This window comes from Acanthopagrus latus, chromosome 22 (assembly GCF_904848185.1).
Source record: "Acanthopagrus latus isolate v.2019 chromosome 22, fAcaLat1.1, whole genome shotgun sequence".
Taxonomy (NCBI): domain Eukaryota; kingdom Metazoa; phylum Chordata; class Actinopteri; order Spariformes; family Sparidae; genus Acanthopagrus; species Acanthopagrus latus.
In genome coordinates, this window is record NC_051060.1 from 6,337,377 (window position 1) to 6,406,963 (window position 69,587).

Below are 69,587 nucleotides of genomic sequence, written 5' to 3' on the forward strand. Positions count from 1 at the left end.
ACAGGTCATTAAGATTAGATATAAAAGTCAAGATTACTGGAGGAAAGGTGACAAGCAAGAAGTTAAAGGACTGTTTAATATTAAACCTTTGTTGTGCCAACCGTTGCCCCTGTGCTGAGGTACTATAAGCGGTAGCCGATGACCCATTAAAGTTTTAGTTTTCAAGAGACGGTCATAAATCCTCGTGATTTTTTTTCTTTATTGTTTTACTCCATGTAGGTGAAGTGTCTGATACAACCCAACTAATGAACTGTTCAGGCTCCAATATGATCTGCTCCATTGTCTATGGCAGCAGATTTGAATATGATGACACAGAGTTTGTGTCCCTGATAGATAAAACTAACAGCAATGTTCAACTTGCAGCAGGCCCCCTGTATCAGATATCATTTCATATATTCATTAACATTATTAATACAGATATTGCAATCAACTGTGATTTCAATAAATGTAATGCAACAATTGCAGTAACTGAGCTGAAGATTTTTTTTTTTTACCTTAAGTTACCTGACAAAACTGTGTCATGTACTGATATGCATATGTTTCTAATAAGTGTACAGCTGGTTCCCCTTGAAATGGTTTATTAATTGCTAACAAGAAAGAAACTGATGTTTCAGGAGGTAGATCTATAAAGAGTGCTATTATGATCATTGATATTATGATCTAAGAAGTAAGATTTCTCAAATTCAGTTTTAAAATGTAGACACGTTAAGCCCCAGACCCAAATGGAGTGGTGTAGGGATGACGTATATTCGTGGGCTAACCCCAAAGTTAGCATTGCCTTGGTTCCCTCAGCAGAAAGCCTATGAGAGTTTTTAGATGCACAGCATATCACTCAATAACTGCTTGACTTTTAATATCCAAGTAAAACTAGTTTCCGGTTCAGACGGTGAGGTTTCAAAGCTTCCCTGTCTTTTCTTTTACTATCTCACTCAAAACTTGGTGTTGATCAAAACTGGCTCTTTTTCGTGGGATGTGAGCCATTTTCCTGACATTTTTGTGGTGACCAAAACAGAAATTTTAAACTTAACTGTGTTTTCTAGCCCCAACCACATGGTTTTTGCTGTCCTTATGCTGTCCAGAGCATAAGGACAGCATTGTGATAAGAGAGAAATAGAACATTTAACTTAAACAAAATAAAGAAATGTAAGGGTTGGGAACAAGGGGGTGCAGGGCATGCTGTACACCGGTCAGCCATAACAGGTAAGGTGAAAAATCGTTGATCATCTCGTCATACCCTGGTCATCCCTTTGCACGCTGCCAGATTGATCTTATTCAGCTTCCCTTTGATTCAAGTGTGATCAGACCATTTCTAGCGACCAGCTCCCCGACCACTCGCTACCCAACCTCCAGCACCTCTGCCACCCTGCTCAACCGTGATTACCTGAATCACTTTCTGTTCCCCTGAACCACCTGCGGAGCCGTCTGCCTGTGCCTGTGCTCACTGCCTCTATCAGCCTGTGTCTGATAAATTCACCTCTGAATTCAGCCAGATACATGCACTCCTTGATGGAAGTGGTAGCCCTAGCAGGATAGTGCACACTGCCAAAACTGCTCAGTGATGACCAGAGGAACTTGACAACAAAGTCAAGGCATCATTATGGCCTTCAAATTCCCCAGATCCCAACCCAATATGGCATCGCCTACCAACCCACAGGTCTCAAAGTTTCCTCCACCATCGACCTGGTTCCAGATATCACATCAACGGCCTTACATACAGCTGAAATCCTGTCCGGTGCTCTCCGTTAACACAGTCCAAATTGCACTGGAGCACATGGGTCAGGACAACCCATTTTTATTCAATGACTAAAAAAATGCTGATGAAATTAAAGGACAAATATTCTTTTAAATGTCTGAAAGCAATAAACCCACTGTGCTCATCTTACACTCACGGCAAACTGGCACAAAGTGTCATTGCTAGTTTCAGACTGACGCACTTGCCATTGCCAGGGCCCACGTTGTGTAAGTAGCAAATGTACTTTCACCCACTTGTGCTCCCCTGGGTGTGTTGGTCTTAAAATGAGGTCCACTGATGGTAGATTGCTGTCTTGAGGCAGCAAAAAATGATGGTCTACAGTTGAAAGTGGAGTCTGTTTCCTGCTATTTAAAGTCTGTCTAATATTTTCCTCATTAAGGACGTATTTCTCCCATCTCATCCGTCCCGTTATTGAGGATATCAGGATGTTACTTTTTATGACCCATCATACCTAATCCATGGACTGAGAACTGTGAACACAGAGGGACTCGCAGCAGCGCTCCTCCATCTCCTCAGTTTAATATCAGTTTATTTTCTTATACAGTCAGACAGAGTTGTTCATGGGACAGATGATCGTGTAATGGTGGGCAGAGGGCCAGAAGCTGAGGGTTGCATCCTTTGCCTGCAGCGAAGACGAGTGCCACTGGTTAATATGTGCCAGGCCCTGGCGCACCCGGGTCTTAAAGTATGAACATTTCTTCTCAGACTACAGTGACCATAAAAAGCCTCATTGCAAATATTGATTGGTGTTCCTCAACCTTTGTCCCTCCCCTTAATCTGACTGCCATAAAGTGTATGTAACATTCTTTAAACTCTCACAGAGCTAAATGCTTCATAGGGAATCAGACTTTGTCGGTGCATTAGCTACCTCAAAACATTTGTCTTAAAATCATGGGGATATTCGATCTGTTTCTCCAGTCCTTCAGTTCTGTCTCCCTGCTGGGAGCTCTGGTGGTTCTGCTGCTCATCTACCTCATCTCCTCCTCCAGCTTCAGCTCCCAGGCAGACGGGAAAGAGCCTCCAGGACCAAAACCCTTTCCCCTGCTCGGTAACCTGCTGCAGCTGGACCTTAATAAGCCCTACAACACATTATGTCAGGTGAGAGGAAGAGACTGGAATTAAAATACTTGTACACTTCTTATATTGCATTCTCTGCCTTTACATGAGTTTGTCTAATGAAAAAAGCATAAAGACAATGCACTGCTGTTTTAGCTTTCCAAGAAATATGGGTCAGTGTTCACTGTTTACCTCGGACCACAAAAAGTGGTGGTTCTGGCTGGATACAAGGCAGTGAAGGAGGCGCTTGTCAGCAATGCTGAAGACTTTGGAGACAGAGATCTCTTTGTGCTTACTCATGAACTCAGTAAAGGACATGGTAAGGAAATAATAAATAAAGGAACAAATAAGTTTCTTGTTATGTTTACCTTAGAGCAAATGTCTGTCATCTCAAAACACATTATTGTTTAATCTCAGGGGTTTTATGGTCCAATGGGGATTCATGGAAAGAGATGAGGCGCTTTGCCTTGACTAACCTGAGAGACTTTGGAATGGGCAAGAGGGCATGTGAGGACAAAATCATTGAGGAATGTGAACACCTCATTGAAGTCTTCAAGAAACACAAAGGTAAATGTTTGATTTTTGTCAGATACTTTTTTGTTCTTGTTCTATTTCATGTTACTTTAATGTGTTTTTGTTTTCCCATTCTAAGGAGAAGCCTTTGATACGACCCATTCAGTAAACTATGCGGTCTCTAATATCATCTGCTCCATTGTCTACGGCAACAGATTTGACTACCATGACCCGAGGTTTACATCTATGGTAGACACAACCAACAAAATAATTCAACTTGCAGGCTCCCCATCAATACAGGTATCATTGACTGTGTTTGTGAAAGTTTCAGCACAGTGACCAAAATATTAACTGTGCACTGTGTAAAGATAGTATCACCAGTACACCCACCAACTGGTGTTCACCATACTTTTGCTGTTGTTATCTTGTTGCCCTTTTTACTGGATTTATTGGCCCCATGTGCTTGATGCACATGCTCGTCCAAGACAGAGATGATTTTTATTTTTGGTGATCATCTCACCTTGGAGACCAAAAGTGACCGTCGACCTATCAATATAATCAAGACCATGATCTATTCCACAAAACGAAGTGAGTAGTTTAATGCCTAACCCTAACCAAGTAGTTTATAGGTCCAAACCAAAAGTAAGAATATTCTTTTAAATGTCCGTAAACAATAAACTCATTGGGCATTTTTCTTATTGGGTTCTCATTTTTACACCCAGTGCCCATGTTGTGTAAATAGCCCTGGTCGTGTTGGTCTGAAAATGAGATGCACTTACAGTAGATTGCTATCTTAAGACAGCAGAAAACGACTGTGCCATAGACCAGCAAAAAGCTTTTCTAAAGTGGAAAGTGGAGTCTTTTTCCTGCTATTTAAAGGACACATTAGATGCACCTTTAGAGGCTGGGTTCACACCATGTATACACTCTGATTTTAGGATTTGAGAGGCTATTTCAGCTATTTCAACCATATATGAACGCAAACATCATGGTTTGAAGAGGATAATTTGATAATTTTAGTACATTTTAGAATACTTCATACTACATTTCATGCTATGTCTTACAAATTGCACATTTGAAGTACTTCATGCTATTGTAACCACTGGTGTTATAGTATATGGCAGGGTTTTTTTTTTATTATTATTTGTTTTTAACAGATCTACAACATGTTCCCATGGATCTTCAAATGGGCTGGCAACAGAAGGGAAATCCAGAAACTCAACACTTTCAATAAGCAACAGAACTTAGAGCTCTTCAGACGTTTAAAAGAGACCCTCAACCCACAGATGTGCAGAGGCTTTGCAGACGCCTTTCTGGCTAAGAAGCAAAATCTGGAGGTTTTTATAATCTTTTATTCTATTTGTCATTAATATTGATATTTATAATAATATTCCCCCAAGGAAGTATATTACAATTATAGTATATAGCATTTGTCTGTGCACAGAATCTTGTAGAAACCCAATGACTAACTTTTGCATGCGTGGCATGATGGCACTTGGGCGGTCCACTCCTGTTTTGCCAAATCTGATCCACAAGCAGGTCACCCTATGGTCACATGTTAACTAAGAGCAAACCGAACAAACAAGAACTTGCACAAAACTGGGCTGGACCTGGCCCAGACATGGGTCAGTTGTCGTTTATCCATTTCACTTTTGGCTGACATGTGGTCATAGTATCTGACTATCTGAAGTCTCCGTGAATCATATGATGATCGGCATTTTGACCTTTCTTTGTCGTGACTCTCTCCACTCAGAGGCCATCTTGTGAAAAGCAAAAAAAAATAGTATGTAATCTGCATGGGCGTGCAATTGGTCCATGACCACCGACAAGCTCAGCACAAATACATGAAACATCACAGCTCTAAATGTAAGTCATGCAAACTGATTTATACAAGTTTACCTGCAGGCATCTGAGGTGACTAACAGTCACTTCCACGATAACAATCTAATGGAGACGGTCCTGAATCTGTTTGCGGCTGGCACTGATACGACAGCAACCACACTCAGATGGGCACTTCTACTGATGGCCAAGTACCCGAAAATACAAGGTAAGGAGCAGAAGTCGTGCACATCTCAAATACTGAAACATATGATTCAAACTGTGTGCTTTACCAACACAACTATAATCGAGATACGAACAAAAAACAAGACAATTCTCACAGCCGCAGCAGTGCTTTGACCTAAATGCTTCTGTTCTCCTGCCAGCATGAACAGTGACACCATGCTGATGTTGAGCAGGCACTCCGTATGTTTAGCATGTTAGCAAAAGACGCAGTGCTTTATTAATTTTGCAGTAACTCTCCTTTCATTTCACAGCCCAGGTCCACGAGGAGGTGAACAGGGTGATAGGAAGTCGTCAGGTGCAGGTCGAGGACAGGAGGAACATGCCCTTCACTGACGCTGTCATCCATGAGACACAGAGACTGGCCAACATCGTCCCCATGGCACTTCCTCACAAAACCAGCCAAGATGTCACCTTCCAGGGTTACTTCATTAAAAAGGTCGCACTGAGTTAAATAACTAATAAGGAAGATCCAACTCTACTAATATTTGAAAATAATGTTTTTTGGAATTTGTTGAGCATCCTGGGCTAACCTGGGTTTTTATTTCTTCATACTAATCTTTAACATAATGTAGCTGATATTATAATAAAGCCTTTAAATTGCTGCATGTCTCCAGGGGACCACAGTGTATCCTCTCCTAACATCTGTCCTGTATGATGAGAGTGAGTGGGAGAAGCCATACACCTTTCATCCTGCCCACTTCCTGGACAAAGATGGAAAGTTTGTCAAGCGAGACGCCTTCATGCCTTTCTCCGCAGGTTTGTGAGCTGAGGTATTATTTCTCATCAGTTATCAGTTTCCTGGCAGTTAGCTTCACCTGCACACTCTTCTGTTCTTTTTTTTTTTTTAATCTCACAGGTCGAAGGATTTGTCTTGGAGAGGGTCTGGCCAGGATGGAGCTCTTCATCTTCTTCACCACAATCATGCAACGCTTTCGCTTCACTCCTCCGCCTGGAGTTTCAGAGGATGACCTGGATCTGACTCCCCGTGTGGGCTTCACCCTCAACCCTTCACCTCATGAACTGTGTGCTGTTTCCCGTGATGAGGAGAACGAGGGCTTTAACATGTTGTAATAAATCAATCTTAGTCATATGCGAAAGAGGAGATTATAATTCATTCACAAAGTGTAATACTCATGTGTAATAGGGTTATTTCAGATTGTTGAAATTAATCCAAATTCCTTCCTATGTCAATATTCCTGAAATATTCAATGAAGTTTATTTGTTCGTTTAGTTCCATTGGGGAAAAGCTTTAAATCCTATCTGAATCCATGCAAGGCTCCTTTTAGTTGTTTGATTACAGCACCGTCATGTGGCGCCCATTCGAAATGGCCCGAGGGGAAGTGAGTGTTCACAAAGAGCTCGCCCCCGAGCAGTCGTGCTCTTACCACAGAGGCACTGTGGAGAAATCTAAGGTTCAAAACTGACTTTTTTTAGTGAGTTTTATCTGAAGCTGTTGTAGAAATGAAATCCAAATTTCATGACTGTCTAGTTATGTTTTAAAACTGAGACAACAGCACATATGTTTTTCTTTTTATGTCTTTATTAACACAACCAACTAATGTTATTTGTATCAATAAAAAATATTATATTTGTGAGAGACTTTTCATTTCAAATATTAGGGATTTTAGTAGAAAGTGTGCTCATTCATTTATAGGCTGAATATAAATTGCTATTTTATCATATTTGTCTTAAATCCAGCTCCATTATAGCAGGTGAAGCACATCCTGACAGGTTGGAATATTACTGTCAGATACTGTTCCCCCTCTGTTCAAAATGAAAGGAGGCTCACACAGCTTCTTTCCCCACAACAGAGGGGGAACAGTATCTGACAGTAGTATTCCAAGCTGTCAGGATGAGTTCCCCCTGTTATAAATGGTCAATCTGAATGATATCAGCCTGAAAATCACAGGACTTATCTGATGTGGGGAAAGAAGTCAGGAGTATGAATTTCTCCTCTTTTCATAATTAACAGAGGGGGAACAGTAACTGACAGTAGTATTCCACGCTGTCAGGATGCCTTTCCCCTGTTTTAAATGTTATTTTAGATGTTAACTTCATATTTTGTTAGTATATAATCATAAAGACCTGAAGTCATTCCCCTGGTGCTCTGCTGTTTATGGTTATGTGGCTCTTTAGCCACTAAGGAGAGGTGCAAGTGTATGCGAGAGGATAATGAATCACTCAATAGACCTCTGAACAATTTGTCCCCCTCACTTCTGAAATGATGGCTACACCCCTGACCACTCTATTGATGCTTACTACATCTTTGAGGAAACAGTTTTATTACACCACCGTTTAGTGTTTAATTCAACATGAATGATGACATTTAAATCATAACACGGCATTAACAATACATGCATAGATATATCATGTAACTAAATATAACTTGTAACGTAACATTAACCCTGACCGATAAAGGTGAATTGCATTGTACTCTGATGCTCCCGTTGGGTTAAGGTTAGGGTTAGCATTCATCCTTTGTATTTTAACACATTAAAAAACTCACACAAACCTATGAGACAACCCTCCAAGGCCATCAGATGTAGGGGTAGACTGATTATCAGGGCATTTTCTGCATTTTCCAATTATCTGTATCCATGATTTTTTTTTTTTTTTTTCTGTCAGGTTGCCGATAAAATAAACTAATTTCAAGTGAGCTACTTTGGCAACATCCTCTCACACAATGTCCCGCCTACAGCAATAACTGATTGGTAACACATCACTGAGAGTAAATAAAAGATAAAATATAATACAAATCTGTAAAGTAACTAGTAACTAGATGGATCAAATAAATTTAGTGGAGAGGAAGTGAAAAGTAGCAGAAAATGGAAATATTCAAGTAAAGTACCTGAAAATAATCCTAACCCTCACCCTGTACTAAAGAAGAAAACAAATTCAGATTAAATCAAGAAATAAACATCCTGTTTTCCCAGCTCACCTCAAACAGTCTCCTGTCTATATTTTGACTACTTTTAAAGAATATATGCTTCCCTCAAACAAATGTGTAACACAGTGGCGTATATATAAGATTGGACAGAATTGAGTAGCTTGTGAGGAGTGCTCTCATGTAAGAACAAAATCACAAAAAAAGTGCCAGTGCTGCATACAGGTGAATACAAGCCTGCTTCAAGGACTGAATGAAGTAGCTTCTGTTGTTGCTGTGTTGTACAACCAGAGTACAGAGAGGATGTTTTCCTTGGCTACAGGCATTAAGGCAATAACTATATCGATCATTCAGAAAAAGCTGATGGCGTTATGTGTATGTAAGTATCAAGTCTACTCATAACCAGTTAAAAGTTCCTTCTCGTATCATTACTTATTACTTTTACACTGCAGACAAATATTACATGTGAACACCTGCTGAACTGATATGACAGTTTGTAACGTGAGCAGTTTTGAACATTTTTTGTTTCTGTTAAAATGTTTTTTAAATTTTCAAGCCCTCCTCACATTCTGCCGACGGCTGTTCATGAAATAAGGGGTTGAGGCTGAGGCCAAGACATGAATTCGGATTCAGCTCGTCCTCTGAAACACCAGCAGGAACACTGAAGCGAAAGTGCTGGAGGAGGGTGGTGAGGAAGATGAAGAGCATCCCCCTGGCCAGAGTCTCTCCGGGACAACTTCTGCGGCCTGCGAGACGGAAAGATGGAAAAACTTCAGGTCATCTGCCAGAAGGCTGAAGACTCGAGAAGAAATGCTTCATCTCACAAACCTGCAGAAAAAGGGATGAAGGCATCTCGCTTGACAAACTTTTCATCTTTGTCCAGGAAGTGGGCAGGATTAAAGGAGTATGGGCTCTCCCACTCGCTCTCATCATTCAGGACAGAGGTCAGGAGAGGAACCACAGTGGTCCCCTATGGACAACAAAAACATTTAAACACGTCTTCTTACAAAATATCCTCTATTGAAAGAATGCAAAATCCTACAGCTGTACTAAAAGTAGTTTTTTAAGTCATGAATTTCTTAACTTTGACTCAGAGCTAAAATTCTGATTCTGTGTACGTATTCTAAACCCCACAAGTTTATTGTTTTGTTTTCTTTTTAGCTCTGAAGCTATGTATTTTTTTTTACGGTAGGATATTTGAGTGTTTATTGAGTCGGACCTTCTTAATGAAGTAACCCTGGAAGGTGACGTCTTTGCTGGTTCTGCGAGGAAGTGACATGGGGGCGATGTTGGCCAGTCTCAGCGTCTCGTGAATGAAAGCGTCAGTGAAGGGCAGGTTCTTCCTGTCCTCGAGCCTAACCTGACGATGTCCGATCACCCTGCTCAGCTCCCCCTGGACCTGGTCTTGGAGATGAAAATATCTTATTTTGATGAAGACAATTTTTAATGATGTGTGGCTCAGACTGTCTGTTGTTATTTTTTTTTTTTTCTAACCTTGTGGATATCTTGAGCTCCTTACCTTGTATCTTTGGATACTTGGCCATAAACACAAGTCCCCATCTCAGTGTACCTGACGTTGTTTCAAGGCCGGCAGTAAACAGATTCATAACCGTCACCAAAAGGTTTTCGTTGCAGAAGCTTTGGTTGGTAATCCCAGATTCCTGCAGGAGAGGACCCATCAGTGCACTTGTCATGTTTCTGACATGATCGCCATTCACAGCATTTCACACCTGGATTCACAATGTACTGTATATCACCCACCTGTTAATGAATATGTGTTACACTTCTCACTAATGGTGTTTGGTATCATTCATTTACATTTACATTACATTTAGGGCATTTAGCAGACGATTTTGTCCAATGCAACATGCAGACCAGGGGAATCAAACTAGCGACCTTCCGATAACAAGACAGCGGCTCTACCCCCATCATTCAGTAGCAGAGAATCACACGATTTGAAATCTTGGCCCTTTTGGCCAAGTATCCAAAGATACGTGGCCCAGACAGTGTTTAGCTGGGCAGGAAAACTGCTGAACCCAGTCTGGGAATATTGTTGAGCAGTGAGCAGAAACTTTTGTGGGGCTCCTGAATGTGACCCACACATCCTGTGAAGAAAGCAGCATCTGAATAGTCAGGGGAAGTCTGGCCTATATCCCCGGCAGAGATTGCTGAGATAGTGAAGAAGCTCCTCAGTGGAAAGGCCTTACCCAACCCTAACCCCATGGATGTGATTTTTCCAGACATTATTGGGCTGTCTTGGTTGACTCTGCCTCTTTGTTGCTGAGTGTAAACTGGGGACAGTACCAGGGGTGGCAGACTGGGGTGGTGATTTTCAGAAAGAGGGACCAGAGGGTGTGCTCCAGTTATCTGGCTATCACACTGCTCAGCCTATCTGGAACGTTTATTTATCACCGACAGGCTCTCAAGGAGCAGCCATGGTGAGGAGAGCTGTCTGGTTTGGGAACCTCAGAGAATCACAGTGTTTGTGTTTGCTTGTATGTTTTCATACCTTCAGATTTTGCTTTCGGACCAGAAAGGCGTCCACGAAGCCTCTGCACATATGCGGATCGAAGGTCTCTTTCAAGAGACGGCACAGCTCCGTGGTCTGTTTCACATTGGCAGCACCCAGTCTGTAGAATTCCGTCCATCTAGCAAACAACTTGTAGAACCACGGGAACTGGTTGTACATCTGTCGAGGATTAGTCACTATTTATAGTATCATTTAAGACAGACTTAACTTGGAGAGTAACCAGTGAAACCCTTTCTCTTTTAAAAGTGTTCTCAAAAATATAGCATTTAGGGATGCACCGATCCAACTTTTTCAGCCCTGACACCGATACTGATGCCTGGGATTTGTATATGTTAATAACCGATAATGATCCTATACCATGTTGAATTAATAATAAACCGTATAAAGGTCTCAGAAAAACACTTGCATGATGGAAGAGAGTACCTTTGCTCTAAGTATTCAAGTGGGCGACGGAAGCCCTTATCTTTAACAACTGACATTGGTTGAGCATCTAAAAAAAAGTCGGAAACTTTTTGCATCATTGACGTGCATCTGCAAAAGTTAGCTGCCAGGCTGCAGTGTCTCCTGCTCCTTTGGTTTTGTTGAGCTGCAGGAATTTGGCGTGCTTTGGTAGAATTTGTATATGGTAGTATTTGGTCAGCATAACTGGTAGTATTGTACTTTGCAGTTCCACCACCACCCCTCGAAACATTTGCTTTGCAAACATTACAAACAGCCGCCAAACTAGTTGAAGTGTCAAGCATGAAATATCTCCACGCAGCCGACCCTTTGGCTCGCTCCATGTTGCTTAACATTTAACTCAACTCTTCCAGCATGTGACGCAAGTGCTGCTGACGAATGACGTAGGATGTGATGCGACGGAGGGAAAAAAAAACTGGATCAGCCCGTGGATCTGTTAATTTTTCCGATCCCCAATCCAGCTATTTTGTCAATATCGGGGCCAATATCCAATCTTAATATCGGATCGGTGCACCCCCTAACAAAATTATACCTGCATTGAAGTGGAGAACAAAAGGTGCATGTGTCTCCTTGTGCGTTCTACCAGGGATGTGAACACTGGATCTCCATATTCAAATCTGCTGCCGTAGACCATGGAGGAGATTATATTAGCGACTGCATCGTATATTGGTGGAGTCGTATCAAATCCTTGTCCTGCATTTCCTGCCAACAGAAAAAAAAGATTTTTTTGATAACAGATAATCTTCATATTATTCATTATAATACAAAGATATTCACCTTTGAATTTCTTAAAGACTTCAATGAGGCAGTCACATTCCTCAATGATTTTGTCCTCCCACATCTTCTTTCCAATCCCAAAGTTTCTCAGGTGACTCAAGGCCAGTTGCCGCATCTCTTTCCATGAATGTCCATTGGACCATATAATGCCTGAGTTGAAATGAACGAAACATGTTAGATACACAAATGAGAGTTGCAGAATGCTTATTAGAGTATATATATATATATATATATATATATATATATATATATATATATATATATATATATATATATATATATATATATATATATATATATATATATATCTTATAATATCTGCTTATTCTGAATGATGCCAGCAACACGTTTCTAACTGGGTGAAGGCCAACAAAGGACAGGGAAACTGCTCCAAAAAAAATAGAAGAGAAGAAGCACAATTTTGCCTTCACAGACTGTGAATCTGAAGTAATGATTGATCAAACTGACTGAGTTAATATTTGGAAGCTTAAATTCTGGCTTTTTGCCACAAAATGAGCCACAGTCTTCGGGAGAGTGAGAAAAGTGGTCTGATTTCAAGTGCAATTCAAAAATTGCACATCACTGTGTAGTCTTAGTGTTTTTTTTTTATAACTACAGATGTCCTTACACCATTTATTGAAAATAAACAGCTCTAAATAAAATGTCACCTTATTTCACACTTATCCATTAGTTGCCAACTTGCAACATCGCACTAGTCAGAGTGAACACACTGCACGCATGGTGCCCCTGCACACACATGCATTCCTTCTGTGGGGTTTAATGCATTCAGAAACCTGCGTGGAAAGTGGCTGAAGTACATTTGGCCCCTGTTTTAATATTCCACAGGTGAACAGGTTCATTGACCACAGGCGATCCTATCGTGATTTTCACCACTTTGTGAAACACCTCACTGTGTGAAGGAGATAACAACATGAACTCAGGAACTCTTTGTTAAACTGTTGCCAGTAAAATACACTTTCTGCAAATCATTACATTCTGTTCTCATTAATGTTTCACACAGCGTCCTGAGTTTTTGTGGAATCGGGGTTGTGGTTCAAGGTTAAGAAAAAGAACACAGAAAAGGGAAAACGATTTCTTCTTTCCTCACCATGTCCCTGATTGATTTCCTGTTCAACCGGCCATTGAGTTCTTTCTCCGAACACATCAGCATGGCTGACAAGTGCTGCCTTCACCGTCTTGTATCCTGCCAAGACCACCACTTTGTTGGGTCCCAGATAGATGGTGAACACTGATCCGTACTTCTTGGACAACTGCGAGCAAGGGCATGATGTCATGAAGAGACAGAAAGAAAAAAAAAAAGCAGAAAAGGTGACAGAGCTGCCAAAAGAAGTACAAGCAGCAAGCTATCCAACAAGAAAGCTTCTCCGACAGCACTGCCTCACCTCCAGGAATTCTGTGTGGGGTTTTCTGAACACCATCGACGGGAGGTGACCAAGTAGAGGAAGTGGTTTTGGTCCTGGAGGCTCTTTCCTGTTTTTAAAACTGGACGAGGAGACGATGTAGACAAGCAGCAGGACCACCAGAGCTCCCAGAAGGGAGACAGAACTGGAGGACTGGAGCAAAAGATCTGCTACCGCCATGACTTTAAAGAACTGTTCTGCAGTTAATTAAAGCTTTGGATCTGTGAGAGATTTTGGAAAGAGGGATGTCTTTTTGTATTCGAGTGAAGAATAGGGAAAAGTACAAACAGAAGCGGCTTGCCTTTCACGTATATCATTTATCTACATCTTACGTTTTTTTTATTCTTCATTCAACCAATATTTGCTGCTTCTGCACATTCATTGCCTCTCTAAACACATTTGCTCAAAAAAAAATAAATAATAATAAACACATTTTTGTCTTTGTGTCAATTTCAAATCAAGATATTTATCTCCAAATAAAGTTATGATTGCATTTAAAAGATACTGTAAACCTGGACTTGCATGAAAAAGTACCAGTAAATACAATTCTGCACACTGTTTCAAACACAAGTATTTTGTATCATTAACATGAGAAATATAATGGAGCCAGAAAAATACATACCTCTAACCAAAACTGCGGAGACGTGCGGCTCAAACTAACATCTTATGATTAGCATTTTCTCACGTTACTAACCTGAAATACAGGAAAAGAAGATGACGCAGGGAGACGGGGCTTACCTCATGGGAGCCTTCCACAGTTGTGAGGTGAAACAGTGGAACACGCACTCTTAAATACAATGTCAGCAGCAAAAAAAAGGCCTCACACTGCCCCCTGCTACCGGTTCATTCCCAAAAACAAACCAACTGCTGTAAGGTTCCTGGAACTGAAAACATCATGTGGTTTCAATCCATCTTTCTGTGAACCTAAACTTAACAGGCAAGCATTCAACACGTGGAGAATGCAGCTGTAACCACGTTACATTTATAAAACAGATGTATCTGAGAAGTGACAGGATTGGTCAAATATAACATTATCAAAATGCCCTCTGCTTCTCTCCCCACTGAACTCTGTCCTGTTTCAGACTGCTGTTAATCATTATACTGATTGATCCACTGTTTAATCTGGCCTACATTTTTAAAATACTATTTTGGTAAAAGTACAAGTACAGTATAACATATATATATATATATATATATATATATATATATATATATATATATATATATATATATATATATATATATATATATATATATATATATATATATATATATAAATGTACTCTCTACTTTAGATGTTTGTGTCAGATTAAAAAATAAAAAATATTCAAAACAAAAGCTAACAATACCTAAACTCATCATTAAACAGAAAAGGAGGAGGAGTTTGGTTCACACCACATTATCGGAAGGGCTGAGGACACGGCCGAACCACAGCTTCCTCCTGTGCTGCTGCTGCTGCTGCTGCTGCTGCTGCAAAAAAGAAATCTCCTCAACTCCTCCTGCTCATCTCATCTCCCACCATTTCTCCTTCCTCCACGCTACAGTATCACAAGTTGTATGAGTGAGTCAGGCTGCTGTGATGTCTGACATCACCGTTTCTCAGACTAACACTGTTGTCAAAAAAAAAAAAAAAAAAAAAAAGGGGGGGAATGCTTTGGCTGTTTAGATTGAGAAAATGTGGGAAATTTAAAAGCTCATATGCTCCGCCTACAAAAGAGAGAAAAAGCAGAATCACAATGAGGAAGTGACCCATTAGAAATGACAGGAAGTAGATGTGTCATTTAGCTTTTCTACAGAGACCCTTCTCGAGAACAGGATGGGTGAATTGAGATGGACTAAAATGTCTCTTTTTCTGATAATGCTGCTTCAGTTTACAGGTAAGGGTGCATATAGAAATATCAGACAGATTAAAAAAAAAACAAAAAAAACATAACTTTAAGATGTAATACTACATAGGATTGATTGGATTGATTTTAGGGGAGATGCTTAAATGGGGTGAAACATTGAACTTCTCAGCATGAAACTTCTCTAGCTGACTACTAAGACTGTACTTCTTTTTTGGTATTCCAAGATCTTTAAAAATGTGTTCAAATATGCAAATAAGGTCCATCAAAAGAATGTTGTGCTCTAAAATCTTGTCTAATTTTGTTGACATGTTTGAGTCAAAGGTTTTTTTGGATACATATTTTTATCACACTGTGAATCAGAAAATACCGTCAAATGCCATTACAAACATTTTTTGCCACTTTTTTAGGAATAGAGTATTCTATAAATCAGGTTGTGGATGACATATGAACAGACCCATCTGTAGAAACCTTCAGAATTGGATAGGAATACAACTGGAAAGTTTGGTGTGTGTGTGTGTGTGTGTGTGTGTGTGTGTGTGTGTGTGTGTGTGTGTGTGTGTGTGTGTGTGTGTGTGTGTGTGTGTGTGTGTGTGTGTACGTGGAGATTTCTGGCCCAAAGTGCAAAACAGCCAATTTTGACATTATGGCCTTTAAAAGGCCAATTTGTAAGTTACGGCCTGAATGCTAGTTCAAATCAAGATGGGAAAATGGTCTTACAGTGACATTATGTCAAACACGTCTATGTACTGAGTTATCTACCAAAGTAAGAGTGCTAACCACCTAGCCCCGACCCTCCCTGTCTACTAACTTTCTGATAGCCCCTGTAGTTTCAGATTGGCGATGTAAACTCACATAGTCTAATAAACCAACAGAATAAACTTTGCACACTTAAGATGCATGTTTAACTTTCCTCACACTGTCACATCCGTGCCACGTCCGTATTTCACCTCATTTACCATTTCGCTCTATCTCATCGTTTCAGCAGCCGTGACTGGACGTGAAGCCATTGTCAAGGTTGGAGATGAAGTCACTTTGTCGTGCGGGAATGTGGACAAGGATCACGACAGCTGTGACGATATAGAGTGGCTTTTTGCAGACTCAGGAGGCACACCATCAGTAGTGCTGATTAGGTCAGGGCAGATTGGAGAACACGCCGGAGATAAATCAGACAGACTGAGAGTGACGGAGAAGAACTGTTCTCTGGTTCTGAAGAATGTCACAGCTAAGGATGTCGGTCAATATACCTGCATACCGCATACAAACTTAATATCTGTTATTACCAGTGAGTATTTATATCAAAATATTTTCAGCTCAAACTGTCTTATTAGAACAATATGCTGAAACACAACTACAATCAGAGTGATGAAGTTCATTTTACTCTTGTTGTCTTTCTCTCACAATATCTCCAACTTCACCAGTGACTGAACATCAGAAGGATGATGAGGTGACATTAACGTGCTCTTTGTTGAGATATGGACCGTGTAAACACAAAGTGAAGTGGCTGCGTGAGGGTAGAAATGTGAATGAAGATCATGCAAACGATTCACAGCCGGGGTGCTCAGTCACTTATTCACTCTCTGGCTCTTCTACCACCATGCTTAAATCAAAGCTTCGCGAGTTGTTCAAGTGTGAGCTGACTAATCTTGAGAGTAAAAGTGTGGAGACGTTCAGCTTCAGCCGTCAGTCATCAGCAGAGAAACCAGGTGAGATTATGTTTATTAGGAGCTGTTCATAATCACCTTAAACTAATGTCTTACTATACCGACTTCTCAGCTTTAAAGATTTCAGGTTACATTCCTTTACATTTTGTTACTCCAGATAGTAAATCACAATGTTTTGTTTTTTGTTTTTTTTTCCCCACCATACACTTTTTTGGGGGTTGGGTTTTGTTATTTCATTGTCCAGGTGATGCAACAACAGCACCAACAACATCAGTGGGAACAACAGCAACCAGCAAAATTACAGAGACTGGAAACATGGGTAACAGAATCCTTTCGTCTTATAGTCTTTCTCTGAGCTTTCGAAGCCAGAAGTATGAATGAACCAGCACTCTGCTGTGGTCGAAGCTATTCTCTTATGAGACTCAGCTCTCTTCTGTTTTGGCTAAAGGAAGGTTCCCATTTTTCGTTTTCTTTGTAGTGCTTTTAATGTTTTCATCCACTTTCCAGATTGGTTGTTGTACATCATTGCGGCGACAGGTGTAGTGGTCGCACTTCTAACAACCGTCGTCGTGGTCGTCATATGCAAGAGAAATAAAGGTGACAACGTTTACAGATGAAGCTTTAAACCTCGAGAAGCTTTGAACAAATTGGATTATTTTTTCCACTGGGGAAGCGAAACTTGACTCTCTTTTGTCTTTTCAGGCAACAAAAAACAGGTGGATGAAAATACCGTGAGTCAAAACTGAATAATAAAATGTTTCTATTAGAGGTCAACTGATGCATCAGTCTCACAGATAAGTCACTGTTGACATATCTATATGTTGTCCAAGATGTGCGAGTATGGTTGTTTTTTTAATCTTACTTTTTAATTGCTCGCCACATTTAGGAAACATTGCAAAAATATGCAGATTTATGTATATTAAGAATATCAGCCACTACTGTATATGAATATCAGTATATGCATCAGTGATATCCGGTGTCGGTCAGGCTCTAGGCCGACAATTTCACTACTGACTGTGATGTGCTGAAGGTCAACAAAGTTCGCAGGTGGAATGAATAATTCAGTAGTTTGGTAAATGCGTCGACTTTTATATTTAAAATGAAGAGAGTGCAGCTTTTGCACACCTAAAGGTCGACAGAAGACCGAAGGCCGACAAACTCAGGAAAAAAAAGACTCCCGCACATAGTCCCCCTCACTTGCGGTTTGGTTTAATGACAAGAAGGCCTCTGCACTTAGACCTTCCTCCACTCAGTGCAGAGGCGCTGTTGTCATTAAAACTTACCTGCTAGTGAGGTGGACAGAGTGCGGGAGTCTTTTTCCTTATCTGAAATGAACAAATAGCAAAAATGACAAGCAATAACATGACACAGAGAGTTAGATGAGTAGTGTGGAGCTGGGCCAGGAGACGATTAGCGTAGTTTAGCATGTCCGTAAGTTGGAGAATAAAACTCTCAACTGTGTTTAAATCTTATCAATGACACCTATTAGTACCACTTAAGCTCACTTATACCACTTTTTAGTTTTTTATTTCATTTGACTAATTAATTTTATTGTCATTGTTTTTCATGCATTTTTAACAAATATAATATGCAAAATATGTGTTTTAAGTAATATTATTATAGCATAATACATATAACAAATTGTGATTTTTATTCATGGAAATGTGACCTGTCTTTTTTCAGGGTCAGAGCTTGAACCTCGCAGTGACTGAGTCTGCTCCAGAGACCAGTCGGGACACGGTGAGATGACACCCTGCACCCCTGCACAAAGTGACACTCAGTTCGCATGCATGCTTGTAAGTCTTAAAACAGAGGAAAGGGGAAGGAAGGAAATGGCCTGAATGACAGCAGAAAAAGAGAAAAACAGCCAGAGATCAAACTGACAGGAATTCATTAAGAAGTCATTAAGAGTCAGTTTACCAGTAAGTCTGAGTGTTACTGAGCTGTCTTTATGTTGTCTTCTGTGTGTAGGTTGATCCTGAAGATGGGGTTTCCTACGCCTCCGTCAGCTACATTAAGAACACCAGTAAAACCTGGGTAAGCTGTCTGACTGCTTGTACTAGTGATGGTGTATATCCCCATATATATATATATATATATATATATATATATATATATATATATATATATATATATATATATATATATATATATATATATATATATATATATATATATATATATATATATATATGTTCTAACCACAGCCCTGTGTTGCTCTGTATCTGCTGGATGTGTATACAATCAAGATGCACAGTTTTATAGTCCAGAGAGGGAGAACACTTAGGTTTTGTTTAGTGATCGCCTTTCACCTCACCTCTGTTGCCACCATCGGACCAACCTATATACTATTTCATTGCTTTTGGCAGCAAAATCTGGACTTTAAGAGCTCATGTTCAGTTTTGTCATATTGACTTCATCTGTAGCTAAATTCAAAGAACAGCCTGATTCTGCCTTTTTTTTTTTCTTTTTTTCCTTTTTTTTTTACATATCCGGAAAGCCAAACATGTAAAATGCAGTTTCTGCAAATCTGATGTGTCGTGACACACAAGAATGATATCGAGCCCAGAGTGACAGAAGTGCATCTGCAGCTGAGCAGATGTTTTTTTTTGGGGGGGACTCTTTTTCTGAGGTGTGTTTCTTTAAAATAGATATAAATCAATATCGTCCTGCTGCGTGGGCTGTCGAACATATTTGTGACGTTGATTTATTCACGATCAGGTCTGGAGATTGATGCTAGGAAGCCATGGTTTTGGTTTGAATATATACATTTCAATATCTTGTTTACATTGTCATACAAAAGTTATCCCAGGTGTAGTGTTTATTTAATTATTTGCAAGAACATTTGGGGAAATCCCCTCTCACATCCTCTGCATGTCCCTGCAGAGCAGTATGGAAGACAGCACAGAGAACAATCCCAGTGACATGAATGTGTACTCAGTGTGCTTGTTGTGTGAACAGGTGATGAATCTTTTGTCATGTTTCTGTGTTGGAAAGCTGCATCATTACCACAGCAGCTCATGGAGATAGGTCAGTGATGTCATGGGCACAAAGATCTTACCTGATCAAAACAACAGTGCGGACACTCAGAAACAAATCTGACTGGCCTGTGGTCTTAACGTAGCCTGCGTCATATGTGTGGTGATGTTTCCCTCTTGCTCCTCGTGCTCAGGTGAAAAACAACGGCGATGAAGATGATACGGTGACCTACAGTACTGTGAAAGCTTCCTCGTCTTCTGCCGGGGCCCCCGATGATGCCAGCGGCCTCTACACCACCATCAACAAACCACAGAAATAAGAGACCACAGCGGCTCAGCACCGTTTCACCAGCTTTGGAATATTCACCGACTGGTTTTGGAGTGAACATTGGAATCTTTGGAAGCACAATGAGCAGATCTCTAAAACTAAACCAACCGGGCAAATGTCAAAGGTCTGCAATGTTGAAAACCTTCCGTTCACATCTTGTATGATACTGGATGTCTAATATTTATGATCATCTCCAGGCTGTAAAAATGTTTTTGTCCAGAAGGGGGAGCTATAGTACTAGTTTGTAAGTAGAAACAGTGATATCCCAGCATTCATGTGTCCACTTGCTGTGCTTCTTTAAAACATGATGGATTGAGGTTGATGAGCGTTTTTGAACATTTATGTCCGTTTTCTATTGGTGTGTATATCCTGATAACTGAGGGAGTTCAATGTAAACTGAATGAATCCAGTAAGATTCTGTCTTCTGCTGTAAAGGTAACATTGCCTCCACCAGCTGCTCCTGCTCAGTGTGTTTTGTTTTTATTTCCACAGTTGCATGATCAGTTCATTCTCATCAAGTAGTGATGTGCACAATGTGAAAAACGTGCGCTAAAGTGCCCTCTTTGGAGCCTAGAAAGTGTGCCAAAGTGCCCTCATGGTTGGCAAAACACACTAAATTGCCCCATTGGCTGGTTAAAACATGATAAACTGCCCTCTTGGGAGCCAAATCGCGTGTTAAAGTGCCCTCCTTTTTTGGCCCTGCCCTTCAAAAAGTCTGTGCACGCCACTGAGATCAAGTGCTTCTTAGCCTGCAAAGATGCCACGGTTTCAAATCTTGTTTCTATAGTACAAGACAACCGAACTCCGACAAATGTCACATCATAAAATTGTGATGCAAAAAATCATCATTCCCATTAATCCTGAATTGAATTAAAAGCACAATCTGCTTACAAGCAAACTCAAAATAATCACAAAATGGGGTTTTTTGTCTATCTAGTGCAGCCCCTGACTGAATATATGAAACAATCCTTGTCCTTACACATCTAGAAAAATGTTACCAAAAAATTTAGTTTATATCTGTATTTCCGAAGAAATAAAATGAATATAAATAAGTTATACAAATTGAATTATGAGGTGTTATCTCGCCTCTTCTGTGGGTTGGAACTGCCACATCCTCAGATTACTTCGGTTGAAAATACACAATAACACGGGACAGACACGTAATCGGCTGCTTCGGAGAACAATACAATTTAAAAAACAACAGAAAGATTGGGGAAATTCAGAGCCAATCCTCTTAATTTACACAGTTTAGGTAATAAGTGCATACCTGTTACCTACCGTCTGCAAAGTCTTCAAGACATCTTTGCAGCGGCCGGTAATTGTCTCAGTCTGTTAAGTTTGGAAATGCACTTGTCCAACTGGCTGTGATAGCCGAGGTGGGAAGGAAGTTTCAGTGGTGAGTGGATGGAGACATTAACCAATAATAACAACTCTACCACGTCCTCGACACAGAAAATTCCTGCTGTGGATGAATTGTATGTTTATTGTCTGAGGGAGCGACTGAAGGTGTTTGTTTTGGAAATGACTCTCTCCACACCATCCTAAAAAACACATCAGTGAGTCACGCCCTTCAGATGTTTCAGGACTAATTCCTACTTATAATATATTACAAACAAACACATTCAGTACAGTGTGTCTCCCTGTGTGTAAATCACATGTTGGACACGCAATTCAAACATCTTTTAACAAATCAATATTTTGTGCATCTCTTTCTGTAGTCAATTCAACTGTTTATCTGAGAACATTTTCTGGGAAATGAACCGATCATAAGGTCTACCTGAGTCTGCAATGGTGGGTTGAGTGTTGCATATCCATACAACTCAAATAAAAGTACAAGTACCCGGATGAAAGTGAATTTCTATCTGGAAACTTGAAGTAAAAGGAAAAAAAACCTGGTTGACTTTTTTGTTTCAATATTTATTTTCCATTTCAATATTTTATTATTTTCGATGAATTGAATTAACGTAAAGCTGGCATTATGTTAGCTTAACTGCTTTCTTAAGTGTTTCTCACAGTATGAGTTAACGTCACTATATAACATCAAAGATTATCGCTGCACATGAAAAACATACGTAACCAATGTTAAGGTTAATGTTAACCAATGCTAAGCTTGCACAGCTTCACCTTAATCATGTGCAACTTACTTCGATGTGATTGCAAATGTTAGAGGAGGAGCTTTTGAAAGAGATTTCAGTGTTTTGGCGAGTCACAGCAAGCGCTTTATCATGTAGCTGTTTTAGATTGAGGTATGAAAGGCGTGGTCAGGAATTGTTGCTTGCTCAGTGACTTTTGCTCAGTCACCTTCCCATCATGGTCAAAAGACAGGTGGGACTCCTCTTTCTTCCAGCTAGCACCATGGCATCTGTCATGACCCCAGAAGAAAGCTTGTGGCCCAAAGAGGTCTAACATAATTACACGAGTAAAGAGGTCAAAAACAGAAGGATTTCATTAAAACAGACAAACATGATCAGTCAAAAGGAAAACTTAACTAACTCCAAAACCACCCCAACTGACTAATGGGCCGGCAAAAAAGAACAGAAGAAGGGAAGCCACCTTGGTCCAACTCTCACAGGGCCGTCGAAACTGAGCTCTTCCCTCTACCCTAACCAGACTAAGTCCTACAACAGAATCCACTTCAGCACCACGGACAGCTACACCACAAACCTATTGTTAGAAGAGCGCCTGAACTTCCTCTTAATGTAGGGCTTTGTGTTTGGGAGCCTGTCAACATATTTCATGTCACTGTATTGTTTTGCGTGTCCTTTGATTTTATCTCGCTTGGATCCACCTGGGAGTGTGACCCCCGGTGAGGCCTCTTGATTCACCTGGTTGGGAGGTGGCAGTGGAGGGATTGTCTGCGAGACGTGTAAGTGGAGGAACTTGTCACAGAGATTGATTGGCATTCAGAGTTGTCAATAGCACTGAATTTGTTTCACAAAGGGGAAACGAAAGCCAGTTTGAGGACAGAGTTAGGCTTCTGGCTGAGTCAGCATGAACTTCACATGAAGTCAACAGGTTTACATGGGTTGCATGGGGTTTCACATGGGAGCTTTAACATATGCATTAACATGGGCTTCACATGTAATTCCATGGCTTTTAAATGTGATCCCACAGGTTTCACATGTCTTTTTGTATGGGTTTCACAAAGGAAGTTCTACGAGTTTTTGCATGGGTTAATCCCACAGGTTTAAAATGTAATCCCATAGGATTAAATGTAATCCTACGGGTTTTAAATGTAATCCCATAGGTTCAAATGTAACCCTACAGGTTTTAAATGTGATCCCATAGGTTTAAATGTAATCCTACGAGTTTTAAATGTAAACCTATTGGTTTTAAATGTAACCAGATAGGTTTCATATTCAGCGCTGTTGTTTTCACATGTAACCCTACAGGTTTTAAATGTAATCCCATAGGTTTCACACTGGAATTTACATGTTGTACCATGAAAATATTCCAAAACCACTTTTCCCATGTGCAAAGCACAATTAAGAAATGTTTAATGGATTAAAGATTTATCATACACCCCTGAGTGAAGAATCAACAAGCATAATATGTTTCCCAGAAGTTACTAATTCTAAAAATAGAAATAATATAGAATAAAAACTTCTTTTTGCTGCTTTTGTCAAGCCTGATACTCTCATAAAGGTGGGATATAGACCAAGACACATGATGGAAACACTTAAACATCACTCATTGACCTCATAGGAACAGTGATATGGATGGTATGAAGAGGGAAGTGGGAGGTCGGAGGAAATGGCTGGACCACAGCGAATGAAGCCTTGGGTCAGTCTCATTGCAGAACCTCCTCAAACTTCTGAGACGTCGAACCCAAAGTTTAAAAGAAATAGGAGAGAACAGGTAGATCAAGACACACACCAAACCACTTCCTCTCTCTGGAACAAAGTCGTCTGATTACACATAGTGAGTAAGTGATACCCATCTAAAAAAAAACAAACAAAAAAAAACCCTTTAAATTCTACATTCAAGGAGTGGTTAGACACAGACATCAGACAGACACTGACAGACAGAGTGTCTGTTTTCGGGTGGATTGAATTGTCATTGTTTCTGATGGACAGGTTTAAAAATGACCAGTGCTTAAAAATTTCTAATGTCTATTTGCCCTCTGTGCCCCCTTAATGTAAAAATTGTCTTGTGTTTTGATTTTCCATGCCCTCGTGTGTCCACTTGAGTTCTCCTGTGTATTCCCCTTGTTGCAGTTTGTCTGTCTGTCAGTGTTTTCCCCTCTCTTTTTTGTTACATTCAGCTTTTGTTAAATAAAAGCTCACATTTTGTTTCCCCTCAATCCTGCCTCTTGTCCTATGAGTAACTGTGTTTGGGTCCACCTCCTGTCTCCTTAGCTTTCCCCTTTGAACCCTCGTGACATATGGTTTTTTTTTTTTTTTTTCAGTTTAAGTCTTTATTTTGTCCTCAGTGTTTGCATTGAACAGCACACTATGACTCTGGTTTTGAAAGGCAATTTACAAATAAAAGTTTTTAATCGTTATTAATCAATCCATTTCATTAAGAGGGCGAGTCCTTCATAGAATATTTTTTTCTTAATACTCATCTCTCACTTCACAAATTGATATGGAAAAAGCACAGACACACAGTCGAGTGGCTGCATGTGGATCACAACGTGGACACAAACAACAGCAGCGATGTAAAAACATCACAGTCGGACGCTTCAGCCAGTGTGACTCTCATGCGTTTACATCAAAAGTCCGACCATCTCGAGTTGTTCCTATGTAAAGTGATGGACACCTACACTAAACAAGTTCAGCTGTTCACATTCGGCTCTCAGACTTCAGGTGAGAAACCAGGTGAGTTCCAGTAATGAGCCGTGTACAATCAATTCGTCCTGACATGACAACAAAAACATCAAATTCGATGGCATAAGAAAGTCAGAAGGCTGCGCAGACACTGAACATTTTACAGATTGAAGAAACAGTTTTTCCTGCTCCACAGCAGGTGTGTAAAAAAAAAAACAACAGGATGTATTTTGCTATAAATAGTATAAATGTCATCACAATAATAGTTTTCTTTCAAACTGGAAAATGAAAATCTGTATGCTCTTTTTTATTTAACTCTAAAACCTTGTTCTCTGACATGATGTTTGTGCTCCACAGCTCGTACAGATTGTTCTGTTGTCGACTACATCATGTTGGTTCTGCGTGTGGCTGAACTCGTCCTGATTACTGTGATTACTGTTCTTCTCATCAGAGCTCCAGGTAAGAAAATTCACACCAGCATCTGTTTGGACTGATGAACACAAAGTGTCAGTTTACAGCTGAAATGTTACTCTGTGCTTTATTTCCCAGGGAACCGGAGAGCGCCTGATGACGACACTGTGAGTTGAAGATTTGTTGTCCGGTTTCTAAATATCATCTGGGAGTCTGGGGCCCTTTTTCGACTCGATCTTTGTTTTGCTCTACACAGGTGCATCATGATGAAGACGTCGTCTCAGTGAGCTATGACAATGCTGATGGCCCCTCTGCCTCTGTCTTCACCGGTCAACAACGTCGACTTCAACTCAGAACAAATAAGAAAATGAGAAAAAAAAAACCCTGGCAGAACCATTTTCAACTGTTTCTTCCCGCATAACTATTTAGATAAGATTTCTGTAATTGCTGTTGAAGGTGTATCTTTGACAGAGGTTTTTACTATGTTTTGTACATTTTGTAGTGTGGGTTTGAATTCTTTCTTAAATTCTGTAAAAAAAATATAATCATTCAGAATTTTGGATAAAACTTTTCTAACTGTCCTGCGTAGTCTTGTACTTGTAAAAGGTCACAGTTTATGATGCAGACAGCAGGACAACATCAGTGTGAAGATGCTTGGTGTTGCCACAGTTCTGTCAGTCGAAGCAGGAAACGGATAGTGGTGGCAGCCATCTTGGTGGCTGTCACACCGCCACCATCACCTCTTCCTACTATTGAAAAAAAAAAGTGTCAGCTCATATGCATGTAATCTGAAGGTAATATGATCCATATTCTAGAAATGTTGATATGATGCATATGAAATGTACAAATTTAACATATCCATGGTTTGCAAAAACCACCCAATACTGATAACACAACCACATTTTACTCTGCAGACCGGATAGATGAGTCAGAAACATTGATATGACTGTGAACAACATGCGAACAGCCAGATCACAGAAGATTAGCTAGTTACCACTTTTGAAACATCACAAAACTTTCAGGATGTGTTTTCAACACAGGTTCAGAGCGCACCAAAGAGATCTCTGTTTGTTCTATATAGTCAGATTTGGCCATGAGAGGACATAACCTCAGAGCTCTGCGGCTGTCGTGGCCACATTTACGTCAAAACACTTCCCCTTCATTTCTTAGAAACAGCAATATGTGGGATGAGGAAGCAACAATTCTAAAACCGCTAAAGTACCACACTATTTTTAAATATATATATACCATACCGCACAGCTACAGGCATCGGACCATGGGGCATTTTTTGTGTACAGCTGCTTTGCATGACTCGAGGTTGAAAAAAAAGAATCCCTGTTGGCGTCTGCTTGACCTACATGCATCCACTTGAACATGGCCTTTAGGTGGCTCAGTCGAGGGGAACAGCTGGCTAGCTCGGTGAGAAGTTACAGCCAGTTAGTATAGATAGCAGCTAAAGCTATCGTTCCTATTAGCTGGCAGACGAGGTGAGATGGTTTCAGCTCTGGACCAAGAGCTCTGGACCGCCGGGAGATGGAGGTGTTCAGGCCTGGAGCAGGGGCGCCAAAGGTCACTGTCAAGGAACCTCTGAACGAATGAAAGGACATAATGTCATCAGCATATTGGAGTCAGATTCAGGTGCCAGTTCTATATAGTTTATGGGACAAGCTGAATAAAACCCAACATATCTACATGGTATGACCCTTGCTGTGTAAATGCCTCTACAAAATGTAAGAGCATGCTTCAGAGAATTGACATATGACTCATTTGTCTCTGCCACGATCAAATTACTCGTGGCTAACACCTAAGGTCTGGTCACCATAACAACAAAATGGGAAGTGGAAGGGTGTTCATCTGCCCTTGAATGCCCTGCAAACCAATGAAACATTAGTTTGATGCCTCCATCATCCAGGTAATAACCTGCGAAACAGAAAGGGGTGACCGGTAATGGAGTTGCTCTCTCATCAGTGTGATAGGTGCACAGAAAACAGTGACAGAGTGATCCGTCTTTCTTTCATAGGTTCTTTGGTCACTAAAGGGAAGTCACACTTCACCCATAAGAGGAAGTGAATGCTGCGCCTCTCTCGAAGAAGCGTTGGCTCAGACATTTTGACACTTCAGGGCGTGGGAACAAGAGAGCGAGAGAGGAGCAACATGGTTCAGTTCAGATGGATTAAAACGTCTTTATTTGCAATATTGCCGCTCCTGCTTACAGGTAAGAACATACAGAAGAAATAAAATGATCTAAAACATCACTAATAGTGTTCATGGAGCTTTTGCTATCTGTTTCCAACATTGTGTGTTGAGTGGATTCTTGTATAGAGAGCGTTTGCTGTTGTCCTCACACATGAGTTCCTATCACAGTTCATTTTTCATGCTTATCTGTCATCTTCAGCAGCAGTAACTGGACTGAATCACACCTCCGTCACTGCCAGAGTTGGAGATGAAGTCACTTTGCCTTGTGACAATGTGATCAAAACTCGGGACAAATGTAACAGTACCTCTTGGCTTGCCAGTCGTTCTGGGGAATCAGCAAAACAGCTGGTAAATCTTGGACAGATCAGTAAAAGTGAGATTCCCAAATCTAGATCAGACAGACTGAGCGTGACAGAGAGCTGTTCTCTGGTTATTAAAAATATCTCAGTGGAGGATGTTGGTCGTTACACCTGCAGACAGTTCAACAAATCAGGAAAACAACAAGGTGAAGATGCTCTGGTTTATCTGTCTGTTGTTAACGGTGAGTATTTAAATCTTTATGTTTTTAAATCAAACTGTTTTGTTAGAACAAAATACCAAACATTACAAAACTAATGATCACAGTGATGAGGTTTATTTTATTCTTGTCGTCTTGTCTCATCTTCACTAGTGGAGAAACTACAGGGGGATGACAGAGACACCTTGACCTGCTCTGTGTTGACATATACTGGATGTGGACACACAGTGAAGTGGCTGTATGATGATAATATGGATGGAGTGGAGACAGTAACACTTACCTGTTCTGCCAGGTTGACATATAAACCTCCTCATCTTAATCACAAGTCAAACTATCACAAGTCACCTGAGTGTGAAGTGACAGATGATCAGAGTGGACAGACGCTGCTGTGGAAAGTTAACTCAGGTAGCTACACTTGGTGTATTGAATGAATTTTAAGTTTTAAGATCATATTAACATTTCCCATTAAGACTCTTCATGCACTAAACATGAGGTAGTTTTTTCACTTTATGTTGTGTTTTATTATTTCATACGATATTCATCTGTCAGTAAACGGCACTAAAGCAACTCAAGAAAATGGCTCCCCTGGTTTCACAGGTAGGTAACTCTCCTGGTCTTTCTCTCTCTGCTTATTTGTTAGTTGGCAGTCAAAATATAAAGTTTTGACTCTCCTTCCAGACTGGTGGTGGGTCATCATCGTGGCTGTGGGTTTTGCAGCGCTCTTAATAATCGCTGTTGCTGTCATCAGATGGAAGACGGCCAAAGGTGAGAGCATTTTAAGATCAAACTGATGGATCAACCTGTAGTTTTGGAGTGGAAACTAAAGTCGATTTTGTCTTTTCAGGGAACAAAACACAGAAGAATGACAACACTGTGAGTCTGAAACCTTAATAACCAAATGTTTATACAGCTGTGAGGTTAACTGACACCACTGCAACAGCAAAGTTCGGCGAGATTGATATGTGAATTCCCCGCAAGCACACAGCGTGTGCATTAATACTTTATCTAAAGGTCCTTGTAATAAGTGTCAGTTAGGTGATACGGCCTTTATAAGTCATAATCACACTTATTATTATTATTATTTAGATAAATAATAATAATAGCAGTTATATTACCAACTGGTTACAGACCCTAGCTATATTTGAATGACGGCAAAGAGACACGAAACAACTAAAGAGAGGAAGTTACTATAGAGAGAGATACAACTGCCATACGGAGACAAAAAAAAAAGGACTGAGGGACACACAACTACCACAAAGGTATATGGAACTACAAAGAGACAAAAAAGTACCACAGAGAGACACAATACTACAAAAAGACACACAACTACTACTAAGAAACATGAAAAATCTACAGAAAGACTCAAAACAACTACAAAGGGAAATCATAATGAATATAAAAAGACAAAAACAAGTACAAAGGGATGCACAGCTACAAAAAGACACAGGATAAAAAGGACAGAACAGGACAGACGCAACTACAAAGAGGCATGAACGTTCCACAAAGAGACACAAAACTACAGAAAGAGACAAAAAACTAGGGAGACACAAAACAGCTGCAAAAGAGACACTATGTCTCGTTCAATCTGTATTTCTCCTGTAGAAAAAAGGTGGTAGGTTTTACAAATGTATGCGTCCATGGGCCTGTTGTTGCATAATCTGTCCATTCACTTGCCTATTTTATCTATTAACACTTGGTACAAGGACCTTATGATAAAGTGTTAACATATGTGCTATAATAAGTGTCCACTGATGTAAATGGAAAACTGTAATGGACTGTGTTTCCCCAGGGTCAGAAGTTGAACCCGGCAGTGACTCAGCCCTCTGTGGAAATCAGTCAGGACATGGTGAGATCACGCACTTCATCGCAGTGCAGTGTTAGACTCACTGTTATTTATAGTTTTTTCTTCAAAAAGGTAGCAGTATGAGACACACAGTTATGTTTTTAAACTCAGAGAGTCTAACCGTTCTGCAGCAAAGAAAAGAGGAAATTGTGTAAGTGATGTTGATTACCCTATCTGGACTGAGCAGTCATTGCAGTATGTTATCTTCTCTGTGTAGGTGGAACCTGAAGATGGCGTTTCCTACGCCTCCGTCAGCTACACCAAGATGACCAACAGTGGACCCCAGGTGGGCTAAACTGGTGCTTTTTAGCTGAATGCATCACGCAGTATCCTAACAACAACCATGAGACTCTAACATGCTGATGCTGAGCAGGCCTAATCTTTGCTATGATCAAAACAGTCTCTCAATATTTGCTCATTAGGGAGAAACACATATGCAGCTGATGTATCATTAGCATTAGTATTAATATTTAGTCAAAAGTATTAGAGAAATTGTAGTATTTGACCAGAGGGTGGCACTAGTGGGGCTTTACCACAGGCACTTTGAGCCATGGCCAGTCTCACTGTGCTGTGCTGATCTGGTTTTCAATTGCCAGGTTTACAGATTCAGCCGAGCTAGTAACTGCTGGTGAAAACGCGACATTGATTGCTGTTCTTTGATAGTACTACAGGGAGTATTTGCGGTCGCCGCTTTGACCGCTGCTCAAGACACATTCATCATCGATTAGAGACAAGTTTTTGAGCAGGTAGCACATTTGTAATGGAAATGCAAATCCCTGCTGCGCTGGGGGTCAAAGTGCTTTAAGTACAGCCAGTATAGCCCATTTTTTGCCCAGAAATGCCCTAGAGGGGAAGAGTTAAAGGGCCATCATTAAATTCTGGGGGCCACATAAAGGTCTATACCAAATTCAATAAAAATCTATCCATTAATTGTTAAGACTCGTCACTTACAACCACAAACATTAACCTCATGATGGGCTGCTTGTGAAGGGGCAGCCAGCAACAGCAGATGAGCACGGTGTGTATGCTGGGGAAAATACAGGTCACGATTCCTTATATTTGCAGGGTAAGCACGAGGGGAAGGCCACAAAATGCACTTCTACCGTGGCGCCGCTTAGCTCGGTTGGTAGCGCGCGTGACCCATGTGCCGAGGCTCTGCAGCGGACCAGAGTTCGACTCCCGGCCCGGGTCCATTTGCTGCTTGTCACTCTGTTTCCTGTCACACTCTTCAGCTGTCCTATCAATAATAAAGCCAGAAAAGACCAAAAAAGAAAAGCAATTCTAAGTTGTTCTCAACTGCACTGCATGTAGTTACATTCCTGAGGAGGTGCATGCCAGGTTACGCCATGGGTATGAAATGGATTCAGCGCAGAAGCAAAAAAATCAAGCTTTACCCGGTTCTGTCACCAGGAAAATGGCTAGAAAATGACATTTGATTCTGGATACTTGGCCAGATCTCTAAATACTTTAGATAAGATATGTAAAATAGATACAACAGACAGACACTGAACTCTGCTGTGTAGTTTATGTGTCATACTTTCTCCTCTTTCTGTTTTAAAGGGTAAAGGTGAGAGTGACGAAGGTGATGCAGTGACCTACAGCACAGTGAAAGCTTCCTGTTCCTCTGCTGAACCCTCGGCTGACCTCAGCAGCCTCTACGCCACCATCAACAAATGAAACATAGTATTATGACAGCTCATGTCATTACACTGAAGTCCGTTTTTATTCGCACGTGCTGTGCTATATTATAAACATTGTATATGCAGCCTAAATCCTGAAGAGCATTTCATATTTATTTATGTTTTTGTATTTAAACCTCATGCATGAACAAAAGACAAAAACTTCTGCATAAGGTTGTACATACTTGTTTTATAATGTTGTTATTGCTCAGCTCTTAGTTAAGCATGTAACCATATTTTTTTCTGTTACAATTATTATTATGATCATTATTAGGATTGGACCGTTTCTGCCCAGAATTAATAGTCATAGCTTAAGAAGCAGCACCATTGAAAAAGTAGAAGTAAAAATCTCATTCACATTGTTGAATTCTAAACTAAATATGGAAATGTTTATTTATTTTCCTTTGCAAACCTGCTTTCAGCTTTAATTCAGCTCAGTGATAGCTGTTTGTCTGTTCAACCAGGAACCTAATGTGCTCATGCACCTGGTTGTACCTCTCAGGGTTTCTGACTCAGTAACCTGCCCGGAACTGTGAATTGTTCTTCTGTAAACCATCCGCTGGTCACACATATTTTTCTGTTCTGTGGATCAATAAGTGGAAGTCATTACCCACTTAGGAACAAAAGAGGCCCAGTGTGTAGGGTTTAGTGGCATCTAGTGGTGGGGTTGCAGATTGTAAGCAACTCAACACGCGTCATTTCAGCCTCCCCTATGGTAGCTCCTATATACTTGAGGTAAATTAATATATGTCAGGTTTTGCCTCTAAATCCCCCTAAATCCTACAAACTGGACCTTTAAAGGGATCATCACTGGGAGCGTTATTTAAAGAGGGATCAGTCTTTTATTAATTTTTTTTTTTTTTTTTGTATCATTGTTTATGCTCTGTACATTTTCATTTGGGAATTTCGGGAAAAAATCCAATAAATGTTCTCATATTCAAAGATTTTTTGAAAGTTTCTTTCTGCGTCCTTGCAATTGTTTAAAGAGAGACACCGCAGGTGAAAACAGCATTATTTTTGGCATTTTTTTTGCTTCAACATGTCTTCTCTCACATTAGTGGGAAGATGAGGTCCAAAATACTCATTTGGGTGTTTATTTTAGCTCAGACTTCTGTTCTGGGTGTTTATGAAGAGTATCACATATTTAATGATGACCCTTCATTTGCATATGTGAACATAAAAATTCAAGAAAACATAGTGATACAAAAAATAACTGTCATAATGTATGTAATCAATTGGGGAAGTTTCATGAAGATATTAGTTATTGTTTTTACAATACTTTTTCATTGTGCATTTTTGCAATACATACATATCTTTTAAGGTCACAATCTCAAAATAAGTCTCCACCTCAGCAGGACTCACATACATCAAACTTCCCCATTCTTCCAGATGTTCTTCTTTTTTTTTTTTTTTTAACTTTGATTCATAAAAACATGGAAATGTATTTATTCATTTATGGCTGTTGACAGTATTTTCTGATGTATGGAGTTATGATGTCGAATGCTCCCTCTTTAAAAAGCTTTGACTCGTATCTGTCTTCAAATGAAACAAGAAATTTTATCCAAGCTTTACCCAACGTTCAGCTTTCTGCTCTGGAGATTTATGCATAATAGTGCATTTAAACTCGATAATGCTTTACTTGCACATTTAAGCACAACATTTGAGGAAAAACGATGAACAACAAAATGGGGGAGGGTGGGACACATTCACTAGAGCACTGCTAAATAACCGTCTAACCGTAGCTACTAGTTAGCTCAATTCGCCAGAGGTGCTGGTGTTAACGACACCAGAACAAGAGCTTTGGACCGGGGCTGGCTGGTCAGCATGCTACCTGCTGTAGATATCTCTGCGACACAAAACAGATGTGTCATGATGTCAAAACTGATATTTCCTCACTTTCTACTGATAATTTTAGTTTGCAACATAGATTCTTACGTTTTGGGCCTTTAGAAACATGAGCTTCTTGGAACTAAAAGAAAAAGGACGAGGGGAAGTGGGCAACTACGTCACGAGAGCCTCATCAAACAAGTGACGGGGTGGAAACTGTGGATTATAGATATAGATGTGGATACATTTAGAGTCACTTTGTCTCTCCTGCTGCGAGGCTGATGTCACTGTTGTCAACAACGGAAGACAAAAGCTCATATGTGATTAACGAAGCAAATGACATCAGGGGAAAGAAGAAGGTCACATGAGGAGGCGAGAACTGACTAATCACAGGAAGTCGACACTATATAACTCTTTAGGAAGACCCGAGAGCGAGCAGAAACAGAGAGGAAGAGCGATGGGTGGAGTCAGAGGGATTCAAATTTCTTTTTTTACTGACCAGGGTGCTCCAGATTACAGGTACAGATGCATTCTTATTGTCTATCCTTGGGATCTCAGCAGCTGTACCATTTGGAGCTGGACCATTCCCCCTCTTTTTCAGCGTCAGAGATGGAGCTCAATTCACCTTGACTTGTGAAAATGTGACAGATGATGACTGTGGCAGCACCACCTGGCTCTTCAGTTTTTTCCAACACACCACCACGCTGTTCGAATATGGGCAGATTCACAAAGACATCAAATCAGGCAGCAGGCTGATGTGACGGAGAAGTGTTCTCTGGTTATAAAGAGGGTCACAACTAATGATGCTGGTCAGTACACATGCAGACATTTCAGATCAGGACAAAAAACTTCAGACACTTCTGTGTTTCTGTTTGTCGACACCGGTGAGTATTTACATTGCTCTCAGCTCAAACCGTCTCGTAAGAAAAAAAATAAATACTGATTTTTCTCTTTTTTCTTCGTCGTTTTCTTTATTTCCAAATATCTCCAGGTAAGAAAACAGGTGAGAATATGATGAGCTCTCTTTTTTTTTTTTTTTTGCACAACGAAGAGAACAATGGGGAAAAGTTGGTGCAGTTTTTGTTATGATTGTGAAAAACTAAAAAAAAAAAAAAAAAAAAAAAAAAAAAGGACGATTAAAGGTGAGAATCCAGGATGCAGATTTTTTTTTTTGATAAATAAAAATGTTCACTGTGGTGTCTTTCTTTTGTCTTTGCAGCAAATGATAAAGGGATGGATGACAACATTGTGAGTTTCAAAACTGAATTTTAGACAACATCTTTACTATTACTGATCTAATGATCTACTGAACTAGTGTTTGTGTTAGATTTTTTTTTGTTTTACTACGACGGTAACTGTGGTTGTGGAAAATTAAACAGTTTTTAATTCTGTAATCAATGTATGCTAGAGAACATATCAGGATGTGAGAGGAGGGGACAGTCTCCATCAGGGGGTCTTTGTTTTGGGAAGGAGTAATTACCAACTGTCATAAAGTTTGTAATCGCTGTATTTAAGTCAGAAACGTTTGAAAGACTAGAGAGAACATTTCGGTGTCCTCTCTCCATGCTGCGTGTATTAAAGAGATTTGACTGATCACGCTGAGTCTAAAATTCACAGAAGAATTAACAACTCTCTCCCTCGACAAGGAGAATTTGCCTTACATGCTTTGCGTGTAGCTGTCGAAACAAAACAATAATGATGACTGAAGAAGAACATCCTCATGGTTACACGACTGAACTGGTAAATTGCCTGTGACAACATTTAGCAGACTTTTGTCCAAAGCGACTTACAAATTCATACACTGATGGCAGTGGCTGCCAACTGCTTATTAGGAGCAATTTGAGGTTCAGTGTCTTGCTCAAGGACACTTCAACATGCAGCTAGGGGGAGCCAGGATTCAAACCAGCAAACTTCCGATTATTAGATGACTCACTCTATCTCCTGAGCTACAGCTCCCATACCGCCAGCTACTAAAACATGACTGGTGCAGAGTACTAGATTTTCTACACACTGATCAGGCCGTGGACAAGAAAAATGTCAGCCTTTCAAAAGAGCTATAAAGTTGAGCCAACAGACTGAAAGCATGGGGAACTTTATACGCCTCTTAGCAGCGTATTTATTGTTGTACTTGACTGCATTTTGTCAAGAAAAGAGGAACTTATCTCCTGGACTGAAGTTTAAGAGTCGTGAAAATCACCACAACATGTTTTGCCTGAGATAATAAAACATATACAGATACTGTAATTCATACACAGTATTGAATTGTGCACATGTCGCTTGTTTTGAGCTCGTTCTGGCATTAGTTGAACTGTAAGATGCTTTTTTTTTTTAACCAAATGTGAGCAGACTGTGTTTGACCAGGAGCTGACCTCAAACCCTGTGGTGACTCAATCTGCTACAGAAAACTGTTCTCACAAATATAAGTGTACGTGATCAACTCACACCCTCCTGCAAGAGGGACAAAAGGGGAAGGAAATGGTGCAACTGAACAACAGAGCAGAAAAGAATGAGGGTCGTCTCTCTCTCTGCATGCCCACTGGTATCCTGTTACGATATTATGATGGTGGGTTTTTTTTTGGATCATTCTGATAATGTTTTGCAATTGGAAAACATCACACCTTGGTTTTTAGAAACCTGCATGAGCTCTTCTCTCTGGTGTAGAAACCAGGACACTGCGGCATGTGAACACTGAAAACAGTCGAGACACACTTGCAGGCGGATGATCAGAGACTCTGATACTGTTCTGATCGCATGCACAAGGATCTAAATAACCAGGTCTCTCATGCTCCATGTAAACATCACATCCCCTAAAAAACAAGATGGGGTCAGAATAACAGCGTGAGAGTGAGTCAGTGTAAATCAACATGTTACTGAGCAGCCATGTTGTCTTGTCTGCGTAGGCTGACCCTGAAGACGGTGTTCGCTATGCCTCCGTCAGCTACACGAGGAAGACCAACAGCAAAGCTCGGGTAAGCAGTCTGATTGGTTATACTGCTGTTGGTGATGAATGAATGGGTTTGTATTCTGAAATAAGAGGTATACAATCTACAATCGTGTTATCTTCTATCATGTAGCACTACCAGGATATGCTGTCATGTCATTTTTGTTCATCTGTTTTCTGCGTCCCCTTCTTTTCTCAGATTCGGGGCGATGATGATGATAATGATGGCGATGCGGTGACCTACAGCACCGTGAAAGCTTCCTCCTGTTCTGCTGGAGGCTCTGCCGATCCCAGCAGCCTGTACGCCACGGTCAACAAACCAGACAAACAGAAGACCAGTCACAGTGCATGTCACTGAATATACTTCATGTTACATATTTAACAGTATTTAACATTTCACTGGTTTTGAGCAAAGAAGAGGAATATCTGAGAGTGGAATTGTGGAATAAACGCTACGAAATGTCTTGTTTTGCTGGATTGATTTTGATGTTTTGTTTTAAAACTGCCCATGATGAGTCAATCAATCAAAATCAATCAATCAAAATGTATCTATAATGCACTCAAAAACAACAACTGTTGACCAAAGTGCTGTGCGATAAAACCGAAATGGCTAGGACAGTTAAAAACACAAAGACCAGTTTGGACAGACACAAGGACAGACAGGGGCCATTCAGACTGAATTAAAAGCCAAGGGGTGAAAATGTGTTTTAAGACGAGATTTAAAAACAGGCAGTGTGGAGGCCAGCCTAACATCTAGAGGCAACTCGTTCCGGAGTTTAAGGGCCTCAGATGCAAAAGCACGATCTCTTCAGTGCTTCAGCTTTGATCGAGGGACGACCAAGATCAGCTGGTCGGCAGACCTGTGTGACATAAGGTTTTTAAAGATCACTAAGGTAGTCCAGCAGTCTTATAGGACTGTGATGCTGGTGCAGTAGACTGCTCATTCAAAACCAGGCACTGCAACTGATCAACATCACAGGAGACAACTGTGTGCAGCTTCCTCTGGAGCCACAAAAGGGTTTAAAATACTTGTTTCACATATACAGTAATACTCCCCAAGTACCCTTAAATTAATTACCCTCACCAGAATTAACCTATTATGTTTTAAAGTGTAATATATACTGTCTCTGTGGGAAACGTCTTATTTCTCTCATCTCATTTAATTTGCAGGATTTTCTGTAAAAAGCCTTTTGACCAGAAGGGGGTGCAGTGGGTTAACCAATAGCATGTAGAAGTCATGTAGTTCATAGGGCTGTCTGCACAAATCACAAATGATCTTAATATAAACCTGCTGTGCTCAGGTGTGCTCAGTGAGTAATGTACCAGTGTAGAAAGTCAAAGATCGACATATTTAGGTTTTTTCTATCTGTTGCATCCCTTTTAGACAAGCACCTCTTTTTATTGTTTCATATGCCATTATTTATCATCCATGTCCCTGTTTAATGGAAACATCCTGTTGCTGTGAAAGTGTTCAGAGCAAAGAGCAAGGAGGTGGGATTTGACGTTTGGATTAAATAAATGATGTTGACCGATGTTTAAATAGCTGAATGTCACCTGCTCATGTAAGAGTGTTGACTGCTTGACAGGAAGAGGTCAAAACCGAGAGGAAGATGACCTAAAATGAAATATCTGTCACAATGAGGAAGTGTCAAACATTATACGCAGGAAGCACCTCTCGAGAGACGAGTGTGAAAACGAGAAGTAGCAAAGAAAAGAAAGAAGAAAAACAATGTTTGGATTCAGATGGACTAAAATGTTTTTGCAGCCGATTCTCCTGCTTCACTTTACCGGTAAGGATACACATGAGCAACTTCAGTAATGTGAAGATTACCAGCACTTGATTGCTCCATGCTGTCTGTTTTTAACATGATGTGGCTCAGTGGTTTCTTGAAAGCCTCCAAAGTTTTAGGAACTTTTGCCACATTGTCACAAACACTATCAGTGTATCAGTGTTCGGCATAGCCTTATTTACTTATTTGTTGATGTTAATTTCTTCTACAGGTCTAACACGACAAGATGTTGTCTCCGTCATAGTCCGAGAAGGAGGTGATGTCACTTTACCATGTCAAACTGTGACAAATGATCTCCATAACTGTGCCCACACCACTTGGAGCCTCAGTCCTACTCCTACATCATCAGCAAGAAATCTGTTTGTACATGGGCAGACTGTTGAAACAGCCAAAGCTAAATCAGACAGACTGAGTGTTACAGAGAACTGCTCTCTGGTTGTAAAGAAGGTCACAGTCGAGGATGTTGGCCGTTACATCTGTAATGACAGTCTTGATCTGTCTGTTATCAAAGGTATTTACATCCTAATCTTTTCAGCGCAAATTGTCTCGCTAGAACAATATACTGAAACATTGCTATCATTGTGAGTACAGTGATAATTGCACTGTGGGTGTCTATAACTCACAACGTGCCCTTCACTTCACTTCTTCACCAGTGACCGAACATAAGGATGATGACAAGGTGACATTAAACTGCTCTGCGTGGACTCGAGGACGGTGTTCACACACAGTGAAGTGGCTCTTCGCGAATAATGATGTGGGTACGGACCACAAGGACCTGAAGACAACACAGTCCAACTGCTCGTCCAATGTGACCTTTACGACATCTCATTTTATTTACACATCGAGGGGTTATAATTTATTGAAGTGCAATGTGACAGATGGTTACAGCAGAAAAGTGCAGCAGTTTACCTTGAAGTCCAAGCCCTCAGGTGAGAATATGATGAGCTGTTAAAATCACCTCAAACTGAGACACTGATTCTCCCCCGAGTGGAAATCACAAACTGAATTTTTTTTGTGTTTAACAGGATCTAGAAACAAGGAGACACCCACAGAGCCAGAACGTGATATCCCTCAACAATCTCATTGTATGTCTGTCTGTCTCTCTCTCTCTCTCAACTTTCTATCTAAAGTATGAATTTTAGACCAAGAACGTGTATTCATGATGTTTAATGGTTGCATGTCTTACAAAAAGAAATTGCTTGATTGAGATAAAGCAAGTGTGTGTTGTGTGTAGCCCATTCAAATATTCAGCATGTTGAACAGAACAGAAAAAACTCTAACCAAACATCTTCTCATTTCACTGACAGATTTGTGGTGGTTGTATGTCGTTGCGGCTGCGGGCTCAGCTGCGCTCTTAATAACTGTTGTGGCGCTCATTAGACGGAAGAGAAATAAAGGTGAGAGCACCACATATCAAACTTTTCATCAGCAAAATGTTTTGTTAAATATGAATTTTCACCTAATATATAACTCTCTTCTATGTCTTTTCAGGGAACAAATCACAGAGGGAAGAAAACATGGTGAGTTTTCAATATAAGAATCAAAAGTAAGTAAATCATCTCTAATGAAACTGCAGCTTGAGTGCTGGATGTTGAAAAGCTGACTCTAAATGGATTTGCTGGCTTTAAAAGTGAAACAATACAAATCATGTGTGAGAGCTGTGGAATATCTTGAGGTCTGTTGAAAAGCTGTCTCTGAAGTGTTGGCTTTAAAGTTAAATATAACATTAATGAATGAGTGATGTGAAATATTTTCAGGATGCGTTAAAAAGCTGACTCTAAACTCTATTGCTGGTTGTGCTTTGTTTAAAGCAACAGCTGAAGAACTATGCATAGTTTTAAAAGTAAGGTGAGCTTTAAAAGTGCTAAAAAAAAAATAGAACAAACTAGGAGCTAAACTGTATTGCTAGCTTTAAAAGATAAACAGTACAAATAATGTATGAAAGATGTGGAATATTTTAAGGTTTGTTGAAAAGTTGCCTCTTAACTGTATTGCTGGTTTTGTTTGAAGTAACAGTGAAAGGAGTATGGATAGTTGTAACTGTGAGATGAGGTTGAAAGATGCAAAATACACCTTACAGCTACAGCTAAACTGCATTGCTGCCTTTAAAGGTCCAGTTTGTAAGGAATTTGAATTTTGAGTTTCATACTCAACATGTAAAATAATGAAGCTTTGGGTTTCCCAACTACTGACACTTTGAACTTATAGGGAGAGTCAGCTGCCCTACCAAAGCATCGGTCTAACTTTCTTATAAATAGTACCTTTACAAAATGAAAAAAGGGTGAAAGCCAGTACATATCCATATGCTACTGAGCACCGTTAACTTGTCCTCTCTGTGTAGGCTGATCCTGAAGATGTTTCCTACGCTTCCATCAGCTTCACCAAGAAGACCAACAGTAAAGCCCGGGTAGGCTGTTACGACAGTTTTATGACAATGTTTCCATGGTGTTTTTATTGCATCTTCTGGCCTTGTTGTGGTGAGCTACACCTTACCTTATACTCTTGTGCAATTTCTGTATTGTTCTGTGCTGCTTTTGCGTCCTATAGGTTCGAGGTGCTGATGAGGTGGTGACCTACAGCACTGTGAAAACTCCCTCCTCTTCTGCTGGGGCCTCTATTGATCCAAAAAGCCTGTATGCTACCATCAACTAAAAGGAAAACATTACTGTAATGTTGCATTTAACATCACAATGATTCGTCATTAATTAAAGCTTTCTGGTGCGAGTAATTCCCAGAGTGACTGATTTTAACCAGAACTGACCCCTTTCATTTCCCCTTTAATGTCACTGTATTGATTTGTATATATGCATGCAGGAGAGGAAGGAAGGGAAATGTCTCGTCAATAGTCTCACCCTTAATTCCGTGTCTTTGTTATATCTAGCAGATCATTTGGAGCGTAAGAATTGATTTTGCACAGCTGCTCTGTTGTTGTTAGCTGTGCTGGCTCAGGCATGTGTGAGCTGACCAATCAAAGGAGGCTATGTCTTTTGGGCGGGGAGTTTAAAGTGACAGGAACTAAAGCAGAGCGCTTCAGACAGAGTATGAGGAAAAGATACGTGTGTTTTTTTGAGCGCTAAAGCATGTAAACTTATTCTATAGTAACCCAAAAACAAAATTAGGGACCTGAACACATGCAAAATGACTTTTTAAAATAATATTACATCCTTTATAACAATACTCAGTACTGAATTCCTACAATTACACTTTGACAAATTGCAAGATGCACTTTTTAATATGAAATGGGTAAGTAAACATTCTCTAGAGCCAGAGATATTGTGGACAATGGTGTTCCAATTACCACTCTGAATGGACAACATCTTGAGTGGGTCTCAGAGTGCAAATATACAGGACTAATTTTCTGTGCTCAAAAAGAAGCAGATAATTGAAGCTGCCGTCTTGTCTGTCTTGGCTTATGGTGACTGTATTTATAGACTTGCCCCTGCCTCCACTTGAACCCCTAGATTCAGTTCATAACTCTGCCTGAGGAATCGTGACTGGAGACAGTTATTCTACTCATCATTGCATCTTCTAAAATCTGTCAGCTTTTCAACAAACCTCTAAAATTGTCCACGTTTTTCATATATTCTTGGTATTATTAAACGTTTCCATGGCCAGTAATGTGCATTTGGCAGCCAGCATTCACAACGACAGGTTATTTAGAACATGCTTTGTATTGTTGCTGTTTTCTCTTTCACCGTAACCATTTGTTCACGTTTCCCACCTGTGTGGTTGTAAAAAGCTTTTTGTCCAGAAGGGGGAGCTGTAAGTTAAGGTACAGCCACAAAGTAAGCCTTATACTCAGACAATCACCTGGCTGACTGCCATATATATTACTATATATATATTACGTTTTGTTCCGTTTTGTTCTGTTAAATTGGTCATTTTTACGTGTGATGTCTGTATTGATGGATGGTATTTTAGGGATGATGACTGACGACATTTGTAACTTTTTTTTTTTTTTTTTTTACCTGTAGTTTATAGTTTGTAGCTTATATTTAATGAGATGAATATGACCTTCTCTGTGATATCATCATTACTGACATCATTACTGACAACCACATTTGGAACTTTTATTAAAACTGATTCTGTCTGATAGATTTTGTTGTAACAATGAATGTATTATAGTCTACCATGTTCAACTGACTTAAATAAAATTGAATTCTTTTTTATTGTTTTCTATTATGTTCTGAGTAAGATCCTTTCAAGCACCTGAAAATGTACAAAATGTGCAAAATCAACAGTTGCAACAAGGGGCAGAAAATCCCATTTGTTGCAGATATATCACTTGTTGACGCCTTCTTCTGTCAGAACTCACCAATCAGAGAGGGTCATCATTTCCAAATATGGTAGCGCGTACTCTCTAGCCCGCCTCTCTTTGTTGACTCGACCAATCAGAAGCCGGCGATGGTTGGTGGCTACCGGGGATACGTGCAACTGAGTGATACAGGAGGACAGAAGGTAGCTAGTAGGACCGTTTATCCCTAATGATTTCATCATGTAAGGGATTGAAGGAGCGTTCTTTATCAACATGAAGCCGGATTTTCTGGGAAGATAGTCGATACCGAGGCGCCTTGCAGGCTGCTAACGGGGAGGAATGCGCAGAATAGGTCATTTTATCGGACTGGGCTGGTGGGAGGCAACGGCCCCCGCAGTGTAGTGAGAGTGCTAGTGTCAGCTAGCTAGCATAACAGAGGGACTTCCGGATGGCCTTTTCAAAATAAAAAAAAAGCCGCGGCGAGAGCAGGATGCGTTCCGTCGAAATTTCTGATACATTGCATTTACTGACACAGTTGAGACTCCCACAGACGACGAAGTAATGGATTTATGAGTACGCTCCAATGATTCGCAGCGCCTTATTCGTCATAAACGCAAGATCGACAAAAGTACTGCTTTTATTTTAGTGGGATCTTCCGCATCCCCAGCCCAGCGGTCGTTAGCCCACTTGCCACCTTGACACATACGAACCGGGGTGAAGTTACAAAGCCTCGAACCAAAACAAGACTCTGCAGCCTGTGGTGGACAACGACGCCTTGTTATGAATGGGACCTACCTCGTCTCGGCGTGTGGTTTTCGAGTCAGATGCCTTTTTAACCGTAGCACCCGTTGTTCATCTGAAATCGGAGCCCCGGTGGAAAATACGGTACGGTTGTGATAGTAACTGTTGGGATATTTCAGTGGTTGCTCTCACAAAAATCTTTAACATCGATAGAAACTTGTGTCTGTCTGGTACTGACCACTGAGTTTTGGAGACCTTTTTAAAGTTGTGTTTTTAATTTCGTTTATGCTGTCAGTGCTGCATAGTTTTTCAAATAAAACAGCATGTGCTTTCTACATATGGGGTAGCTACATTTTTAAAGTGGCATTATGTAGTTTTTGACTCACCTGTTCCTTTACTGAATAAACAAGCTGTTCTCAGAGAAAAATAAGGTCCCTAGAACACTGCTGGTAGTGTCTGCCACATATAAACAAAGTAAAACAGTATGAAATTGTGTTGTCCTTTAGTTTGTGTATTCAGAAATCACTTTCTCTTCTGATTAAAATTCCTTCACACAAAACTACGTAATGTACCTGTAAGTCTTTTGGCATCACTGAAAGTCCTGAAATCGTTTATTTTGTCATAATCTCTTTAAACCTTATCCGGTAAGCTGGTTATTTGGCTTCTTGTGTGATACTCATTGTTGATTAAATCATGTATTTAATAGGATTTTGCCTAACACTTAATCTTCGGTTTGTTTTGGGGGGTCATCTTGGAAAAAAAATGATTTCTCCACGCAACATTTAGATTTTGCTGACAAGTACATGCTGTTTGCATTTATTGAATTTCTATGAAAGAAATCAATCGTGGTTGTGTGATGCCACACTTAGAGGGCTTCCTCTTCCCTATAGGGATTTGTTGTTGTGTTGTCAAGGCTTCATACTCTGCTGTAGCACCATCGTTCCTCTTCTAAAATAGGAAAGCCGCAGATCCTTTTTGGGTGCACCTCCTCGGCTGGAAGCACCTTATGTTTAAAACGAATTGTACCTTTATGGAAACATATTAAAGCACTTTTTTGTCTTTTTTTTTTTTTTTTTTTTTTAAAAACATACTTTACTGCATCAAGCCTGATTTGAGAAGTCAGAATGTGTTCTGGTATGGATGAAGATTTTGTTTTGTTTTTTTCCCTGCCAGGTTTGCCCTTTAAGATCAACATGTACTGTCCGACACTGACAAACAAGGAGAAGCTCTTGTAGCCGGAGGAGGATTGCCTGCCCTAACTTTTCCTCCTCCTGGGATCAATGACGGGACCCAACTCCCCAAGCCGGGCCGGCACCTCCCCAGCCAAGCTGAGCAGGCATGGCCGGTCCAAAAGCACCAGCTCACACTGCCTCCTCCGCTGCAGCACCCAGGAGGATTCCTCCGCCTCTCCCCCAAACAACAGCTCCAGGTCCCCCGGGGATGAAGAGGAGAAGGATGGAGGGGTTCTTTTCTACGTTAACAGGACTGGTTTTCCCATCGAGAGTGCTACCTGGGAGAGGATGTGGTCCCACGTGGCTGCTGTGCACCCAGAGGGCCAGGAGATGGTGGACAGGATACGAAATGCTGCGTATCTGCCCAAGGTAAGGCATCTATGATTGATTCATTAACTCTGGGTGTTTGAAGTTTTCAAAAAAAGCACTTAATGAAAAATGATTTGAACTGAATTTGAGCTTTGAATTAATTGAATCAACCAAATCCCTACCAGTAATAATGCTAAAATGTCTTCAGTACTGGTTGAATTTAAGTCAGGAAAAGTCAACAAAACTGGACGTGGGAGGTGTTGACCGCAGCAGTATGATTGACGTTGATGGAAACACATTTATCTTGCCGGACCCTTTCTGAAGGATTTCCCTCTGAGGCTACTCTATGGCTGCTGCATTATGAGGGAATGTGAAGTTCTCTGCATTCTTTAGCGTTGTAGTAACCCTGTTATACTCTGATGTGACAAGACAGAATGGATGAGTTTGACAGCTGTATGCTGACTGAAGAGTAGGTACTGGCTATATGATGGGACCAGCTTTTAGTGTGTGTGAGATGGGTGATCAGTATACACTTGCAGCTGTGTGTACATGGAATCTAATATCCCACCAGTAGTCAGAATAGACACCCAATCAGAATAAATATGCCTCATTTAAACACCTCAGACTGGTCTGATCTGGCCTGATCTGAATGAATTTTCAATCAAATGCAGAGGGGTGGTGTAATCCTTTGATATTCCAGTTACGGTAATAGAAAAGTATTCACCGTTGTCAGCCGTTTTGACAATCGATCAGTCGGTCTAAGTAATTCTTTGAGAATAAACTGTTACATTTCATATATTAAACAACAAATCCATTTATGGAGAATAATAATCATGGATGATCAACATTAAAAGTAACTGTCTGTGGATTATCTTTAGTCTATAAAATGGCAGATAATAGTTTTTTAGTTTATCTTTACCCCACATATTAATTTTGAAAAGAGAAAAAAATAGAGGAAAGCAGCAAAATCACTGCAAAAAACGGGTCCAACAATGAGTTAATCAAATTACTAATCATTGCACTTCTAGACTGATTTTTTTCAGAAATAGAAATATTCTATAATTATTATATTCTTAATAAGCATGTGTACCTGCAAACAAACCAAATCTGACAATACTGCTACAACGTCAAAATGTTCTCTTTGTTTCCTGGTGCGCGTACTGTTCCAGCATCAGTGTACGGCTTTAAAATGTCTCCTAGTCTGTGTCAGGGATAATAGCTGTCTGCGGAGAAGTGTGTGGGTGTGTGTGTTCACAGTTTCATGGCCTAGGTGTTAATGTCAACCTGTCTTTACACTCTGTTTCACGAATACACTCTCACACTCAGGTGCACACTCATACTCACACACACAGATGCATCACATTACCATGACAACAAGTGTGCTAAATTGAAGAGCCGCGCCTGTCAACTGCTTTTTGGATTTTCCCAGTGTGCGTGTCACTGTGACTCCTGACTCACACGCATGCCAAATGCACATCACATTCTACACATTACATCATAACAATTCGGCTGCAAAAAAAAAAAAAAAAAAAAAAAAAATACTGAATGTGTGCTTCCTGAGAAACATTCAGGAACTGAAACGACACGAACAGGTCAGAGAGGGACTGAAAATTCATGTTTCACATCAAAAACAAAACCCCAATTGCATTAAATCCCCATCCTGTGACGTGTCCTTGAGTAAGGCATCAAAACCCAAACAGCTCCAGGGCTGTGCTGCAGTTGTTCAGCTGATCCTGAAGTCTGGCTGCCTTGTTGGAAATTTCAATGCAACAAACAAAGAATGATCTGTTTTGAATAAGAATCTTCTGCATATCATTTACAACGTCTTTAGTTTTACATAACAAACGAAAGAACTTTAACAAACTAATATCTGAGGCTTATTACGTCACCACAGTAAACATTCACAACAACATAATCACCACATTATCCCGATTGATAATCACAGAATTGTTGAAGTGAATTAAGTGATAAAACACTAAACATTTGCCTTTTCCAGCTTCTTGAACGTGAGTAGCTGCAGCTTTTCTCTCTGTCATATTGTTGTAAATGGATAACCTCAAAGGGTCAAATCAAGCAAACAGCATAAATTCAGCATATATAATTATCTATAACTTACACATATCTGTAAAAAGTAATAACAACAGTAGTAATACCAACAACAGCACCCAAAGCAATTGTATTCCTTATCGACTGAGTAAGCATTGTTTGTGTTGAGCGACTGGTTCTTCTGGGTGGCAGAAATGGCGTCCCCACTCACATGATACACATCTTTGTGTGCAGCCGCTGAGGCCTCTCAGCCCAGATTTTTCTCATAGTTTTCCCGTCAGTAATTTGGATGAATGCTTGTTGTGTTTCAGGCTGTGGAGGGAAGCTGCTTGTTGTATATCTCAACTAATTGGCCATGTGGTCATTAATGACCTGGCTGGCTGACAGTGCCAAATCCCTTACTGTTGCTCTGGACAGAAGGACGGCAGGAGGACACGCACACACGCGATCACAGACACTCGTCTGTTTTGTTTTGGTCATACAATATAACTTTTTCAGATTGAAAGTATCAGTTGCTTATGAATATCATTATACAGTTTCAGCCAACTGTAACTGTGAAGCTTCTCGGGAAAAAAATACAATATGTTACTGTAGGAGTGTGAAAATAGTGCCAACCACTTGATAAAATGCAGCCTCTACTTAGGAATAATCAGAAGGCAAAATACCACTAATAATTATTAACTCAGGCTGCAACTAACAATTATTTACAGTATTTGTTAATTTGCTAATTCTTTGTTAATCTGCCAGTAGTTTTCATTTGTAATGGTTCGGTTTACAAAAAAGTGTGAAAAATGCTCATCAACAGAGCACAAAGTGATTCCAAATATGGTCCTTTTTCCAGCCAACAGTCCAATACCTGAAGCATCAGTTTGTTAACGTTCAGTATTGTGTATTGTTGATATGTAACATGACTCTGGAGTGTGTGTGTGTGTATGAGTGTGTAAGGTGTGAAAGCAGATGGTTACTAACGATACAGTTGCTGATACATTGACTCAGAAAAGCAATAACTTTGCTAGTGGGACAAATGGTCTGATCTAAGAAAGAATGCCAGAATGTTCAATTAACCTTTATTTATTATTGAGACACTGAGATTGAGACATTTATTCCAGCTGCCATGTGTAATATTTGATAAATATTGAAATATATGAGCAATTTATAAAGTTTCCCCAAACTAAAGAGACTAAACTAGTATTTTACTACTATTTTACATTGTTAGCTGTGTCGGGTTTGGGTAGGGAAAGAGATGGTTTGCTGAGGGATACGCAGAAGGTAAACACTGTAGTATCCTGTTGGTCTCTTAACTTCAGGTAGACTGAACACAGCATGTGTCTTTGTTATTGTCAGTGACCAGAGTCCATGCTGCCAGTCTCCATGCCCTCATTAACAGAATTGAAGTCTTGGCACAACAACCAAATCCCTCTAATACAATCTGGGTTGTGGATAATCTGGATACCAACTGGACCAGCAAAGGAAACAAAACAGTAACCAAAGTCATCTGAGCAAAGAACTCTTTCAAAGCAGAGCTAGAAAAACAAATCACTCAATTCAAAGTATGTATTAATATCTAAAATACATATTTAGTAGAAATGAGTCACAAACCAACACTAGAGTCCCTTTTGACATCATTATTCACTTTTCCATTCTTTCCGAGGCTTTCTCTTTTCAATTGTTGACTGTTTTAATTTGAAATAAAACATGAAGCGGGTGCATGGTCACTGGACAAGAGCAGGAACTACAACTATCTGTACAGTAGATGTTGTCACCAAAGAAGTAGGACAACAGTTGTTTTCCACTTCTATAATCCGTCATAGTTCCATTTTTCTGAAGTCAAATGTTTTTGTTCATGCTGTGACAATAGGATTTTATTTTGGAGGGCATTAACAGATTACATGTGAACTGGACATTTTTAGCATTTGCAGCAGGAGAGCTGACTCAACAACATAGAGCAAAGAAAACTATTAATCTTCTGTCTGCAGAGGCTTGTGTGAATTCGCCCAATACAGGACACTAATGGCATGTTTTGGACTGGACGTGGATATGTATGGATCCCTGCCAGCATGGATTAGTTAAGACAGATGTGCTCTGAGGCAAAGAATTACAGCCTACAGCAGTAATCTTCAAGGTGTCGTGTAGTGTGATTACTGTAGCGCTGCAGCACAAGCCACAGCTGTCAGCACTGAAGCAGTATAAGTTCTTGGGAAAGGGCTGTCATCACTTTCTATACAACCACATTAAAAGAACGCTGGCAAGAAACGGGATGCCTCGTGTCGAAACTTTGCTTAATAATTTGTGTCTCAGCTGTCTGTCCTGCCAAACACAAAACACAGACACGCCCACGCTCACACACAGTAAGGCACTCCTCGGGATGTCCCACTCTAAAACCACCCTGACAGCGTGAAATACGATCTTTCTCTCTCTCTCTCTCTCTCTCTCTCTCTCTCCATCTTCAGCTCAGCTCAGTTGTTTGCTCACACACATGGAACAAATACTACAGGAGGATAGCTAATAGATATCACCATTAACCTTCCCCAGTTGATAACCTGCATGTTGACAATTATTTTTTGTATTACGAGTTTCCTCAAAAGCATGTTTAAATATGCAAAATACACATTTACTTATCAAAATGTAATTTGCGTACATATCCAGAGGACAAATACAACCATTGGATAAAGGCGGGTTCAAAGACCTTGCTTCATTTTAGGACACAGCAGACTCTTGTGTCCAAAGCGACTTACACTAGTTCATACATACATTCATATACTGATGGCGGTGGCTGCCATGTAAGGTGCTGACCAGCACATCAAGAGCAGTTTGGGGTTCAGTATGTTGCCCAGGGACACTTTGACATGCACACCAAGGGAATTGAACCGGCAACCGTCCAATAACAAGACACTGGCCCTACCCCTGAGCCACAGCCGCCCCGTTTTGATGACATATTAGAGTCAAATGTTAAAGACTTCTGTAGCATATAGATAGGAAGGAAATTGTAAAATTTGGTGCTGCTGAAGTGGAGATTTCTGACTTGTTGTTTTTTTTGTTTTTTTTCTCTCTTTCTCCAACTTCCTTCTGCTCCCCTTCCCCCATTTCCTCCCAACGCTTCAAAATTCAAACGCCATGAAGGTCATAGCCGATATTACAAGGTCTCTCTCTGCTCTGTCTTTTTGTGTCTCTGTCTCTGGTTACAGTCCCTCTGGTTTTTGTCTCTGCTGATGGCTGGCTCAGGTTGCCAGTCTGGCTGTGGAGTAGAGGGCCAGTGGGAGTGAAAACACACAGCTGGGGGAAAAAAAGTGATGAGGAGGGAGGACTGAAAGGAAGATAGAGAAGGAAGTGGTATGACAGGGACTTGAGATGACTAGGAGAGGGAAAGAGACAGGGTAGAGGAGGAAGACAGAAAGGATAGTAGAAGAAAACAGAAGAGGGAGGGAGAAAACAGGAAGAGAGGCAGAGACAGATTAAATACCAGTTTAAACTGGGAGCGTGAAGTTAGGAGAGGAGGAGTGGCTCATCAGCCATACTTTGTGTTGTCAGTATAACACACTCTTCACTGTTTGCTGATGGGCCAATTACCTAATTTACATATTGTGTTTTAGCTTCCGTTTCCTCTCTAAGTTCACACAGTTTTAATAGAAAAGACTGTGACAGCTGTAACTGACCTAGCTTCCATAGCATTTCAGGCTACATCAAATTTCATGAGGCGATGGGCTGACTTTCCACCAGAGCTGCTGTCAACAGTTTGTGGGTAGGTGGACAGTGAAAACGCAGTTTACATTAAACGTGTCATAAACAGTAACACATTTGTCATGCTGTGTCTCCTTTTAGAAGTTGCCCTGGTTGTAAATATTTTGCAAAATGTGAATCTGAGCCACAGCTGATACAGCATGCATAAAGGTCCCTGACTAGCGCAAGGACACACTAATAGTCTGTGATGACTGTATGTATAACTTAATCTTTCTGCATTGAAAAATCAAGCTTTTTCCTATGGAAGTTCTGCGCTGAATGCAGCAGAGAGATGGCAGCTCAGACTAGCAATCCTCAGTAGTGGAGAGACGAGAGGAGACGATGATAAAAGCGAGGGATCACCAGTCATCTCACTCCTGACCCAGCAGAAAGCAGCTTTAGAGAGGGAGTGTGTGTGTGTGTGTGTGTGTGTGTGTGTGTGTGTGTGTGTGTGTGTGTGTGTGTGTGTGTGTGTGTGTGTGTGTGTGTGTGTGTGTGTGTGTGTGTCAGCTGATGCTGTATTACGCCTTAGAGAGGATTTCACTACATGGGCGATTATGTGCCAGTAAAACCTGCTATTTACTGATTTTGGCTGGCTGGCAGACTGGTTTATGGACTGAACGACAGTTGACGGGCCTGATTACTAGAAGAGTGACCAGTTAAATGATTCTTGTATTGTCCGAGTCTGACTGTGTAATATTCTCTTAAAACCCATGAGATGTTAATGTCCTTGGTAGCCATTACAAGCTCATATTGTGCATGTTTGCATGTGTCTGAGGCAATATATCAATATTACATCCTCAACCAAAATAAACATTGTATCAGAGCCTCCATTTTGCCCTGTTGTCTTCCACCTCTGCTCTCTCTTTCTGCTGTAAATAAACAGTGTAGCTGAAACCCACAGGAAATGATGGGGGCTGCTGTTATAGTTCACCCTTCCTTCATACACACACACATACACACACACACACAGGCTGCCTGTGTGTCAGAGGAAGTGTCGGTTTGTGTTTCGATCTGACTCACTCTTTGCCGGTGTGGTCACGTCCTTTTCATGAAGCCACATCTGTGACCTAGGTTTCCTCTCTGAAATGGGTCTTGTTGAGGTGAAGCACCATGGCGGTTTTCACTACTCACAGTGTGGGTGCCTGTTAGCACAGTGAACCACACATAACTTCCACATTCTGGGTTAAAGAGTGGCTTTTGTTATGTGTCATTCATCTCTCTTATATTATTTCCTGTGGCTACACACTGTCCGCCGCCTAATGCAGATTAAACACACAGTGTTTGTTTGTCTTTTTTCGCAAATAATGCTATAAGAAAAAAAAAAGAAAAAAAACTAGTGCTGTCCCAAATACTCTTCCAGGGGGCTTTGAAGCTTCAGTGAGAATTAACCATGAACATTCAGAGCTTTAACAGGAAGTAGGGGCAGGACAGCGCTGCTATCATCCTCAAACCTGTGGTCATTATTTAGTTATTTACTATGATATTATTGCAGTTATGAGTGGAATTTGGAAAGGAAGAGACACATCAGTCCCTGTCAAGATGAGCGAGTATTGAGCAGTTGCAAGTGTGGCAGGAGGGTCAACAGGCTTTTCTACATTTCTGTGGATATACACATTGAATACTGCAAGAAACTGGTCTCCTGTCTCGCTCTCGTGTAATTAAAGAGAGTGTATTTTTCTGTGTCACAACCAAGACTGAGGTTTTCATTCTGTTTCCATTTCACTCTAGTAGTAGTGAAAATGAAGCTGTTTTTGGAGCGTTCCACAACTTTTCTAGTCTTTTGTTGCCCCTGTCCCAGCTCTTTGGAAACATGTCGCTGCCATCAAATTCAGAATGAGCATATATTCGCAAACCCTGTAAACACTGAATTAATCACGCTTTGTTTCATGTATGTTGTACACAGCATTTCCAACTCCACTGTTGTGGTTGATTTGTGTATCCGGTGTTCTTTTATTCCAGCAGTCGTGGAACATCAGTGAGATGCAGTCAGTACGAGCTGTAAAGAGTCACAGGACATTTGGAAGGCAGATTTTTCAAGATGATGGGAGCTCTGAACATTACCACATGTCGACTTGCTAGAAATAATGTGTACAAATCTCTCTCTCTCTCTTTCTCTCTCTCTCTTCAGCATGCTGTTCCCTCGGTCCCAAACTTCAAACCGTCCATGTCAGTCCCAGACTGGTTGGTGGCCGTCCAGAACTACATGAAGGCTCTGCAGTATCCTTTAACACAAACACGCAGCAACATGAGAACAGCTGTCATTATGAGTGCTACACCTGGCACTAACACTTACTTCAGGAGCGCTGAACAACAATGAAAACGCCACTGTTATGATGCTGTTGTCCCTGACGTTCCGCTCAGATACAACCACACAGGAACTCAATTCTTTGAAATCAAGAAGAGCCGTCCACTGTGCGGGTAAGTGGATTCAGCTTTGAAAATCGCACATGCAGTGTAATAAGATCAACAAAACAGTCCACCTATCAGAATCGGATCGTAAACCTCTTTTTGATTACTTTCATTAATTAGCATAAACATGTTTTACACATCCAGAAATGTTTTCCTAGTTGGACTTTGTTTAATGAACCAAAAAGAAAGCAGTGTCTGTCAGTAGTGAGTAAAAGCCATATTCTCTTACTGCATTTAAGGGCTCTATAAATACATTCATTTACTAACAATGGCAACAAATCATTGGGCCATTGCAGAGGGGAGGTTACAGTAAACCATGTGAAAGCTTTAATCAAATCTGTCGCCTAAATATAGTAATCTGGTGTTAAGTGGATATACTGATTAAAGAAAGATTCTAATCATCTGACGAAAACTTAATCAAAACAAAGGTACAACCTCTTCTGCTTTTCATCTTGATTAGATAAACAGTCATATTTGTACTGTTGTATTTGTTGTCAGTAATGGCAGCTAATAAGCTTGTTTGATTGAGTAGTAGTCTGACTCACAGGACGTAGGCTGTTGGTGTAAAGCCTACAATTGTCCATCTGTTTCAGCCGGCATTCTCTTCCCCTTCCGCTCTCTGTTTTACCATTTTCAAAATCCCCGTCTCCATGACAAACAACTATAACAACCTCTAAGCTAGCAATTCATACGCTGAAAGTTGAAAATTGCCCTAACCCTGATCTGATCGCGAAACTAAACAGGCTCGCAGCTGTTGTGTCGCTGCCGAACAAGTTCCCCCTGACCTTTTATTTGCAGGGTCAGCATTACATCCGGTTTTTAGCGCTGCCAAAGACTACTGTGATTGGTTTGAAAATACAAACCAGAGTGTTTTTGTGCTGTATCAGGATGATGATTGGTGCAGCACAGACGCAGCTCTGTGGAGACGGCAAAATGGTATGGTGTTGACCACCAAGCCTGACCACCGACCTCCCTGCAGATAGTGGAAAAATAGCTGTGACCTCAGCTATAGTCATAGTGATAGTTGTTTGCTTTTGAAGGCTGGAACCAGCATGGTACATCAGTGTGTCTTCACGTGTGTGCTGCGTCAAATATTCTTTTAATTTGATCACTTCTATCTCACAGGTGAATATGGATATGAGTGAAGATGAATGTTGGGGAATAAAAAGACAAGACAATAAAAGACATGCACCACTGTAAAACAGAAAGAAATCTGAGATATACTTTCAACAAAAAAAAATGTAACAACCTAATGCTTTGAGGTAGTGTGACCTTCTTTGAAATCCTTGTGAATGAATCCCATGAATCTTTTTAAATGAATATTTTATCTCTGCCCCCCTTCTTTTTTTTTCTCCTCGTTTACCCTCATCCTTCTCTCACTGTTATCCCTTCATATCTTCATTTGTCCACCGCTCTTCTCTTCCTGTTCGTCTTCTCAACATTCTCTTGCCTCTCCTCCCTCCTACTGCTCTTCTTTCCCTTCGCCTGTCCTCTCCTCCTACTTCTTCACCTCCTCTTTCCTCTTCCTGCCTTCAAACTCGCTCATCCTTCCATCCTTCCTTCTTTTCATCTCCTCCTCATCTTCCTCCCCCTCCAGGTTAATGGAGACAGCAAGAGAGATGATCAGGGAGTCTTTGCCAATCAAATGTCTCGAAGCCGTCATCTTGGGAATGTATCCTTTCCACACACACACACACACACACACACACACAGCAGTGGGCCAAGAGGTTATTTTGTTATCTGTGGGTGAAATCAATGAGACATGTTGCTCTAATGTTCTAACACCCCTCCCCACCACCAGCACCCTTTCCAGCTCTTACTGAACCATGTTGCCTGGCAACAAGCCCTCTTCCGAGTTTAACCCCCAATCTCTCTCACACACATAAACACACTAAACACACACACGCGCACACACACACACACAAGCTTAGTATCATCTCACAGAGCTTAAATTTTAAAGCAGCAGTCTGTAGTTTTGCAACAGCTGAATTTCCAGTTTTGTTTAGTCTACACAGATCTGGTCAGGTGCATTGTGCAGAGAATGTATTTACTAACAAAAAAAACAATACATAGACAAAATAATCCAATCCATCAAAAAATTATCCCTTTTGGCATCACTATCTGCAAAGGCCCTACCCTCTGCCTGTGGGTTTTCTAGTAATGCTTCTGGGTGACAGCCTTTGGCTTGACAGGAGGGGACAACTTTGAATGTTGGGTTTACAAATCACACTCATTTTGCTGTTTAATATTAGAAGCTGTGAGTGATTAGTCATTTGATGGAAAATACTGTAGCTCTGGTTGGACTACAAAGACCCATTTTCTAAATCAGTGGTTGCATTTGATAATTATCTCTTACATGTTGAAGTGGGATACAAACATTACACTTTTCTCACTGAAAACGTTTTCCCTAGTTTTAATGATGGAGCTGCTTCCTCCCTGAAGTGCACACCGTGACTGTATGTTACGACATGTAAGTGTGTTGCATCACAACATGTTTGTTTCTAGTAACTAAAATGATTTACAGGTGATGAGGTCATTTAACTGCTGATGTCATTGTGAATCTTTCCGAATCAGGAAAGTGTTGGAATGAAGGATATAAAAATCTGTTAGCGGATGAATAATGAACAGGTTGATTCACTGAACTGTGGAAGAGTGGCGGACTCTGGAATAGATTTAAAAGGCTCAACACAACTAGTGTTAGTTTCAGGTGATTATACACTAATGACAATATAATTATGATTCCATTTCTGCCACTAGAGCCCCCAAATTCTGCACACTGATCCTTCAAATGAAACTAAAGTAAAGACAAAAAGAAAGTATTAACTGACTGATGCAAGTTTTCATTTGCTGACTAAATAACCCAAGATCAGAACTTACTCAAAATATAAATTCACTGAGATGTCTAACAGTTTAAGACTCATTGTAGTGTTCTCATTGGATTTGTACACCAATGAAAATCACAGTTTATCAGTCAAAGCAACCAAATACCTTTCTTATCAGCTTTGTAGTCTGAAGGTGAGCTCCTTGGTGCATTATCAAGGCATTTCCAACAGGATACTAAGCTCTGTCCACATTTAATCACCCACACCACAGGTTATAAAGGAGCCGAGGTGTGGTGCGAGGTGCAAACGTGTCAACACATAAGCACATTCTCTGTGTTTCTGTGGTCCATTTTCACATGTGCTAGTTTCAGTCTTGCTTTTCTCCAGGGCTGTCAGGGTGGCTGCTGACAGTGACTGTAATTGAGACTGGCTTTAGCCTCGAGATGAAAGGAGGAGAGAAACAGAAAAAGTGGCAAGGGCCTAAGAGAGGAGGGACACATGAGCCAGAGGGAGTGGATCTAAGAGCAGACAAGGCAATCTGTCATAGCAACAAGAACAGTGCGTGTTTGTTCAGTGTCACTTTTCACATGTCCCTGAGGTCAATCTGTACTGAAAAAGGAGGTAGGCCCCAGCGAGAATTGAACTCGCGACCCCTGGTTTACAAGACCAGTGCTCTAACCACTGAGCTATGAGGCCTTACCTACTATCACAGGTCAGCAGCCAATCTTTTAAATGTCATTAACAGAGGAGTACACACCCTGTTTACATACCTGCCATTGTCAAGACATGGCAATGCCAACCCCACCCACTGACTCTGTCAGTCACCTAATGACTGGCATCTGGCATCTCCAGTCAGTTCATGTGCAAAGACAAACATTAAAGTCATCTTGAAAGTTAGGACATTAAAGCAGCGCAGTCAGAGGGATGAATAGTGACCGTTGTTAGCTTGTGGCAGTAGGAGCTGTCTGTCCTCCCGTCTTTGTGTCCGACCTCTGCCGCTAGATCCTTTCCTTCACTGTTAGCAGTGATCTGAATTCTCTCCAGGATATTCCAGGTTTATCTTGGGCCACTCCATCTCCATGTGTGGGTTTGTGTCTCATTGTATTACCATCACTGACTAGAGTTTTGCTGAATAAGACGAGAGTACAAAGCAGCCTCAAGTTGAATAACAAACTTATTCCTAAAGAACTTTTCATAATAAAGTCACAAAATACCATATGTGGTTCCCTGAGGATTACGGCCATATGTGATTGCTAAAGATCTCTTTCCAAAACCGCCTAATTTGTTCCCGTTTAGCCTCACAAATGTTTTATGGCTTTTCCATTGGCACGTTTGGCCGTGTCGAGTCAAATCCAGATTCATGGTGAAACCATTGATTTGCGTGTCCATTACCAGTTTAAATGTGCCAAGTCGTGTGTATAATTCTTGTTAAGTTACTGCTGGTAAAAACCCAACTTGTCCTAATTTTCACCCAATTAGCAAGGCTTTGTTATCTGCTGTTCTTTAATAATATTATAATAGGAGCTGTCTCTCAAACCAGTCTTTGTGGCTCGTTCAGGTGCAGTCTTTTGGTCCAACAGAAGCAATGTGAGGCGACCCAGCCACTGGCCTTTGTCGCCACTAGTCCTTTAATGTTAATTTGGTATGTCTGTGTCTGTCTTATGGAAAAAAAAGGGGGAAACTTTCATTGTGAAGCGTTTATAGGAACTTAAATGGTATGACCACTTGTAACAAGCTAGATCAGCCCACTTGCTTTAGAACACAATGAACTTGACAAGAGCGTCACCAGGTAAAGACACATGGTGTAGCTGGTAGCCCTGTTGTAATGGAGATTACAACAGGGCTGACTGCCTGAGTCAAACCGAGACACGCCAAGCCAGCACACGTTATATTAGTGAAGTGCTGTAGTGAAGTCAGCGACTGATATTGTGCCAGTCTATGTCCAGTCTGAAGGGGTTGAGGTCAGGGCTCTGTGCAGGGCAGTCAACCTCTTTCATGCCAAGTTGGACAAAAACATTTGTCTGTGGACCTAGCATTGTGTGGGGGACACTGTCAGCTGAAAAACCAAAGCTGTTACTAAGGAAGCTATGAACCTGGGGTTCTCTTATGATGAGGATGAACAAAGCACATAAAAATACACCTTACATAAAGATGATTTTATGCCTTTTGCTGTGTTTTCTTATCTAGAATCTTGCCACTTTGAAATTGAGCGAGGAAGGGAATGTAGAGAGAAGCCCGACGAAGAGGCGGGGGAGGGTGGAGAGAGTGTTCAGAGACGGCGTAATAGAGATGGAAGAGGGGAGAGAAGTAGTGAATAAAGAGTGAATTTAAAAATCCATTGGATTAGTCGTTATTGTAGCCACAGATAATGTTTCTCACTAACCTTGCAAAAATAGACCAGTGGAATATAATATTCGAGGGATTTCATGCAGTGTAGGCGATGATTAAAGTCTGCTGTCAGGATGGAAGCAGAACTCCACTGTCACGTTTCAGCAGTTGACAGATACTTTGATATGATTATTGTTGTAACTACAGTTTCCAAGTAATTAAGTGTGTGTAAGGGACTAACGATGGCCGACGATTTTATCATAGTGGTTTCTATGGCAACCGAGAGAGAGCTCTTGTTAGCGGCAGCTCATGTCTTCCATCACAGGAAGTGTGTTTGTTTAATGAACCAATCATTAGAGAGGAACATCATGGTGTGCTATGTGTCTTCAGGCATAGTGTCTTTAGTGTCTTGGTGTTTCTATTATTATCTGTTTCTAACATCCAGAGTCAAACTTATCACCATAGCAAGGAAAGTAACCCTGTGTGTGTCTGTGTGTGTGTGTGTGTGTGTGTGTGTGCGTGTGTGTGTCTTTTTTTTTTTAGCTTTTTCAGTCCAATTCACCTCTTCTCAGTAGTGAAAATTACTTCACTTCTCATTGTTGCAAGAGGATTATGATGAGACTAAACCAGTGAAACTGCTCACGCAATTATTCTGAAATACCATGAAACAACAAGAAAACACATTAGTTGGATATATACCCATGTGATCTCCAACCTCTTACAGTAACATTTAGTCATTTACACTGCAGACACAATTAAAAACCAGTAGTGGCTCAGCGTGAAGGGCTGAGCTTTGTTGGTTTCTTTAGTTCAGGTCTGTGTTCTGCTGTAACACTGCAGGCTCCTCTACGGTATGAAGACACACACACACACAGTCATTGGTACGTGTGTGTGATCAGTGGTCTAGTTGTGTTGGTGTTCCTTTGTAAATATTTAATGAAAACACAGCAGTGCTGAGGTGACGGGCAGCCGCTTTGGCCAATGGCAGGCCTCCGTGGGACAGAACAGAGCAGATGGTGGGCTACTGGCCGTCAAAGACGCTGTCCAGATCTGTGAGGGTGTGTGTTTGTGTGTGTATGTGTGGTTACACAGCCTGCTACAGTTGGATCCCCGTCTGTGTTGAACTGTGCGGTCCACAGCATGAGAGCTGACTAAATATAGACCTTTTTTTTTTTTCATTTGGATTCACTGGCATGTTTTAAAAATTTCCATCATGAAGTGGACCGGTTTCTGTGAAACGAGCACAAACTGTGAAATCACAGAAAATGTTGTTTCCAACTTGTTTCCCCGCCACAGAAGTATCACTATCTCATTGAGCTGAGTGTTTCCATATGTCTGCATTATGTTTCTGTCACTCTGTTTTTAGTCAATCAACTGTCTTTTTCATTCTTTGAATGAAGTTTTACACAGTCTATGTTTTGTAGTCAATGATTTTGTCACTGTTAAAAGTCCTCCACATTGAGAAATTGGTGTCAGTCTGGGTTGTCTGAGTTTTGGGCATTGTGGAGCAGAAAGGAAAGGAGGAAAAGGGAGAAAGGAAAATAAGTTGGAAAAAGATGTGGAAATTATGTAGATGGAAAAGAGAAAGAGGAGAAAAGCGATAGGTCAAAGGTCAAAAGTAGCACATAATTACTCCATATCTCCCAGTGAGTCTTTCTAGGTTAACGGCACACACATCCTGAACATGTGTGTCATCACCTCCTGAGGCTTCTGTTGGTACCAGACAGCTCATCTATCCCTCCGTCTCTGTTTTTCTTGTTAGATAAGAGGGAACCACAACAATGAATCAGACAGATTCAGACAGGAGGAGCTGCACAAACACAAACTTTGGCAGTCACAGTCATTGTTTACCCCGTGGCATTTTCATAGTACTGGCCTTCTGAGATTCAGACTGAATCTGATTTCACATGACTTGAGCTGCTGTGCTGCCTCTGCTGTGACAAATCCAAACAAATACATTTTGACTCCCAGGTCTTTGCACTTCAGGGTTGCAAATGTGAAGCTCCAGTGGTTCGGTCAAAGTTAGTTCATCTAATAAATCCTTTCAAGTGTGAAATATTAAGTATTAATTAAGTATAACACTTCAGACCAACCCATTAATAACCCTCAAACGTTCAAACTAGTTACAGTTTAAATATTTTAGTGGTCATGTTTTCCCTCATCTTTTTCTTTGCTAAAAATGGCAGTGCCACTGATGTCAGGTCTGTCGATGCCATTCTTACTTCAGATTACTAACTTTGTAATGCAGTTAGGGAACATGTTTCTGTAACACCAAAAATCCAAATCGTCATCCTACAGTAAGTGGAGACGGAATTTCAGACTCTGCAAAATTATTGTAAAATCGGGTCCAGATCTTTCCTTAATTCCGCTGTGTTGACCAGCTACCTGACCAACGGGCTGACGTCACTTGAGCGTTTCCCCATCAGCTTTAAGACACAGTTTTCAGGCCACTGCTTCCACCACGTTGTGCTGGGTGTCTACTGCAACGGCCGCTACGGATCACTGGGTATGAGCCGTCGCCAGGACCTGATGGACAAACCACTGACCCACCGCACACTAGGAGAATTGGTGGCTGAATTCGAGAGCTCCTACAAGAGATACCAGCACACCCTGAAGAAGGTAAGAAGGGATGGAAAAGGGAGGAAGAGGAGGGTGGGCATGTGGTATGGAGGTAGGAAAAAAGGAGATGAATCACCGAGGGTGCGTTTGATTTCATTGCCTGTTTCTCATAGGTGAAGATTGGCCTGTATGTGCCTCACGACCCCCACGTCTTCCAGCCAATCGAGTGGAAGCATTTGGTGCTGAATGCTGCGCGACTGGGAGCTCAGGAGATGAGGAAGGAGCTGGAGAAACATGGCCGCGACATGAGGATGAAGGTACACACACATAGGCAAACACCATAGGGGTTTTATAATAGTTTTTGTTTTGATGCAGATTTTTGCATTTTAAAAAATATAAATTACACAGTTTTTACATGCTTCAGACCAGTTTTGTTAGATTTCTCAGAGTAAATGTGCAGCCTGAAGCAGAAGAAGAAAATTGGCACCAGGCAGCCAGAAACAGAAGAAAATAAAGACCGCACTCAAACCACAAAATAAAACAACCAGGATGGTAACAACCGAACAGTGTAGGGTGAAAATGGACTGTTTGGGATAAGTGGGACTGAAGTAAAACAGTTGTTAGTGGTACCACTAATGGAGCGGTAACTTGCCAAATTACAACATAAACATGTTATTGCATAGTTCCATACAAAAGACCAAAATGTCTCCCAGTACTGGATCAAGTGGGCCAAACATGACCTTTAAAAAACTGAAAAACATCAGTTTGAATAGAACCACACAATCATGATGTACACATGAAACAAACAATAACTACTACTGGTCACATTTATTAAATGTGCTGCATGTTGGTCAGGTCCACAACTTTTCACTGCAGTAAATTTTCTTCTCATTGGGATTCAAATCTTATTTGATTCACTCAACCAAGATGTATGGAAGCTCTGAGGGGCAAGTGAGGAAGTTGTTTTTCTGGTGATCCATTGTCAAAGTCTGATCTAAATAGTTTTTTTCTCCTGTGTTTATGACATGAAGTAATGACAGGTGGATAATAGAACATTTTGCCAGGATAATCTTTTTTTTCCTATCAGTCAAACTGAAAAAAAGTTGCTGTTTTTTTCAGGATTTCGTTTTTGATTGATTTATTATATCCCTTTTGAAATCAAGTGAAAACAAGTTTTTTTGTTTTGGTTTTTTTTAGGAGAATTTTCTTTTCATGGGTTAAACTGAGGACAAATGAATGTCCCATTTAGAAAATTGGGTAGAGGTCCACTTGCATCCACTAGAATTTTGTGGTCAAAATGAGGATTATAAAAATAAGCACTTGATAAGGGTGTTTTGAAAGTCTTGTTTTCACAATTGAAAAAAAGGAACTTAATGTCTGAAGAAACAAGATAATCCTAACAGAACTTTTCTCAAGTCATAAAAACAGGAGAGAAAAACAATTTATTTCAGAAGTTGAAAATCACCAGAAGAAACGGATACTTTACTTGCCCCTCAGAGCTTCCTTAAAGATGAATTGACCCAACACATGTATTTTACATCACCTTCAATGTTCTTAATGTTGATATAGTCATTTCTAACTCATAGCATTTGTCCAGACAGACTATGGGTTGAGGTTTGAACAGCAGCTTGTTTTGTGTTGTGATGATCATGAACTCGGCATCAGAAAAAAAACTAAACACAGAGACATCTTTTTCCTTTGAGACTGAACAAGGGAACACCTTTATTATATGTTTTCCGCGAGACAAGAGATGGATGTAGCTTACTTTGGGCTGAACATGGAATATGAACTGTCAGGAATGATTAAGGGCATGATGAGAAAGGAAGGAATGTGAGTGTGTGTCTGTTCGAGGAAGACTCACAGAAGTGGGTTTGTGTGAGGTTAAATGTTTTCTAAAGTCTTGGGGTTGTTTTTTTGTTGCTTTTTCCTGCAGCACATGCAGTTCCATGATGGCAGTGTGTGTGTGTGTGTGTGTGTGTGTGTGTGTGTGTGTGTGTGTGTGTGTGTGTGTGTGTGTGCTACATGTGACATGCTGATATGTGGGATGGTTGTACAGTGTATGTATGGACTGGACTGTACTGCATGTCAGCAAGATATGTAGGTCAGTGAGTGTGCAGCTGTCACACGATCACATGAAAACATAGACACACACATGCAGTCTGGTCAGCTGTGTAGTGGTTTGTGAGACTTAAGTGTAATCTCTGCTGTACCGCAGAGAATGTTTATTATAGACTAAAGAGTGTGTGTGTGTGTGTGTCTGTGCTTCTATCTTTATAAGGGCCTAGCTGACTGGAGGCCTCGACACTATGATCTTTTTGTTTGTTCCTCTCTTCTCCAAAGGGCTGTTTTGAGGTTTAAGGTTAACATTACTTTTATGTATGTGGGTATGGAATGCACTACAGTAGGTCACTGAGAATCTCACAAGTATAGACTCAAATTGTGTGTTTGTGGAGAACTCACAGCACTAGACTACTGCATCTAGGACTAGATGTGAAATTTCATGGTTTAATAAATCAAATGATTCAAGTCATATTAAAGCAGAAAACTAGAAAGAATGTAGGCCATGTGAGAGGTAGGAAACACACACACACACACACACACACACACACACACACACACACACACACACACACACACACACACACAGAGCCATATATCTATCAAACCCAGATGACCAACATGACCAGCTGTGGAATATAAGCCATTTCCTGACTTTTGCTTTTTCGGGGGGGAAGTTGCCATCTGTGTTCATCCTTCAGTTCTCTTCTCCTGCTGAGTTCTTAATGATAGCTTCGAATCGCTGTTAAAACACACACACACGCACAAAAGCTCATTTGTAGCTTTAAAGTGTTTTCTCTACAATCATGTGTCACAGCAGTTTTTTGAGATTGAAGGAGAATAAAATGTAACACACACACACACACAAACACACACGTGTATTCACAGTCGGATTGTTTTTTGTTTGTGGTCCCATCCATCATGGTTCCACTTTCTGCCCTGCAGCTGAGTAGCAGCAGTGGTTTTTGGGCTCATGTTAGCTGAGTATTATTTCTGTATAATGAAATGCCTGAAGGAGTTCAGTTGCACTTTGAGGGTGTAAAACCCAGCATGTGTCAATGGGTGAATGATTCCATTACTTTTGTTTTTCTTCTACCAATAAGAGCACTGACTCATCGACGTAGAGTGGAAATGATTAATTGACTGTCAATATAAACAATTCACTACCTCTTTGTGTTTTATATAATTGTATAGTGAGTATTTCTGGGGTTTGTACTACTGAACAGGTAAAATAAGTAATTGGAAGGTGACACTTTTTAATGTGTCAATCTGAAAAATAATTGACAGATTAATGGATAACTCGAGGGCAGAAAAACACAACAAAGCAAGCTGACAGACAGTGACCACAAATAACTGGCTTAAACAATTAAAAAGGTTGTGTCATGTTGGCTAACAGTTACATATTCAGCAGACACCGCAACGAAAGCATTCTTTTAAAGTCATGTTTTTGAGTGTGCTTAAACAACAAAATGAAGAGCTAAAAGAGGCTAAAAAAAGTTCAGTGGAGCTACATAGTGGATGTTCATGGATATTTGTGTTGGTCAATATCAATATGAGAACTATTGAGAAATATGCTGTAAAGTATAAATGATCACAGAATTGGTGATATTGACTGTTGTTGCTTTGTGTGATTTTCTTTCATCAGATCCTTAAATCATCCAGCGCTCAGTCACCAATCAAGGAGCGGAGCCGGGGGAAATCCTTATCGCCACGGCGACGGCAAACCAGTCCCCAGCGACGATTCCCACACCGCAGAGACAAATCGTGAGTGTTTTCATCACTTGTCTTTTTCCTACCTTGGGACAGTAAACTTAGGAAACTATTTTCACAGTTTTAACAGCTTACAGATTTTAGACAGAAAAACTAATGGCTGGTCTCCAAACAGTGAGCTCACCGGTGTCTGAATGGTGGCTGCTGGTGTTTCATCAACCCTTGTGTGTTCCTCCCCTCCTCCCTTCCCTTCCCTCCCTTTCTGTCCATGGCTCTTCTCTTCAGGTCAAGGGGAGTTTAGACTTCAAGTGGTGTGTGTGTGCGTGCGTTTGTCATTGTTGCTGACAGCTCAGCATTATCACCAGGCAGACGAGACCCTGTTCTGTTCAGCTGACACTCAGCGTTATCATCGTGATGTGTGCGTGTGCCACCAACACTTGGCAGCAGAGTGGCTGAGACGCAGGATGTGAGGCCACTGATGCTGCGACTAATCCACTCATAGAATCTGCGAATACATAAAAAACAAACTTATGAAATTCAAAGTCCTACACATATTGAAGAACATGACTGAAGATGTTGTTTGAATCATCAGCAGCTACTCTTGAATTTGGTATTAATATAGTCCTGCAGTTTGGAAGAATAACTGGATTTTAGAATAATTTTATAGTGCGCAAATCCCTTTTAAGTATGTTATACTCTTTATTTCATCCTGCTACATCCCTGGCTAATGAAGGAGATGTTCTCTCACATGGCTTTTTGATGTGAAGGAGTTTTCAAACTAATGAAAAGAGTAAATAAATGCATGTCTAAAGTAATTAATATAATACCTCTTGCATAAAAATGTTGGATAAGAAAGTGTTTACAATTATCAAATGAGGCCCAGATGGAGGAAGCTCTTTCAGGGTTAGCAGCTCTTCCAAACAGGGTGACTCACCACTCCAATTCAATGGCGGGGAAACTTTAACACACATGCAGGATGATGAGTGTGTTTGTGCGTGCCGTCAGCTGTGCGGCGGGATGTAACACAAGCTGACCAGGACAACAGCTGCAGCCCAGCCGCACTGCAGAGTCACCACAAACACACATGCGCACGTACGCGCGTACACACACACACAGACATTGCACCAGATTTAGTGACATTCCCGGGGTTGCCATTTGACGTGGCACTGTGATGACCTTTCTTAAGAGAAGCTCTCACAGGTTTAACTGGCTGATTACTCAGATGTGTGTGTGTGTTTAAAATACCAGGAAGACAAAAGGAGGCTTTCCCATTTAATCTCCCCTTAAATTAAATCATCTCTATCAAATTACATAAAACTAAAAAATATGTAGGTCAGAAGCACAGATATTACTAACCTATTTTGCAGCAGTGTGTGTGTCTCTACTAGCTATTTTAGTTTTGTACATAATAGGGCTGCAAGGATTAGTCGACCTATGGAAAAATAACTGCAGACTCATCTCATTATCTACTGCTTTTTCCGTGAGGGGGTTATTGAAGCCAATCCCAGTCATCTCTCTGGGTGAAAGCAGGGTACACCCATGATGAGTGACCAGCTCATCAGTGCCCTTACTGATGGCAGAGCCATCTGCACATCAGGAGCAGTTTTGGGGTTCAGTATCTTGCTCAGGGATACTTCGACATGCAGCTCAGTATCGTGCTAGGGGAGCCGGGATTTGAACCAGCGAACCACCTTCCAACCACTAGTCCACCTGCTCAGCCCACTGAGCTACAGTGATCACCAGGGTTTCTACAAATAGCTCAGCTGAACCACATACGCTCTACCCAGACATGTCGATCCCCAAGTGCAATGTTCTCAATGCTGGTGTTCACGTGTAGAGACCCTGGTGATACTACGAGCAAAGTTTCATGTTGTGTCGAGCCTTCTTAGTGTTAATGTGAAAATAGCGATTTTGATGCTAGTGTAAAAGTGCCCCATGCACTCCCACTGAGATGAGACGAAAACAAAAATACAGTTAATCTTGAAAGTGTCTCTTTCGTCATAATTATGCTTTTACACGAAGGTTTGACTCATATACGTTCACAAAAAAAGCCTTGGTTGCATTTTGGCGCGAGTTTCACTTTAAATTCAGTAATATTCCTTACTTGGATCATAACAGTCTAAATCATGTAACTTTTAAAATGTTATATTTGCAACAATAAATCAGTTGGCTGAAAGTTTTAAGCAGCTGTTTTGAGAAGCGAATAATTGTTTCAGTTATTTATCAAATAATAAATCTGCAACACTTTGCTGTTTTTCCCTGTTTTATTTCACTGTAAACTGAATTTACAGAATGTAACACAGTAACCATTTAGCTCCTTCACTTCCGCTCAGAGAAGATTTCTCACTTCTGAAGGAACTCTGGGACATTAAGAATAGTAAAGTTTTGTAGGTCAAATACTCATCACATTAGCTTGGAGTGTTCAATTGTGGTAGCCAGAGAAACAATAAAACAAGGAATGTACATTAGTGAGTATTCTGATTTAGTTAATGAAAGTCCTGCTTATTGCAATTAACCACCAGAGCCCCTAGTGTTGAGTAATAAAAATCACAGAGCATGTACACTCGTGACTTCTGCCGACTGAGTCGGCTAACCTCCAGTGTAGCGCTTGACAACTTGAAGGAGGACACAAAAATGTATTCATGGGGCTCTTCTAGACTTTCCTCATTTTATTGGACTGAATAGCTCAAATTCTTTCGGTAAAAAGAGTCATTTCGCAGGGTTGTGAGGCTCACTGAAAATGTCCTGGAGAAGTCCTCCAAAATCATCTCAAGAAAAGATTGAGAGCCCTGAAGCGCCCTCGAGCCGAACTCTAAAGCTTGATCTCCTGCCTGTTAGTGGCCGGAGACACATGATATTTTACTGAAGCTCAGTGAGGAGGTGAAACCAGCTAAAACCTGTTATCACACGCTGATTTCACTTATTAACTCTGAACACATCATTACAAGGAGCTGTGGATAAACAGCATGAAAGTCGGAGAAAGAACTTTCTTTTTCTTCCTTATAAGTGTAAATGTGCTTCTTTCCCTTCAGGCTTCAGTCCCATTCATTGTTATTTTAATCTTCATAAAAGCTAATTGTCTCTTCAGTTCAGAGTCATGGATGCAGTGATCAGGAGGACACAGCAGAACAGCACATTACCACTTCAAACCACTCAAATGTGGCACTTAAAGAGCTATTACTGTTATCAACAGAGCTCTTACACACTTAACAACATGTTGCCACTGCAGACAGAGACGCAGTAATAACCTGCTGCTGAGAGCACGGACACTTGAATTGAGCAGCACAGTTATTTTAGCAGCGTGAGTAAGATGATGTCAGTGCTGCCTTTTGGACATGGAAAAACAACACAAAACTAAAGTGAGCTAACAGTTGAAAAAAACATTAAATATATAAATGTTGAATTATGTTTTTTTTTTTTTTTTTAAATATAGTATTCAAATAGATTTTAATATATAATTCAGTTTGTTGTTTCCCCCTGAGTAGAGATGGTCAAAGAGAATAAAAATGTAAGGAAAATAAGCAAAAATAGAAGTGGATAGGATAGAGAGAAGCATTAGGGAAGAAGAGAGGGAGAATTCAAAAATAAGAGTTGAGCAGAAAGGAGAGGGAGAAAGTAAAGAAGAAGAGGGGACAAGACCTGGCAGACAGAAAGGAAAATAGAGAGAGGAGAGGAGGAGGAGGAATAAAAAGGCCTTCACTTCAACAAACACTTCTCCTCAATGTGTCAGAATGCCTGGAAGTGTCACACTAAGCAGAAGTCACTTAAGAAATAAAAGACAGGATGAAGAAAACAGTGAGAGGGAAAGAAGGAGAGAAGAAAGAGCTCAGAGGATTAAATCTGGTGACTTTCTGGCTTTTAGAACCTCTTACTGAGAAATGGAGAGCTGATCTGTCTTATTTTCCATTTTCCTGCAATTTTCTTTGGCTTTCAAGAAGCACTGCTGAAATCTGAAATAAACAAACACTTTTATTTGTATGTAGGAGTTATCAAGTTGCACTGCACAAAAAAGGTGAAATCTGCAGGAAATGGCTACTCATCTCACCTCAGTTTGAGAATCTTATGCCGCTTTTCCATCTGCGTCTCTTTTACTGGTGCACTGTGTCTTTTTATGGCGTTATGGTTACTGTTACAGAGCGCTCTCTTGATTTTTCTCCGCCTCCATCCATCTTCTACCTCCATCTATTATTAATTCTTTATACATTTTTTATATGAAATACGTTGTGTCTGGGTTCATGTCGTAATAGAAGTTCTTGTTTGTTTTAGTAGAGCTGAAACTATTAGAAGATTAATTGATCAGTCGCCATAAAAATAATTATTAGTACCCTTGATAATCTACTAATCATTTAAAGATATGTAACATTTATGCATAAAATGTCTAAATACAAGTTGAACTTTGTTACATATTTCTGCCAAATTGAATTGTTTGCAAAATCTTTAATTTTATTCAGGGTAACTAGAGTTGTGTCGATTAATCTATTTTTTAAATACTTTTTTGATAATCAATGGGTTATTCTCTGAATCCAGCCTTTTAATTGTGAATATTGTTTCTCTTCACTCTATGACAGTAAACTGAATATCTTTGGGTTGTTGACAAAACAAGATATCTGAGGACAAAGTCTTGTGCTTTTCAACAACTAATCAATGAATCTAGAAATAATCAACAGTTTAATTGCCAATAAAAATGATCTTTAGTTGGAGCCCTAAAAGTAACAGTTTCCTTTGGACAGCTATTGCTGTAAATTCTGGGGAAGCATCAGAATGAAGACAAGAACTCCCATGATCCCATGCTTCTTCAGGACTTCATCAAACTGTGTCTTTTCTTTTCTTGACTGAGAGACTCCTGGTGGCAGAACATACGTACTGTGCCTTTTAAGCCATTTTCTAAGCAAAATGCGCAACAGTTCACTGGTTTCAGCTTCTAAAATATGAATCTTTGCTGGTTTTATGAGTTTTGTATGAATCCAAACTGAATACCTTTGGCTGCTGGTCAGAAGTTTCCCATGTTTTATAAGCCAAATGATTAATTGATGAAAGAAAATACTTGTTAAGTTTTGAGACAGCTGATGTGCACTGGTTTAGTTCTACTGTGTAACATTTAGTAAGAACTATCATCCAGAAGAAACGCGATGCCGCGTCAGTGCTTTTAGCAGA

The 69,587-nt window shown here is 40.5% G+C and overlaps 7 protein-coding genes, 1 long non-coding RNA gene and 1 other non-coding gene across 15 annotated transcripts in view; 6 read left to right on the forward strand and 3 right to left on the reverse strand.

Annotated features, from left to right (window-relative positions):
- The first annotated feature begins 2,556 nt into the window (after positions 1-2,556).
- Positions 2,557-6,978, forward strand: LOC119012170 (cytochrome P450 2K1-like). The gene is made up of 9 exons (XM_037085722.1): positions 2,557-2,851; positions 2,966-3,128; positions 3,227-3,376; positions 3,462-3,622; positions 4,480-4,659; positions 5,228-5,369; positions 5,638-5,822; positions 6,001-6,142; positions 6,243-6,978. The coding sequence occupies exons 1-9, from the start codon at positions 2,645-2,647 to the stop codon at positions 6,455-6,457; spliced, it is 1,545 nt and encodes a 514-aa protein (XP_036941617.1). The 5' UTR covers positions 2,557-2,644; the 3' UTR covers positions 6,458-6,978.
- A 671-nt stretch (positions 6,979-7,649) lies between these two features.
- On the reverse strand, positions 7,650-14,212 carry LOC119012172 (cytochrome P450 2K1-like). Its single transcript, XM_037085724.1, has 10 exons — positions 14,080-14,212; positions 13,440-13,678; positions 13,145-13,307; positions 12,037-12,186; positions 11,792-11,961; positions 10,780-10,959; positions 9,790-9,931; positions 9,490-9,674; positions 9,099-9,240; positions 7,650-9,016 (listed from the first exon to the last, which is right to left on the reverse strand). Exons 2-10 carry the CDS (start codon positions 13,635-13,637, stop codon positions 8,814-8,816), a joined length of 1,533 nt encoding a protein of 510 aa, XP_036941619.1. The 5' UTR covers positions 13,638-13,678; positions 14,080-14,212; the 3' UTR covers positions 7,650-8,813.
- A 926-nt stretch (positions 14,213-15,138) lies between these two features.
- On the forward strand, positions 15,139-22,072 carry LOC119012173. Of its 3 annotated transcripts, none has more exons than XM_037085727.1 (9): positions 15,139-15,334; positions 16,287-16,586; positions 16,723-17,007; positions 17,210-17,284; positions 17,473-17,562; positions 17,668-17,681; positions 18,649-18,705; positions 18,937-19,002; positions 20,138-22,072. In XM_037085727.1, exons 1-9 carry the CDS (start codon positions 15,274-15,276, stop codon positions 20,261-20,263), a joined length of 1,074 nt encoding a protein of 357 aa, XP_036941622.1. In that variant the 5' UTR covers positions 15,139-15,273; the 3' UTR covers positions 20,264-22,072. The 3 variants fall into 3 exon arrangements, with proteins under 3 accessions (XP_036941622.1, XP_036941620.1, XP_036941621.1); XM_037085725.1 differs by having other exon boundaries at positions 15,143-15,334; positions 17,668-17,696; XM_037085726.1 differs by having other exon boundaries at positions 15,143-15,334; positions 16,290-16,586; positions 17,668-17,696.
- A 3,300-nt stretch (positions 22,073-25,372) lies between these two features.
- On the forward strand, positions 25,373-25,869 carry LOC119012860. The gene is made up of 3 exons (XR_005072619.1): positions 25,373-25,499; positions 25,590-25,618; positions 25,708-25,869. It is a non-coding gene; the product is annotated as an uncharacterized LOC119012860 (long non-coding RNA).
- Positions 25,870-27,540: 1,671 nt separating this feature from the next.
- On the forward strand, positions 27,541-32,591 carry LOC119012517. Of its 2 annotated transcripts, none has more exons than XM_037086426.1 (9): positions 27,541-27,666; positions 27,847-28,188; positions 28,318-28,569; positions 28,714-28,761; positions 28,843-28,929; positions 29,009-29,037; positions 29,954-30,010; positions 30,225-30,293; positions 31,568-32,591. In XM_037086426.1, exons 1-9 carry the CDS (start codon positions 27,606-27,608, stop codon positions 31,682-31,684), a joined length of 1,062 nt encoding a protein of 353 aa, XP_036942321.1. In that variant the 5' UTR covers positions 27,541-27,605; the 3' UTR covers positions 31,685-32,591. The 2 variants fall into 2 exon arrangements, with proteins under 2 accessions (XP_036942321.1, XP_036942323.1); XM_037086428.1 differs by having other exon boundaries at positions 27,588-27,666; positions 27,850-28,188.
- Positions 32,592-38,108: 5,517 nt separating this feature from the next.
- LOC119013007 lies at positions 38,109-40,972 on the forward strand. Its single transcript, XM_037087305.1, has 8 exons — positions 38,109-38,244; positions 38,456-38,755; positions 38,898-39,173; positions 39,270-39,329; positions 39,552-39,641; positions 39,736-39,764; positions 40,586-40,651; positions 40,792-40,972. Exons 1-8 carry the CDS (start codon positions 38,184-38,186, stop codon positions 40,894-40,896), a joined length of 987 nt encoding a protein of 328 aa, XP_036943200.1. The 5' UTR covers positions 38,109-38,183; the 3' UTR covers positions 40,897-40,972.
- Positions 40,973-42,604: 1,632 nt separating this feature from the next.
- Positions 42,605-69,587, forward strand: part of vash2 (vasohibin 2) — a 34,450-nt gene continuing 7,467 nt past the window's right edge. For 2 of the 3 annotated variants that reach the window (XR_005072658.1, XM_037087303.1), the window contains exons 1-8: positions 42,692-43,384; positions 44,414-44,841; positions 52,676-52,764; positions 52,909-52,965; positions 54,554-54,628; positions 60,488-60,725; positions 60,839-60,982; positions 64,369-64,487. Coding sequence is in view for 2 of the 3 variants with exons in the window: in XM_037087303.1 (XP_036943198.1) it covers positions 44,521-44,841; positions 52,676-52,764; positions 52,909-52,965; positions 54,554-54,628; positions 60,488-60,725; positions 60,839-60,982; positions 64,369-64,487 (1,043 nt within the window). In the remaining variant the exon portion in view is untranslated. Of the gene's footprint in view, positions 43,385-44,413; positions 44,842-52,675; positions 52,765-52,908; positions 52,966-54,553; positions 54,629-60,487; positions 60,726-60,838; positions 60,983-64,368; positions 64,488-69,587 lie in introns of all 3 variants that reach the window. The other variant, XM_037087304.1, reaches the window with a different exon arrangement.
- On the reverse strand, positions 56,402-56,474 carry trnat-ugu. Its single transcript has one exon. It is a non-coding gene; the product is annotated as a tRNA-Thr (tRNA).
- Positions 62,268-69,587, reverse strand: part of angel2 (angel homolog 2 (Drosophila)) — a 28,544-nt gene continuing 21,224 nt past the window's right edge. Inside the window, exon 9 of one of the 2 annotated variants that reach the window (XM_037087295.1) lies at positions 62,268-63,465. In XM_037087295.1, coding sequence (XP_036943190.1) covers positions 63,446-63,465 — 20 coding nt within the window. In that variant the 3' untranslated portion in view covers positions 62,268-63,445. Of the gene's footprint in view, positions 63,466-64,498; positions 64,939-69,587 lie in introns of those variants that run through there. The other variant, XM_037087293.1, reaches the window with a different exon arrangement.

Excerpts from the sequence above, each read along its gene's own strand:
- LOC119012170 (XM_037085722.1), top strand. The coding sequence starts at position 2,645 with ATGGGGATATTCGATCTGTTTCTCCAGTCCTTCAGTTCTGTCTCCCTG. Across the intron at positions 3,129-3,226 it reads TGAACTCAGTAAAGGACATG|GGGTTTTATGGTCCAATGGG; the intron begins GTAAGGAAATAA and ends GTTTAATCTCAG. Across the intron at positions 6,143-6,242 it reads CTTCATGCCTTTCTCCGCAG|GTCGAAGGATTTGTCTTGGA; the intron begins GTTTGTGAGCTG and ends TTAATCTCACAG.
- LOC119012172 (XM_037085724.1), bottom strand. The coding sequence starts at position 13,637 with ATGGCGGTAGCAGATCTTTTGCTCCAGTCCTCCAGTTCTGTCTCCCTT. Across the intron at positions 11,962-12,036 it reads AGTCTTTAAGAAATTCAAAG|GAAATGCAGGACAAGGATTT; the intron begins GTGAATATCTTT and ends TTCTGTTGGCAG. Across the intron at positions 9,241-9,489 it reads AGGGTTACTTCATTAAGAAG|GGGACCACTGTGGTTCCTCT; the intron begins GTCCGACTCAAT and ends TGTTGTCCATAG.
- LOC119012173 (XM_037085725.1), top strand. The coding sequence starts at position 15,274 with ATGGGTGAATTGAGATGGACTAAAATGTCTCTTTTTCTGATAATGCTG. Across the intron at positions 15,335-16,286 it reads AATGCTGCTTCAGTTTACAG|CAGCCGTGACTGGACGTGAA; the intron begins GTAAGGGTGCAT and ends TCATCGTTTCAG. Across the intron at positions 18,706-18,936 it reads CAGAGACCAGTCGGGACACG|GTTGATCCTGAAGATGGGGT; the intron begins GTGAGATGACAC and ends TTCTGTGTGTAG.
- LOC119012517 (XM_037086426.1), top strand. The coding sequence starts at position 27,606 with ATGGTTCAGTTCAGATGGATTAAAACGTCTTTATTTGCAATATTGCCG. Across the intron at positions 28,570-28,713 it reads GCTGTGGAAAGTTAACTCAG|TAAACGGCACTAAAGCAACT; the intron begins GTAGCTACACTT and ends TTCATCTGTCAG. Across the intron at positions 28,762-28,842 it reads TGGCTCCCCTGGTTTCACAG|ACTGGTGGTGGGTCATCATC; the intron begins GTAGGTAACTCT and ends CTCTCCTTCCAG.
- LOC119013007 (XM_037087305.1), top strand. The coding sequence starts at position 38,184 with ATGTTTGGATTCAGATGGACTAAAATGTTTTTGCAGCCGATTCTCCTG. Across the intron at positions 38,245-38,455 it reads TCTCCTGCTTCACTTTACCG|GTCTAACACGACAAGATGTT; the intron begins GTAAGGATACAC and ends TTTCTTCTACAG. Across the intron at positions 40,652-40,791 it reads AGACCAACAGTAAAGCCCGG|GTTCGAGGTGCTGATGAGGT; the intron begins GTAGGCTGTTAC and ends TGCGTCCTATAG.